The sequence below is a fragment of the Carassius carassius genome, chromosome 50 (genome assembly GCF_963082965.1).
Source record: "Carassius carassius chromosome 50, fCarCar2.1, whole genome shotgun sequence".
Lineage (NCBI taxonomy): Eukaryota > Metazoa > Chordata > Actinopteri > Cypriniformes > Cyprinidae > Carassius > Carassius carassius.
This window is the reverse complement of record NC_081804.1, coordinates 16,375,767-16,447,855: the sequence shown is the minus strand read 5'-3', so window position 1 is coordinate 16,447,855 and position 72,089 is coordinate 16,375,767. Positions and strand designations below refer to the sequence as shown.

Genomic DNA, 72,089 nt, shown 5'->3' with positions numbered 1-72,089 from the left:
GTACCGTCTCACTGAGCACATGCGTGTCCATTCAGGGGAGAAACCGTATAAGTGCCAGGTCTGTGGTGGAAAATTTACGCAACAAAGAAACCTCATTAGTCATATGCGGATGCATACCTCGGTATCTTAGAACAGGTCAAAAAGCCCTGCACTAGGATAATATAGGTACCCACAGTTCTCCATAGTGCTTTGGTTCGGGTTCTTTTAACTAGGGTTCAGTTTCCCAGAACACTATAAAAATTCCTTTAGGTCTTCTTTACAGGGGATCCTTTTTTGAGCAAGCGAAGGGTTTAGTTTCACCCACAAATCTTCTACAATTCTTTAAAGAGTCATATAGGTTAAAAAGGAAACCTCTCTAGTATAATTGAGGGCTCATGTGTCAAACTCCGGACTTGGAAGGCCACTGTCGTGCTGAGTGTAGCTCCAAAACACCTGCCTGGAAGTTTCTGGCAATCTCTAATACCTTGATTAGCTTGTTCAGGTGTGTTTAATTAGGGTTGGAGCTAAACTCTGCAGAACAGTGGCCCTCCAGGAACTAATTTGACACCCCTAATCTAGGGTACTATTTTGGCAACAAATCCTACAAAGATTCCACTCGATCAGGGCTAGGCAACGTCTTACCCTAATCAAACATACCTGAACAAGCTAATCAAGGTCTTCAGGGTTCACTAAGGCTACAGACAAGTGAGGTTTTTTTCAGGGTAAGAGCTAGACTCTGTGGGGCATCAGCACTCCAAGACCGATGTTGCCTACCCCTGCTTTAGATTTTCTCCACAGAGTTTACTTATTGGGTTATTTAAAGGCTCAGTTCAGGCCACAACTCCTCTAGAATGCTACAAAAATATGTTAAGACCTTCTCTACAGCGATTTCCTTTTTGAGCAGATCTTGGGTTCACTTTCACCCACAAATCCTTGGAAATATTACAGAGATTCTTCTAGCTCAACATGAAAGCCTCTGAAGATCTCTTCTCAAACTTTTCCTGGGGATCCTGCACCATGGTGTCTTTGATTAGGGTTGAAGATAAACCCTTAAGATCAGGGTTCGTGATTTGACCCTGATCTAGAATTCAAATTCTGCCTAAATTTTCTCAAATTTATTCTAGGGATCAAGTTTGGCCACGAATCCTCTAGAATTCTATAAAGATGAGTTTAGAACTTCTATAAACACTACATTTTGAGCTAACTTTGGAATCCGTTTGGATCACAAGTCATTTAGAATTATATAAATTCTCTCAAAAATGGAACCCTAGATTATCTCAAAAAGAAAACCCTTGTAATGTATTCTAGGGTTCAGGTTTGGCCACAGTTTCTCTAGAATGAGATAAATATTAATTTATATCTTTTCTAAAGACTTTACCTTTTAAGGTTATCTAAGATTCCATTTGGATCACATTTAGAATTCTATGAAACGTTTTTTTAGATCTTCTCTATACTGATTTCACAAGGATTCATTTTCATTCATGAATTCTACAAATATTCCTCTAGTTCAGAAGGAAACTTCTGTAGAGAAGATCCAAAGCATTCTATCTGTGGCATTCTTTCAAAACTAGACTATTGCAAATACTGTTCAGTAGGGTTCCTGTACAGAGTTGACTTTTTTTTTTTTTTTAAGATAATCTAGAGTTCAGTTTCCCTCGCAAATCCTCTAGAAAGCTACAAAGAAAGATCTAGATCTCCGAAGAAGTATTGACGATGATTCAATACTCAAATGCCAACTTCGGCCAATACCTGCTGTTATACCTTTCTTCATACCTTCTTATTGTTCTTGTGCATGAATTGTTTGTTATTGTTAGTGTGTAGCTAAAAAACATAGTTTATCTACTTAGCGATGTAGTTTAAAACGAGAATTACCTCAAATAGCTAGTAATCCTCTCAGAACTGAAACAGCCGAATGTTCCTGGTGATACCAGTTATTTTACAGCAGTCACTTGCGATATCTCTCGAATGTAATTTAGGAGTTTATGCTTCAGAAACAGACCGCTGTAATAAAGCTATCTGGGTTGTTTACTTGAATACACAAACTTGCTACCTCAGATTAAACCAAACCCTCTGATAAGCCTGTATGAGATTATTACATATTAGATCAGAATATTACACGCCGTCTTCCATATTACAGTCACTCTGTCTAGTTTAATTAATGAGCTTAAACTGACATCTGATTCAGAACAGAGGAAAACACACTGCCTGTGTTAATCTACACTTTTCAGGGGGTCAGGTAATACTTCACTGTAGGGTTGCGATCTGAGCTCGTGAAGTTGTATTGCTTGAGTGATTAGGGTGCGTTGATGTACAGTTCCAAAGAAATATTGAATGTGGAAATGCTTAAGAAATACTGTAAAACTATAACCAAATCTATATTCTTGCTAAATATTTAAATCTAATTTATGCTTCTTTCAATTCAGGTTTATTTTAATATTGCTTTTTTTTTTCAGGGTTTTTCTTTTGGGGGTTTTCTTTCTTTTTTGATTTTTAATTTCAATGCTTCAACCAATGGCTTAATTTATACAGCATGTTGTCCATGTTTTCTTGTGGCATGTGCATTATTCTTATGAATTTAAAAGAATGTTAGGTTTAGCAGATTGCATTCACGCATTTAGTGCTGAAACGAGACCAAAATCGTCAAATCAAAACCTACTGTAAATATCTTTGGGTATCTTAATGTAATTGACGTGATTTCTATCAGCTGATATATCACTGAAACGTGTACTTCTTCAGAGATGAAATCGTTTTCTTATTGTGTTTTAATTTCTTTACACCCTGTTTGTTTTAACCTACCTCTCTAGTTGGGTATTTTGTACGTTTTACATGGATTTTCATCATGCTGGAGGGCTGCTTTTTTTTAAACAATACCTAATTTTGAGGTTGTATTAATTTGTTTAGTCGCTGCTTGTCTGATCTAGTAATATCAAAAGTGGTACTTTAAATAATAGATCAACTAGCTTAAGATTTGATTTGCTGTATTGACTTTTCTGGCACTCTTTGGTCATGTAGTGCTTGCTTTTTTCTCTCTCTGCTTTGTATTTAAATGATTATTTGACACCGTCTGTAAATCAATGGGATTTTAGAATATTCAGGAACTTTTTAATACATAATGGGACTTGAAACTGAACTTCAAAACTGTGACAACACTTCCATTTGCATCCTCCGCAAACCTCAGGGAACATTTTAGGGACATGTCCCAGTTAACTTTTTGAACCACAAAGCGCCATTAACCAATGTTTTTGCAGCTATTTTTTTTAATTTTTTAAGAGTTTCAGTATTCTCCACAACTGAAACGATGCGCCTTCAGGAGGTTCGGCAGCTCTTTGCATTTGCAGTACAGGTTTGTGTGTGTGTGCGCGTATGGTTTTGATGTGGTTTTCAAATGCTTTTGAAATGTCAAGTACTTTGTTCAGAAATGATGATACTACAGTATTTGCAACCTGTTTATGAAAACCAAAGCACATTTTCACTCTTTGAAGAATTTAAGGTCCTATTGTATATAACATTGTTCTCAGTTATGACATGAAATAAAATGAAATCGTAAAATCTCCTTGACTCATTGTTCACATTTTTACACAAAATTAGATGGGGGAAGATGTCGTAACATTTAGAAACAAGTTGAAGACGATTATTCATCAGCTAATGTCTTAAGGGAAATTACTTGAAGAATTTGCTTAATGTCTCTACCTGGGATGGCATAACTTTTACAGAATGTAAAATTGACTTTTTAAATACCATTCTTCTTCTTACTCATATTTTCAAAAGTTTCTTTGATGTAAAATACTAAATCAACTGTTCTATTCAAAATAGAGTGCAAATTCAACAATTTCATTCAAGTAGCATATAGGTTTTAATTAAAGCAAAGATAAGTATATTTTTCTGAGATGAGATTTTGTTGAGATAAAAAAGGTGAGTGGGTCATCTTCACAGTACTGTAATATTTTTAACATGGCACAACTGCAAACTGTATACTATACAATATTTTTTTTTATTTTTTACAGTATGCAGTATATACTGCGCAGAATGCTATTTCAAACAGAGCCACACTCAGATTTTTCTTATTTTTTACAAAAGCTGTCACTGGGGCAGAACCTTTTCAAAAGGTACAAATGTGTACCAGTTTGGTACTAATATGACACGAATATGTACGTTTGCACTACTAAAATGCACCCTTTAGGGGTGAATAAGGTGCAAATGTTTCCCTTTTAAAAAGGTATGTCCCAGTGACAGCTTTTGTACCCTTTTTATCCTAATAACTGTAGCTATAGTGCTTTAGTCTTTTGTCCAGTAGGTGGCAGCAGGCATCCACACAACTGAAAGTGATCCCCATTATTCACTTTGTGAGATGGGAATTTTGGGAATACTTCAGGGTTAGATTTGGGTCTATATTTTGGTGTAGTATTTCATATTTCATCATTAAATGATATGTTTCTTTGAATGCTTTCACTTTAAGTGTGATTGTGCACCTCAGTTAATTATAACACCCATAAATATATAACTAAAAGCTTTTTGTCTTTCCTGCATCTTTGTATGATTCCGGTGGTTTTTCATCTGCTGTTAGAGACTTACCTGTTACAGATCTGCATCCCCACACAAGCATGTCGAGTCCTCTTGTCCTTAAGCTCCAGTGAACTCAGCAGTGTTTTCAGATGTAAATGACGGCCGTGTTGTTAGCACAGAGTGGCTCTGAGGGCTCCTGGGGTGTTATCTGACGGGCGCTCAGGGTCCGGGACGGTGGCGGGCTCAGGTCTCTCAGAGAATAGCACAGCTGGCCGTGTCCCGCGTGCGGCTCCTGAGCACAGAGAGAGCAGACACTCTGAGCAGGGTGGGAACACACTCCGACACATCTACAAACAGACAAATCCCCATTGTGGCATTATCAGAGCACACACAGACAACAAGTGCACAGAGAAAGAATCATTCAGAGCAGCTGAATAAGAAGTCTTTGCTCACTTTGCTCTTGTTATCTCACTTTTGCATAGTGTTTGCATAGTTAATGTTTCGGTGACCCACATCGTTTTGGTTTCTTATTTTAACCTTTCAAACTTAAATTTAAAAGGTTAAAGATGATAATTCACACACACACACACACACACACACACATATATATATATATATATGTATATATATATATATATATATATATATATATATATATATATTTTTTTTTTTTTTTTTTTTTTTTGACAACCAGAGGTAATTTTATAAATTTTTATTAAAAAAAAAAATGTTATATATATATATATATATATATACCAAACCAAAAACTACTTTATTTTATTTTTCAATTGATATATTTAAAATCAACATCAAGGTTATTGCGTTCAAACAAGATTTGTTTATTTTTGATAAATATTTCAGAACAGAGGTTTTATAAGTTAAAAAACAAAGAAAACTATATATATATATATATATATATATATATATATATATATATATATATATTATTGATCCATAAAGGTTTTCTTTGTTTTCATTTATTATTTTTTTAATAATCATACTTGTACATAAAGACTCTAGAAATAAAACCTCTGATCTGAAATACTGATAAAAATTTAAAAAAAAATCTTGTTTGAACATGATAACCTTGATGTTGATTTAAAATATATCAATTTAAAAAATAAAATAAAATAAAGTAGTTTTTAGTTCGGTTTGTGTGGTGGAAATTCCCCTGTAATATAAAATCTTTCTATCTGTGTCCTTCGTGATAAAACAAGCAAACTCTCTTTTCTCAGAAGCAATGTTTTCCTCCAAAAGCACAGAAAGGGGCATTGTTTTCCTTGTAGAGTTCAGATGTTGGAAAGAATATAAAAATTAAAATGTACTCAACCTCAGCTCATCCAAGATGTAGATGAGTTTGTTTCTTCATCAGATTTGGAGAAATGTATTATTACATCACTTGTTCACCAGTGGATGCTCTGCAGTGAATGGGTGCCGTCAGAACGAGAGTCTGAACAGCTGATAAAACATCACAATAATCCACACCACTCCAGTCCATCAAGTAAAGTCTTGAGAAAAGAAAAGCTGCGTGTCCGAGTCCATAAGCAATAATTCTGCTTCCTCCAGTGAAAAAGTCATCTGTTCTGAATCAAGAGAGAAATCTGCACAAATTAAGCATCGTTTACCAGCAAAAACAGCTCTTAAGGTTTAAGGTTAAAACATGTTAATGGTGGATTTGTTTCTTACATCTTTTCTTTTCACAAGACATTAACTGATGGACTGGAGTGCTGTGGATTACTTGTGGATTATTGTGATGTTTTATCAGCTGTTTGGACTCTCATTCTGACGGCACCCATTCACTGCAGAGGATCCACTGGTGAACAAGTGATGTAATAATACATTTCTCCAAATCTGTTCAGATAAAGAAACCCATCTACTTCTTGGATGGACTGGGAATGAGTTAATTTTCAGTAAATTTTCATGTTTGGGTCAACTATTCCTTTAACAGTTTGAGGAGCATTAAATGAGTCAGAAATGAGCAAATAAAGTAAACGTGTTGCACTATCAAGCCAGGTTGCATCTCCTTTGTGTCCTGCAGCCGGTATGTGTTTCTGTCCAGCGCATGTCAATTCACAAACACACAAAGGACTAGGGAATGTCACTTTTGTCCTGTACATTCTAGGTTGCAAGGTGGAAACAGACTGGAAATGACAAAAATGATGCTGTGATGGGCGCTCGCACAATGGAGGGCAGTGTAAGGGTCAGCGAGACTGATTGTAAAGCACATTACAGGACGAGACATAAAGCAGCAGTATAATCACAACGTGTGTGTGGTCTCAAATGACCAGCGTTACACTTTATCAAGGCCCTGTGCCTGTCTCCCGGTGATATATGAGTTTCCGTATCAGTAATAAATGTAATGTGCTGTGTGTGCATTCGATGAATACTCTTGTGTATGTGCTTGAGCTCATGCAGACGCATTTATCAAAAACAGCGCTTTATCAGCAGACTGCTCTCGACATGTCTGTTCGCTTATGAATATTCCTGCGGCCGGCCGGAGCGTGGTTGGGTCAGAAGCGTACAGCCACAAAAGAATATGGAGAAGAAAAGACAGAAAGTGATTCGGTTTTTGAGTTCAGCTTTTGTTCCTGGCTCTTCAGCGGGACGACGGCGAGGAATGGAGGTCTATTCAGCGGAGGGAGTGGGGCTCGTCTTCACACCCCCGGCCCGGGACGGTCACCAGCTCCTCTCTGTGTCTGTGGCTGTCCAAGGGGCCGTAGGGGTCCACCCCTGAACTCAAACATCACTGTCTGCCCCGCGAGTGACTGACGTCATGTGACACGACTAATACAGCCAACAAAGCTGTGTTCAAAAAAGGAATGCGTTGACATCAAAGAGGGAAAAACTAATCTTTAACTTAAAGTCAAGTCAAGTCACCTTTATTTATATAGCGCTTTAAACAAAATACATTGCGTCAAAGCAACTGAACAACATTCATTAGGAAAACAGTGTGTCAATAATGCAAAATGATAGTTAAAGGCAGTTCTTCATTGAATTCAGTGATGTCATCTCTGTTCAGTTAAATAGTGTCTGTGCATTTATTTGCAATCAAGTCAACAATATCGCTGTAGATGAAGTGACCCCAACTAAGCAAGCCAGAGGTGACAGCGGAAAGGAACCGAAACTCCATCGGTGACAGAATGGAGAAAAAAACCTTGGGAGAAACCAGGCTCAGTTGGGGGGCCAGTTCTCCTCAGACCAGACGAAACCAGTAGTTCAATTCCAGGCTGCAGCAAAGTCAGATTGTGCAGAAGAATCATCTGTTTCCTGTGGTCTTGTCCTGGTGCTCCTCTGAGACAAGGTCTTTACAGGGGATCTGTATCTGGGGCTCTAGTTGTCCTGGTCTCTGCTGTCTTTCAGGGCAGTAGAGGTCCTTTCTAGGTGCTGATCCACCATCTGGTCTGGATACGTACTGGATCCGGGTGACTGCAGTGACCCTCTGATCTGGATACAGACTGGATCTGTGGAATAAGAGAGAAACAGACTAATATTAGCGTAGATGCCATTCTTCTAATGATGTAGCAAGTACATAGGGTGTTATGGGAAGTGTTTCCGGTTCCGGTTTACCTAATTAATGCAGCCTAAAAATTAATTTTTAATAATAATAATCTCACATTTGTTGGATAATGACGTGTATTAAATATTTAAGTATTTATGTTTTTTAAAATGTGTAGAATAATTTATTATTAATATCATTTGTTATTACTAGTGGTTTTTTATTAAATAATTCAAGAGTGATTATAAGAAACTTGTCTGGCAAACTGGCAACTTTTCACTCATTCCTGAAGATAAAATCCCACACATGTCACTATTCCTCCAAACCATGAATACCTGGCCATATTTAGCACAATATCAGAATTTGTGTCCCATTAAAATCTATACCACTGTAATTTGATGCAAATACCATATACTTCTCTGTAGTCAGCTCGCACTAGAGTTTTATAACTTCATTGCGGACTGCTTAATTTCAAATCTATTGCTGAATCATGCCATTTTTTTAGGCCAAACTTTGTTAACTTACTCCAAAAAGCAGATATATACTCGTCCTCGTTCAATAAATCAACTATTCTGCCCTTTTTCCCAGAGGTATGGGGATGAATACACACCGATGAAAAAAGAGAGACAAAGGGGAACTGGGGGAGATATTTTTAGCCTAGACCTTGTTTCTGATTTGTGACCAGCAAAAGCAGACTCGTTTAACACTGCAGACATGAATAAATATGCAAATAAATAAATAAAAAGATAGCATAGCATGTATCTTTATGAGATTTGTGGTGCAGTACACATGCTTTTGTTGTTGTCGAATCCTGCTCGTGACATTCAGCACTTTCTTGTCTTTTGACTTTGTATTATAGAAGGCAAAAGGTCAGTTAAAGTTTCTTTTGCTTGGGTTAAGTATCTCAGCTTCCAGTTTTCATGTTTCAAACAATGAGTGAATGTATGAGTCACATCCAGATATGCTTTCTCTTTCTAAGTTACCCTGATCAGCCGACAGCTTTTGTGAGATCTAAAGTTCAAAAAAAGCTTTGTTTCTCTGCCCGATGTTTCTTTGTCACTCTGAATTTGGTTGCCTTCCTGTAACTGTACTTCAGGCAAAGGTTTCTATAGTGATCTCAGCAGCTATTTCCTACAGACAAAGGCAGAACAATGCTTCACTCAACAGATATGTCTTGCTTAAGCTTTGACCTGCTCTACCCTAAAGAGGAAGAGACAGTGCCTGCAGACACAAGGCTGAACACAATAGAGTCGTAAAATATGACGGTGTATTACACATGCATCAAAACAAAGTGGCAGCCCCAGACAAAAAACAAGCATTTGTAAATATTGCTGGTCAAGGCGGCAGCATGCTGAACTTCTGACCCTTTGGATAACCCCAGACGTCAGTGATTAAACACAATTTGGTCATTATTTGCATTTTACTGACGCATTACGAACACAGAGACTCACCCTGTGTCCCATTTCGCGTGCTATACACAAATTAGTGCATCTGAAATCATAGTACATGAGTCAGATTGCCTGGATGATGGTGGGATTTTCAAACATTGTTAGCTAATTTTGCTAACATTGCCTCATGGAAAAGGAGTAGCTTCGCTCTCTTTTGGCTTTGTTAGTTGAAGAAACTTGGCAAGGAATGTAAGACCAAGCTTCAATAACAGTTATTCTGTGTATGAACCTAGTGTTATTTAACTAGACGCTAATGCTAGTCACTAATTCAGATAAATGCTAATGTAAACACAAGCTGTATGTATCACTAAAGGAGCCTTTCATGTCCAGACACTATGTGGTAGTATAAAACACTGCATATTTGCTTACTTAACAGTCAAAAGTACTTTTCCATCATCAATTAAATCTATACTTTTAAGGTGTAAAATACAAATAGACTGCAATTCATAATGTAATGTATGCATTGTGTTGTAAATTCTGCTGTAGTCAGTATTAGATAAAAATGTCTGCCTCTACAGTCCTCTGTCAACTACGTGAAAAAATGTTTTAAAGAGAATCTTGCAGTCCATTCTTATAAACATGCAAGAAAACCATTCTTGCAGTCCAGAAAGTCCATTCTTATAAACATGTTTAAAAATAGGTATGGAAGCATGGAATATATATAAAAAATTTATTGCAAGTTTATATTTCACAGTTCTGTTTTTTTCTGTATTCCAAGTTCACATCTCACAGTTCTAACCTTTTTCTTGGAATTCTGAGTTCACATTTTGCAATTATGACTCTTTTTCTTTCTTGGAATTCTAAGTTTACATCGGAAAATTATGATTCTGACTTTTTTATTATTATTGTGAGTTTACCTCTCACAATTCAGATTTTTTTTTTTTTTGTAATTCTAAGTTTACTTCTTGTAGTTCTGAAATTTTTTCTTGTAATTCTAAGTTTACATATTGCAATTCCCGTTTTTTTTTTTTCTTGGAATTCTGAGATTAAATCTGGAAATTCTCAGTTTTTCCTTGTAATTCTAAGATTACATCTCGCAATTCTGACTTTTTTCTTGGAATTCTAACTTTACCTCTTGCAATTCTGACATTTTTCTGGAATTCTGTGTTTACATCTCAAAATTTTGACGTTTATCTTGGAATTATCCGTTTACATTTTGCAATTCTGACATTTTTATTTGGTATTCTAAGTTTACATATTGCAATTCTCTCTTTTATCTTGGAATTCTAAGTTTACATCCCACAATTCTACATTTTTTTCTTGGAATTCTATGTTTACATCTTGCAATTCTGACTTTTTTTATCAGAATTCGAAATCTACATTTTGCAATTCTAACTTTTTTTCTTGGAATTCTAAGATTAGATCTCTCAAATCTGAATTTTCGTTCAGAATTCCAAAATTACATCTTGTAATTCTGACTTTCTCCCTCATAATTCTGAGTTTACATCTCCCAATTTTTGTGACACATGACTGAATGCACATGCAGAATCCTAAGAAAAAAGTCAGAATTCTGTGATAAGGAATCACAGTTACCTTTCATAGTGATCTAAATATAGATAACTTCACAGTTATCTATATAATGATTCTCAAGTGGTGCAGGCTTTTGAAGAGCATTTGAACTCTACCACCCTGTTTTTTAGCATAAAGAACATACATTAAAATAACATTTCCAACAAAAAATTAATTTCTTTAATTTTTGGATTAATTTTTCCTTCTGAAATGCATTGACCAATCATTTGTACAAACGTATGTATGTGAATTAGGACAGTACTGGGAGAAAAGACCTACTGAAGAAACGACAGCATCTGCTAGGCAATCTGATAGGGTGCTTCAACACATCAAATGCTCTCGGACAAAACCAAGAGGATAAGAGATTTTCTGAGAGGATATTTCTTCCCAGACAAAACAAATGCTACTTGTGACTCTCTAAACCAGGGACCCAGGAGGTGGAGGGGGTTTACAGAGCAGAGCTCGGCTCATCCTCTTAATTTGCAGGACCAAGAAAGTTTGTGAAAAGGCCTAGGCTTAGGACAGCGGCCACTCAATGGACCAGTTTAGTCATCACAGCAGGACTGGGTTTTTTTTTTTTTTTTTTTTTTTTACATATATCTGAGTCTCTCACTCAGCAACAGCAAACCACATCAATCCACTTTCTGTTTGGACACCAAGAGAGACGATTTCTCCGACAACCATCCAAAAACATCTTAGATCAACAGAACCTCCTCCAAGGCCTTTTTGTTTGCGCTTAGGTGCATTAATCCATGCCTCCAAAGTCTCTTGCCGCAAATGCTGGTAGACAACCACTCACTCCTCTCCCTCTCCGCCCCAAGGCAGCGATGCCAAACCGAACTGCTTTCTCATGCTAATCACACACTTTGTCCCAGGGTGGATTATCTTGCCGTGGCTTTGTTCCAGCCCCTAGCAGAGCCCCACGAGGTCGACCCCGTCCTCCGTCTCAGACACATAGATCCCTCGCACATGCAGCCCAGTGCTGAGCATGTCCCTCCACACACAAATTAGTCAGGCACAATCCAGCACTCACAGCGAAGAGGCCCCTCGCTCGTTAAAAGTGACTGCACATGCTGCCCAACCGCCAGCGTGAGATGCAATCAAATGTGTGCCCATTTTAAAGGGCTTGTTATGGCAATGCATGAAAAAGATCTGGACGCTGATATGTTAAGGCATCCCATGATGCCAAAAATCTACGGCCATTAGTATTTTTACCAATATGAAATGGTTTTAAGTCAGTTCTTTCTATCATTTGCTGCAGTGTGTCAGTAGGGAATATCAGTTTGCCACTATTTGTATAATCCAGTGAAATTTTTGTATGCACAAGGAGTCTGACAGCAGCCAGTGCTCCACACAGAGATCTGATCTGATCATCGTCAGTCTGTCTGGAATAACATGAAGAAACAGAACAAACTGAGACAGACTCAATCCAGAAGAACTGTGCCAATGCCTCCATGACACCTGAAGAAGCCTTCCTGCAAAACTACAGTACTGTTAAAAGTGTAATTAATCTGAAACATTAATTCATTATCCTGAACAATGATAATTATCTTTGAGAGGTTGCATCATATTGCAACATCTGATGAACTCATCATATCTCTTGTTTATTCTCTGACATGTTCTTCGTGTTTGGCATCAGAGCAGATCCAGTCTTTTCCTCTCAGCCCTACAATGCTCAGTAACTCTACAAGCTCTCACAGGTTTGCTAATTAGATGATAATTAGTTAATCAGACAAGGTTCATTGAGTTTTCTACATGCATTTTATATACACTGCTGTTGGCATCAATGTATTTTGGCAACTATAATGGAATGACTTACACAATTAACTAACCATGTTAAAGGTATGCATGTAAAAGTATTTACAATAAAATTACGAAAAGAAATATGAATTTGATTTTCATTCAACTTGGCAGGACCAAATAAAACGTAATATAAATATGCTGACAGTGCTAGAGCAGAATTATGTGGAAACGAAGACCAGACAATAAAATAGTCTCTCTGTGTCTCTTTTGTGACACAGAGGTATTTCTATTATTACACACTTCAGCATACTTAAAAAAAAGAAGGACATAAAAGTATTTATTATGGAAAGATATACTTTAAAAGAATATACTTAAAGATAAACTAATTGTAATATTTTCTTCTTACATTTAATTGAATGTCTAGCTGAAAATGTATTATAGTTTATATGCAACTTAAATTCAATTAGTTAATGGAGCTTTTTTTGACACCTCAAAAAGTACATCTTAAAAGTACACCCCCTAAAATACATCTTTATATATATATATATATGTTAGTCAACACATCTTGATATGTGTACTTCTTTAAAGCACAAAAATTTGTATGTGGTTTTGTATTCAAGCTGTACTTTAATTTACACTTTAATAAAACTGTACTTAAGTGTGTTAAGAAACAGTCAGAGTTCACTCAAAAGAAGATATTTTGAAGAATGTTAATCACTGAGCAGATGATGGTAGCCACTGATTTCCATTGTATTTTTTTTCATACTATTAAAGTCAATGTCTGCCATCATTTGTTTGTTACCAATATTTCTCCAAATAATTTCTATTGTGTTCAGCAGAACAAAGAAACAGGTTTGAAACAACTGGAGGGTGAGTAAATGATGACAGAATTTTCATTTTTGTGTGAACTTTCCCTTTATTTCATTAATATTCCCTACAAGTACATTTTTTAAAATACACTTTCAAGTACATCAATTGCACATTCAGTACAATTAAAGAAAATCTTTTTCTCAACATGCTTGCAAACACCCAAAATACCCTAAAAATCAATCCAAAGCATGCTGTAACCCACTTGAGACTTAAAGCCATCTTAGCAAAGCGCTAGCATTGTGGTGGTGAGTTTTACAAGGCAGGCATCAATATTTTTTTCAATCTCAATCTCTCTAACACAAAACATTATGCTTTAATGACAACATTTTAAGACCAAATCTGAGTGATTTTGTATGGTTGGAGGTCTCAGAACGTCTCAGGCATCCTCTTAGTTTATTAGATTAAATGAAAGCAGGAAGAAAAGCTGAAGGTTTGCAGGAATTGCTCTTTTGGTCTCAGATGCCAAAGAGCAGCGGGGTGATAGATGAGCCAAGAGCCCAGCTGATAATTTCATTAGTTAATTAGAGCAGTGACATAATCCGGTCACCCCGAGACCTCTTTACAGGACACTATTATTCCTTCAAGCTCACTGAAAACTTGTTTGGAGGAAATTAAGCCACATCAAGGAGAGTGATTCGATTGAGCGGCGGCTCCATATGGCACCCTGGATGTTTGTTGTTTTAATGGGACGGCCCGTCGGACACCACAAACATCCTCCCCCAAACCTAGAAGAACATACATGACCAATCTGGTTAGGGAATAAAAGATGGAGAGGACAATGGTGGGTGGAAGACTGGAGGACTGGCATGGGGTGAAAGAGGGGGTGTCAAGCGATCCACAAAAACACTTTGGTGGAATAACACTGGGGCGCTGTGGGACACACAAAAAAGCACAGGCACCTCTTTTCTGCTTCGCACGACTGAAAGGGCAAGATAAGGGAATTTGTTGTCGTGTTTTCAGCTCCATGGCCTTATGCATATGTGTTGGAGAGTTTAGGAGGATAATGCAGCACTTTGTTTGACAAGTCTTACTCTTTCTGGGATACACTCTCTTTTCTTGAGCCGTGTATTGTGATGTGAGGCATTAGCCACAGAGACACAGAGGTCAAAGTCTGACTTTCCTTCGAGATCTTACAGATAAACAAGTGCAGAAATGATCAGTCATTTATAAAAGACAAAATACAGATAAAATATAGTCTTGTCTATTTTTTTTATGACAGGTTGCAATTGTTGTAAAAAAAATAACAATTTTGATTATATTTCTGATTAAATGATTCAATCATGCAGTACTGTTCCCCAAAATTTGATTTAAACGGCAAAATAATTTTAATATTATTATCTATGTTAATTTTTTTGGATGTCTTTTGCAATATACAATACTGATTAAACAAATAATAAAATGGCTGTATATATGTTTTTTTATATGTAAATCACATATTTACTTCCCTAAATGTGTATTTTAAATAAAAAATATAAGAATATATGCAATAATAATATTGTCGAGTAGCTGTAAACTATATATATATAATGTTAATAGTATTTTACTATGTATTTTTAGTATTTTCAGCTATGTTATTTATAACATATATATATATATATATATATATATATATATATATATATATATATATAATTTATTTATTTATTTATTTATTTATTTATTTGCATATGAGTAATTTTACACTGAATTTTTTTTTTTACAATTTTAACTCAGAAACTTAAAGACTGAAATAGTAGTTTCTTTGAAAATTTTTATATTTTCTCGTAAAATAACACCAAAAAAGTTTATTTACAACTTCCTCGTCAATTTTCAGTCTACACTGAATGTATACTCGCACTTGCACCATCTAATATTGAACCACCCTGAACACCCTGGCAACCATCAAGCATTGCCACCAAAGGAGCCCATCTTCATAACACAAGGCAGTGATTTGTGCTCTTATCACTGAATATGTTCTTCAGAGAAGTGAAGTGTAAGTTGTATTGTTTTTGTCTGTGACTAAACAACTATAATAGGTTTAGCATAAATACATAAGGAAGAAACGGACAGCAGGGAGAAGTGTGTATGCACAGGAATGTGAAATATATGTCAAACCAAAAATGTTGATACTTTGTTTCATATCAACACATGCTCATTAGCTATGTAGCTTGCCGCCTCATTTTAGAGCAAATGAGCTGTCACTTGCCATTTATGTGTCAAACTGACAAGTTTCTTCCTTTATATCCATGATGTTGTCTTTGAAAATGAACATAATTACTTCAACCCTAGGCTAGGCTAGGCTAGTCAAAAACGTAAACTGATCTGAAGATATATCATTAGCTCCATATATCCCACCTGAACCCCTTCAGCAAGTTTTATTATTTTTTTATTATCCTGGATATTTGCCAACTACAGGTTCATCATTTTCTTTTCAAAGAGTAATAACATAAATCATAAAAGACTCATTGCTTGGATATTTAAGGGCAAAAAGATTAATCAGACGGTGTTTTGCAAGGCTGTGTGTGTGTGTGTGTGTGTGTGTGTGTGTGTGTGTGTGTGCGTGCGTGCGTGCGTGCGTGCGTGCGTGTGTGTGTGTGTGTGTGTGTGTGGAACATTCCAGTGTGAGGTGAACTCAAGGTAGCTTGGAGGGATGATATGAGTTTTAACTCTTTGTTTGTAGGTTATGCTGCTGTGTATGAGAACAGTGTATTGTTTTATTGCACTTTCTTTACATCTAATCCATATTAGCATCCTTTGGGAATGTTTGTGAAGTAGTAAGAGGACAGGATTGTTATCCGTCAGAATTGTAGAACACATTTTGAATTAACTTCAATGTTTTTAAGAAAACAAATACATTATAGTAAATAAACCTCTTAGACTCTGTTTATCATGAGTGGCTGACTGTGCATTATTAAATTAAACTAATGCGTTTAGCAGATGCTTTTATCCAAAGCAACTTACAGTGCATTCAAGCTAACATTTTTTAGCTAACGTGTTCTCTGGGAATTAAACCCACAACCTTGTGCTGCTAACGCAATGCTCTACCACTTGAGCCACAGGAACACTATATGCTTTATCCTTTACTTAGCATTTAGCTTCTTATTAGCTTAATGCTATGTAAAGGCTAATTTCCCTGTTGAAAATAACAGCATATGCAGGTAAGGTGTGTTTTGAAGCATGGCTGGTTGTTTAAGATGGTCCTTAGCTGGTTTGAGCTGGTTTAAGCTGGTCCTAAGCAACTAGCTCCTGCTCAGGACCAGCTCAGGAGCATCTTAAACCAGCAGCCATGCTTCAAAACACACCTAACCAGCATATGCTGGGTTTTTCAACACGGTTAGCCTAAAGGGCTTATATATAATTGTGTTTTATTGTTATCAAAAGGGTAAAGACGACTATAAGCCAATTAAACTTGAAATATAATTATACTTTTCTTAAGCATTTCTTAATCAATAACTGAGTGTAGACTTTTCTGTATACTCAGAATAAGCCAAATTGTATCGTATACATTAATAACACAAACTACATAGACCTTTTATTAATTTAAAAATATACTAATAGAATAATGTTCTTTTTTTTTGTAAGGGTTGGTGAGATCAAATATGTAAAATAGTACTATTTGGAAGTCAAACTATGCATGCAAACCTTAGATTTGTTTCATGGACTTGATAAAACTGGGAATCCTATGTTTGTAACGACACTATAATGAGACATGCAATATTAATCTGAATTTATTTGAGAAAGGATCCAGTTGTCCAGCCAGTACAATAAATGCTAAAGTAAGCTAAAGTTGTGAAGTGAAATTCCTGAAGAAACTCAACAGTTGAAGTGAATCCAAAGGACACTTCTGTCGAAAAGGGCTTAAAAGCTGTTGTTTTAGGGAGTGAAAACAAAGCTTGGATAGCAGTTTGTGTTGTGTACATAGTAGTTTGGTTTAAAGATAGTGGATTTGTGCTGGAAGTACAAGACTTATAATGAGACCCTATGTGCGCAGCAAATGCTAATTTCCGGGGTCTTTATGCAGTGAAGAATTTGCGCAAGTTGTTTATAAAGCAATGTTTACTTACAATGTTTAATTAGCCATGTGGATTCATTAAATACTAAAAGAAGTAACTTAATTACTCAAATATTTAATTGTTATTATAATATTAAGTGCATGTAACATGTGTAACAAGGATACCTTCAAATAAAGTGTTACCAGATATAATAATAATAATAATAATTAGATTGAACATTTCATCAACCACATCCTTATATAAAAAAATACACTTTTGGAGACATTTTTCAGCAATTATGTCCTCAAAAGTATAGCTAGGCCAGAAACACACAGACACACACACGCTGACCTCTGACATCCTCAAGCTCAGACTGTTTTGCTTTCCAGTGAACTTCTTCATTTGGAGTGTGAGACAATGCGGCCTGCTGCTTTTGTGCATGTGACATCCCACAGAGCCACAATATGGCCAGTCAGGGATCAATGGGGCCAAACAATTGATTTAACCCAAAGAGCTCTGTGGAGAGAGGGTCCTCGGGGGCCGGGCCTGGCTGGGTACCATCTAGACTGCATGTTCTCTCAATCTCTTAGCAGAAGAGCATGAGACGGCCGGCCCAATGAAGGTCTCTTTCAGGGATGGGGGCCAACTGACATGGGTGGATGGGCTGAATGCTTGTCTACATGCTGAACTTGATTTCTGGAGTGTAGATAATGCACCTACACACACACACACATCTCTAGGCCATATGTAGCCAACAGATGGGTGAGTGGGAAATACTTTAAAACTTATGGCTGCTTATTACATCCATACAACAATAGCCTAGAGGAAGCTTTTATTGCTTGGAGGTTGTTCTTTCAGAGCTCACAAGACTTCGGACATCTCTGTTGATACGTTTAAGAATCAGTTTTGTCTAGAAGTTTCTACAACAGTTGGTTTTTCTGACTTTTGCTGCCGAATCTGAGCACAGTTTTAGCCATTACTGAGATCTTGTCTGAATTGGAGAGGAGATAGATGTGAGATTACTAGCAGTATTGGAACATGTCACTACAATGTCATAAAATTGCTCTGTGAATACACAGACTCCTTTTACTGCATACTGTTAGCATGTGCATTAGCATCTAGCTAAATTCAGCTATCCTATAATTCGACAAAGGTTCACGCATATAGAAACTGCTTCAGACTTGCATGCGTTTCATTTTTTGTTCCAATGGAGTGTTGAAAGTGAACGGTCACAAACTGCTTTTTCTGTTGTACAAGGAATTGTGGGTAATTTTAGCACAACTAGCACAAAAAGATCCTGCATAGATCTGATCACAACAAACAATAGTGGAAAATAGCTATCAGAATAAGTGTACTTCTTTAAAGCATGACAGCAACATCAAACAATGATTTGACATGCACTTTAAATTTAAATTAATTTGACATAATTTAAAAGTAATTTAGTTAAGAAATTCTTTTCAATCAATGTACATTCAGCACAATTAAGCACACTTCTTTTTCACGAAGGCAGTCTTGAAGAAAAAAGATATATGAATATTACATCTGGGATTGGCCATCCTGCTGTTTCCTGTTTTATTTCCCCACAGATGAGTGTGGAGACCGTCTCAGGGAACGTTAATATTCCATAAGCGTCAGTAGAGACACACCAGGAGGTGATTCCTTTATGTGTCTGGACCATCTGTTGAGTCAAGAACCAACACAGCGATTCCACACACAATAAAACAAGCCTGTGTTATATATGCACACACACACACACACACACACACACACAACACACACATGCTCAACCATCACACGTATGAACAAAACAATAGGTTTACTAACTCCTGCATTTTAATACAGCTCTGGTCACTAATGGTACTTGTATAGAGGTTGCTCTTTCATAGCTCAGGAGACGTAATGGATGTCTCAGTTATGTTTCACATTAGAAATAATTTCTCAGAAGTTCAGAAGTTTTCTTTTAAGTCTCAAAGTCAAGTTTTTGTAAAATTAAACCGCTAAACTGCTTGCATCCATATTTCCAAAACATATTCCCATTAGATATCACTGTGAACCACTACACATTCTAGAGTCGCTCCTGTTTTCCATTCACACACGAAATAATAATAGTGGATTCACTTCTAAATGTAATCTGAAAGCTTTGCAGTGCGTACGCTGGAATATAGTACCCTACCAGTCAAAGGTTTGGAATAATTAATACTTTTTAAAAAGTCTTTTCTGCACTTATTTGATCAAAATACTGCTTTAATATATTTTATTCCTGTAATCAAAGCTGTATTTTCAGCATCTTTACTCCGGTCTTCAGTGTCACATGATCCTTCAGAAATCATTCTAATATACTGATTTGCTGCTCACTTTTCATCAATTATTATTGGTGCTCAATTATGAAAATGGTTATTATTATCATCAATGTTGATAAAGCTTTTGCTGCTTAATATGTCTGTGGAAACCGTGTTACAATTTATTGTATACAAAAGTATACATTTCTTTAAAAAAATGTAATGAATTAATAAATTACATTCAAAACAATATTCAAATATAAAACATCATCACATAATTTAAACTTAAATACTATTTCACAATATTACCGTATTTTTGATTTTTTTTTTTTTAAATGTAGCCTTGGTGAGCAGAAGAGACTTCTTTCAAATACATTAAAAACTAATTATTCCAAGCTGGTAGTGTATCTACAATATTTTATTCAATGTAAACTCTTCTCGTTGCACTACACCATTAATAACAGACTCTTCTCATGTACTATTCATTTTTTGTGCCTACACTGCTTTTTTAAATGCCTAAATCTTGTGTATAGTATTTGAATTGGCTTTATTGGTTTTTTCTTTCTCTTGAGCTTGATCTTCAGAGGTCAAGGGAGCATTTGTTACAAGCTGCCATCCGTGCAGTCTGTCTCCCATAATCGACTTTTAATGGAGGCAAACTTTAGATCCGTTCTTCCCAGGCACAGCTCAGGGCCAGAGGGGGACTGGAGAGAGGTCACTTGTCTATTCTACCAAGCCCATCTGTCCAACATTCCACATCAGGACCACCATCCATCCACCCACAGCCAAGGGGAGGAGCAACGATCAGCTCCGCCCCCTGCTCACTGCGTGACCTTCTCTGGCTATGACTGCACTCAAAGGTCATCACCGACAAAGTGCTCGCTGACATGCACAATGTGTTCCTCCTGTGACATGATGCAAAACAAATTGATCTGTGCATACTGAAGAACTTCTGGGTTTGTGGGTGTTTCTTTGCATTGCTGCACTTGACAGATGCATTCTTATCCTGCATTAAAGAAAAAGAGCCTAAAGGCCTGTTCACACCATGGATGATAGTTACAAAGATAACTGTAACTACTTTAACACAAACACCAGTGGACAATAACATTCTGTTTATTATAAGTGCGCACTGTAACTTTAAATGCTCAGATTCTTTAAAGTCAGTTGGATTCTGATTGGTTGTCAACGTTTTTATAATTCGTCAGTGGGGGAAAAAATCCGATTCATTCTAGTGAATCTGTTTGTCCTAAACGATTTGTCCTAAACGGTCCTCTCACTTTCTTTCCAAAACGTTCTGACTTCGGTCCTCTGATACTCATATATATTCTACTGAATCAGTTCATCCTAAACTGCCAGAAAGTCTCATTCATCCTAGGATAAGTTCATCCTAAATGGTTTGGAAAGTCTCATTCATTCTTCAATCTTCAACAGGCCTCTCTCTCTCTTATATGTGATTGATTCATTGAAACTTCTACGTCTTCTTGTTACGGAAAAATATTTAGCCAAATATAAATACAGTCTCTCGTGTTGATTCTTTCAAAAATATAAACACACATACATACATAAACATATATAGACTATGGATAGTTATACATTTAAAAGTGCCCAGTGTAGTGTTTGCTAACATAAGAGTAGCTTGACTGTAGTTCAATTATGAGAAAACTATGCATTTGTCTTATATATTTGTGTGACAGTAGTGTTTTATGTGCCAAAAGTCAACAAACACACTGTAAAATATGATAAGATGGTCTAATCTCTATAGCTGAGAAGGATTACCCAATAATTAGTTTGCTATAACATCTTTCTTACAAACATGCATTTTTTGACTTCACAAGACATTAACTGATAAACTGGAGTGGTGTAGACTGCTTTCAGATTATTGTGATGTTTTTATCTGCTGTTGGGACTCATTTTGACGGCACCCATTCACTGCAGAGGATCCATTGGTGAGAAAGTGTATTGTTATTTTCCGTAAAACATTTTTTTGGATGTGTACACCTTTAACACTGCTTAAAAATCCACAGATCAGCTACCTTTGTTTTGTTATTGATTTCCTCTATAATTTGCTCTAAACTCACAGCAAACATGCAATCTAAACAAAGTCATTAAAGGCAGCACAGTCCAGCTGAGAAATCATTCAAAGGTCGAAATATGTTACACCTCATGACAGATACAGGCCTAGGGCTGATTTTCACAAAGGTCATCCTGAAAAATGCAATATTATTATTTTTTTTCTGAGGTATTTGCCCCCAGTACTTCATTCTTTATAATAGACGCCTATTAAAAACCATTCTCTTTAATAGACAGTGCAGTTTGAAATGCTCGCACACTTTTACAGCTCCGTCTCCACCCAGCTGTCTGTCTGCCAGAGGATGGCCAGAGGGTTGAATGTTATGAGCAGTGGTGCACAAAAGTAGCCCTAACCTGACAACTCTTTCACAAGAGCGTTCTCATGTGCAGTGCATTCTCCATCCTCACCCTGTGCATATTCCTAATAAATCATTTTCCAGTGTGTCTTGACGAAGAATTCAGAGAAGAGAACATTTTCAGGATCGAAAGTGTAGTGTGTCACCGAACAAGAGAATGACTGTTTCCAGACATGTTTCTGTAACACTCCCCTCTTTTGCCATTGGCTGGCAAACAAATGACCACACCCAAAACTATTGGTTGAGCAGATGTTACTATGCCAGGCTGGCCAGGAAGTTGAAATGACCCGGTTTCTCCGCAGTCTGATCAGTTTGATTGTTAATTTGATTCTATGTGTGTCTCTTTAGTTCGCTCGTTATCATAAGTTTAAAAACCCCGGTCCGTTCTGTTAGTGTTTGTCGGCTCTTGAATGTCTTCCATGTTCCCCATTTGAATGATTAAAAATGCTTGTTTCATAAATTCCTCATTTACTCGTTCCTGGCTTCCTTGTGTAGTGTGACATTTTGTTTTAACAATTTTATTTTAATGTTTTATTTTCTATATAATGCTCTAGTAATTTTATTATATTTTTGTCTTTAACTTTTTTTTATTAATGTTTAGTTTAGTTATTTTAGGACATCAACTTACATCATTTTAAAGTTTAACTATTTTTTATATATTTTATTTCAAGTTAAGAATTTATTTTTATTTTTATGGTTTTATTTAATAATTGCCCTACTGACATTTAGTTTTTTTATTTTTATAAACTTTTTTAATTAAAAATTTAAAGTTTCTTTATTTCTACTGTTTGCAAAAATCATTTAATATTTTTCCCAACACGTTGTTTTTAACACTGAAAACTGATTGAGAAATTTGTCAGTAAAAGCGGTTCCTCAGAGTTAAGACGTGTAATGAAAACTTCTGTCAGCACACTAATCCTGAACCTATTTCTTGTACTGGATTAAGTTTCACGAGGTCATGAGTTCAACCTGTAGAAACTGCTTTGAACAATTTTGTTTTCATTATGGTCATGAAGATTATTGGATTCAGATCATATCTCCCTGTCTGAATTACTTTAAACATAATAATATTATTCACATATACAATGTATGTTTATGCATCAGAAACCTGCACTTCCTGACCGCAACATAAATCAACCGAATCTGAGTTCTCACAGAAGTATTAATGTATGCTCAGAGAGAGCCATCCATCAAAAGTCATTTCTCTTTGACATGCTCTCACTGATTGATAACTACAGTTGAGTAGATGCCTGGGGGAGTCATAACTAAAGCTAGCGCATTTGATCTTTACTCTAACAAGGAATTTGGCACATCTCTAGGGTAACAAAGATCACATTTTGACCCCAGGTCTATGCATGCCCCTTTACAGTTATTTAGGTTCAAAGATAAGTTATCAGTGTATCTGATTGAAATTTCAGCAGGATTCTTTTCAGACAGCCAAAACCTTGACAGAGAGTTGTCTGAAATTACACTTGCCAATCAGTTAATGGAAAAAGACATGTTTGAAAGGCATAATACACCTAAAAAATTGAAATACTGTCATTTACTCATCCCCTGTTGTTCCAAACCGCTATAACCTTTTTTTCCTCAGTGACAACAAGATTAAAAAGATTCTATTTCAGAACATCGAGGCTGTCAAGATACAAAAGATTTACTTTTATACAGTCCCTCGGCCAGTAAGGGTGGGATTCTTTTGGAATCTAATGATTTGATTCAAATCAATTCTTGGGGTCATGATTTAATAAAAAAATCAAAGGAACTTGTCTTGCTTTTTTTGTGTGAAATCTGGCAACCCTCCACCTTGCGATTTAATGAAGAGAGGGAAGAGTTCAATAGAGATTAGAAGCATGTAAACTGACTGGCAGCTACAATTAGGTAATAAAGTAGTTTAAATTATACACAACTTGTAATCGCATTATTATTTTACTCTAGCCTGAGACACCGCTGTCATTGTTCAGTAGGGGAGATTTGTAGATTGCGATCCGGGCCAAAAAATTTATATTTGTGAATTGATTAGAAATGCTAAAAGATAAAATCAAGATTTCTATGTGAATCGATATTTTCCCACACCCCCTATTGTCCAATTTTATGCTATAACCTCAAAAAAAAAATTCCCATAGTGCATGATTTGTGGATTAATACATTTTCACATTTGCATCACATAACATTTGCATGGCTTTTCTGAAGTAGTAAACTTGCTCGGTAGCGCACCTGATACATCAGCAGAAGTTGCAAAACAGAGCGCACGGGCACAAGTCTCTATTAAAGAACCCAAAGACTTATAGAAGTAAGCTAAAATGGCATGGCGGATTCAGCAAATGTGCTTTCATCTCACAAATTTGCATTTTGCAGAGTAAGTTATCATTTGTGTAATTTTCCAAATGAGCCTGGTTTGGCTATATTCCAAGTCTTCTAAAGAACTGCGTGACAAACATACCCGACAGTTAAATTGTTATTCACTGTTATTTACCATTGCTCTCAGTTCTCATTCATGTCAGTTTTTACATCAATGTTGATTGGGGAAGATGTGAGAAGTGAGAACCAGTGACGTGATGGATGCCGTTCCTAGTACAACAGTGTCTTTTTCCTGAATGTTTCTGAATGGCTTATGGTCTACGAAGACTTATACAGACCACTTCTGTTCTACTTTTATGTTGCTTTTTGGTCCCCATTCACTTTCATTGTATGCAAAATAATGTCTTTTTGTTTTACTCAGACGAAAAAATCATACAGGTTTAAAAATAAAATGAGGGTGAGTAAATGAGACTGAATTTTTCATTTAAGGGTGACCTGTTCATTAAAAAAATAATAATAATTATTATATATATATATATATATATATATATATATATATATATATATATATATATATATGTGTGTGTGTGTGTGTGTGTGTGTGTCACAATTACAGTAAATAAACTACATGATTTTATTTCCAGACTAGGATAATTGGAAGTACGTACATGTGGCAAAACTTCTACAAAATTATATTACCTTTATATTATGAATTGTAAAGTGAGTGGTGCTAAAAGGTTAATGCTCTATAATTCCTTACCCTCAACCCAACCGATAGTGTTAACAAAAGAGATAAAAATGCATTTACTGAATCAATGATGCCATTTTAGCTTTAGTCTTTCAGCTCTTTTATTGTGTTTCACGGCAGTGTTGCTGTACCGGGTGCGCTACAGAGCAAGTTTACTACTACAGAAAAGTCATACAAATGGAGCTGGTAATGTGATGCAAATGTGGAAATATATTAGCTTACAAATCATGCAGTATGGCAAAAGAGTTTTGAGGTCATAACATAGTAATGGGCATCTTTATTAATGGCTAATCTGCCTCATGATTTGTGTGAAAAGTAATAAAACCTATTGTGTTTTCCTAGTGTTCCACTAGTGTTCATTTCAACTGAAAACCACAGTAAATTGTATGTATATGTTGTTTGTTTCCCATTTTCCTTGACATGTATTCATTAACTCATTCCTGTGCCTCTGTCCAGGCCTCCAGGTCACATCTCATTCACTGTCCTGGCACTTTTGGACAGCAATGAGCTACTGTAGAGATATGATCTGCTCTCTTATCAAACAGACATCAGCACAGTCACTGCCTTTAGACAACCAACCGAGAGTCAGCAGTCAACAAAATTACATGTTTCACAATAAAGCTTCATGTCATAGAGACCAGAATATCTTAGAGACTCAAAACGCCCTAGATATTAGTGATCGTAAGAATATGTTTTTAATTTATGTTGTGCTTGTGTAATCTAGTGAATAAAAAAAAGAGCAGAAAGCAGTGTGGAAGAGACTGTAGCTCTAGGCCTGAAACTACAACAACATCACACACAATGCAGTGCAGCAGAGTTTGCGTGTGTGTAGTAATAAATTCAGGATGGCAGAGTTGCTGTCAGTGTTAAACAGCCAACGGCCCTCAGCTATGTTTGAGAAATGAGCTTTGACTTCATGATGAAATCAGAAGGAGATGCAGGTATGCATGGAGATTCAGATACTATGTGGGACTCTTGATGAATGACTTTGATGCAAGCACGCGCATTATCATAGAATTATTCATTGCATATTAAGTATCAAGCAGACACTTCCCTGCAATAGCTATTTAAAATGGCCAAAATGTTTGAGGATGTTGATGTTTCACAGTGTGTGGAGATGAGGAGGTTGAGCCTACAGCGCTGGTTTTATTCTCAACAAACTTGAGTCCAGGGATGGATCGTGCATCCTGAATGCAAAAAATGAATGCAATGTTTTCTGAAACTTAAGTGTCTTTTAAGTGCAATGAAATGAGAATGTATTAGCTGAACTTTAAAGTGCTTTTCTGACCCACTTAATTGCATCTTTAAATGTAATTTCATAATGACTTCTTATTGTCTGTGAACTATGGTTAAGCTGTACTTCTGATTTTACTGACAAGCATTTATAGTAACATCTGAAATATATTTAATGTGTTTTCTATTGAAACTTGTTTCATGTTTTTAAATGTGTAATTACACATTTGAAGTGATAAAGTTGCGATTTAGTAAATTTAGAATGTATAAACTTTAAATGTAGCATGGAATAACACACTACAGTTAAAATGTTATAATATTATGAAGTACTTAACAGGTGCTTTATTTAGTATGTTAGTTAACACACCAAAATAAGTGAACATTTTTAAAGAGTACAGCAAAATAGTTATTTAAAATGTACTTTACAGCAAAACTTTTAATATTACATTATTACAAAGTGCACCTTAAAAAACTTTAAGAAACATAGTCATGAAAGTGTCTTTCTTTAAGTGCACTTAAATGGCCTTTTATCATTATTATATCATCTGCAAGTTTAATAAAATAAAAGAAATTGAAGAACACTACAAGTGATTCACTCAACACTTTTTTTACGGGTTTTGTTATGAAAGTGTATGAGTTTATGAGTGTGTATTTTACCTCTATCTTCTGGGTCAGTGACATTTATCTTGTTTTTTATTAAATTAAAATGCAAGTCATACACATAATGGCTTAATGTGTAACGACAGATGATTATGTGTACAATTTCTGACTAAATATTTATTTAGGTGGCATGAAAAAAATGCCAAGGCTGTACAGTACAGCTATCATGATATCATAATGAGGAAAAATAAAGCCTCTTTAAAACAATGAAATTCTTCAAAATGATTATTGGTAGAACTTTGACGCAATGTTTAAGTATTATTTCTATTTTTAATTTCCTTTCATCCATTTCACCTGTTAAACAGGCCTTGCTAACTATTTTGTCACCATGCTTGGCCGCGTGTATAGCAGCTAGTCAGGCTAGCCGAGAGCTTTCTTTTGCTTGACAAAGCTGTCAGATATCATCATACAGAGAAATCCTAAGTAAGGACGGAGGGAGTAAATTCCTACCTAAAGGAAAGAGGGGACAGCTAAGGTGCATCATTTGCTCATGTGCAGTGAGCTGTTCTTTACATTAGTCACGCTTTAACACAGCTCTGGGCAAACCAGCACACAAACAACTAACCAGCATCATCCAAGAATCTTGTTATGTCTTGCTCTTTATGTAATAATATTGCTTTACATTATAACAAGTAGTGTAAAATCCTTTACCTGGCCTTAATCTGAATTATTTATAATTCTCAAACGAGATTCCTCCCTCCAGCGAGACACCGTGCAAAGGAATTTCAACAAAACCCTGCAGTCACGAAAGCAGGACCCCGGGAACTTTCTCCACCCAGAAATCCCATCTGTAACGCTTCGCACGAGACATGAGCCAACCTGCCCACCACATCCACATTAGCATACTCCAGTGAGAAGCGTGCTAATCGCTTAAGCCTGCCGATGTTTTTTCATGTCTATTAGCTGGCTCAGTTATTCTTACACTAGATGTTTAAATGCTTCCCTACAGTACTAGGTGAATTCCCACAACTCTTTGCCTCTGTGAACATACAGGTGTGTGCTTCCCTAAAGCATCCTCAGCCAGCCACAGTCGCAAGTTCTGATTTGGTGTTTCATGAGTCAATAGTTCCAACGAACATTTAAAAAAACAGCATCACAAATTTGACCTCAACCTGCGTAGTTAGAAGCACAGTTTCTTGTCATTATGACATATGGACTTAAAGGGATAGTTCTCTCAAAACTGAACAACTGCTGTTCATTTACTCATTTACTCATGAATATTTTATGGGCATACCATGGTACTACCAAATATATGTATGTATGTATTTTAATTTATATTATAATTTCAGTACTCTTGCAGTGTTTGGGTAAAATACCATGGTATTCTCTTTCTTTCTTTCGTCTATTTTGGAAATAATATTTTGGTACTCCCTTGGGAAAAAGAAGTGTGTTTAATTGTATTGAATGTGCACTTATAGTGTAGTCAAATATTAAAAGTATAAAATGTTTTTAAAAAGTACGCTTTAATGACTATGTCTCTTAAAAAGTAATAAGTAACAATTACTAGCCATTTTGATGTGTCACATGTGAAGTACTGATGATAATGTGAAGATTATATAATTGAAATGTACTAAATTACATTGTATGTTTATTTAAATATAAGTTTCAATAGAAATGACATTAACATAATTTTATTTCATCATAAATGCTTGTCAGTTCATTCAGCAGTACAGTCATATTTCAAAGACAATCGAATCATTATGAAATTACATATAAAGATGTACTTTAGTCCTGCTTAATTGAGTCAAATTCAAATAAGTTCGAATAACTGCTTTTAATATAAATTTAAACTATATATTTTTTTTTTTATTTAATTGCATCTGAAAGCTTTCCATTCAGTTCACACTTAAGTATGTTATTTCTGTAATATATCATAAACAAACCATAACATTAACTTCTGTACCATGGTACCACCACAGTATTTTCCTGCAAGATGTTTTATATTATGCTTTATATTCTGCACGTTTTACTCATAATAGACCAGGAACCTATACGAGATGTTTCTTGTATCATATTAGACATCTACATTGTTTCTCTTCTTGAAAACAGCCTCGATTGAATAAGCTCATTATGTCTTTGTCGCAAAACGCCGATGCCCCCCTAAACGTACCCTAAACAAACTCAAAAGAGTCCAGATTTGCACTCTACAGTACGCAAGCCCTGCCACCTTCAAACCTCTCCCTCGGCGCAAAAGACTGATGTTTTTATCCTGTTTAGCCATCGAAAAAAAGAGAAAACTTCTACTTGCACCCATTTACTGAAAAAGGGAATTAAAATCTTTGGTGTAAAGACCCTATTAGTAGCAGGACACTTCATTTGCATAACAGAGAGAGAGAGACGCTGTCTCAAATCTCCCGGAGAAAAGGCCTTTTGGAGGCGAGGAGAGCTAATAAGTAGCGCTGTGCCTCTAAAAGCAGAGGGAGAATGTAAAGGGAGGTTAGCATGGCTGTCTGCGCGAGGACAAACACCACGGCAGCTGAACGATCTGGATGCATGAGATTGTTAAGCAAGGCCCAACTGACCTATGCTTGTGTATACAGGGATGTGGAGATTAACAGCAAGTTAACTTTTAGTTCATGTTAAACAATCATTAAAGAGTACAACTATAGATTTGGATTGACTTGTGGGCAATTAGATTAAAAAGATGGGGTTTTGACATTTATGCTAAAGTATAATACAGATTACTGTTCAAACGTTTTTTTTGTTTTTTAAAGGGATAGTTCACTCTCAAATTAAATTTTGGTATGTTTTAGCTTACCTCAAGGACATCCAAGATGTAGGTTTCTTTGTTTCCTCAGTATTTCCCATTTTGATATTTTTAGGTCAAACCGTTCTTGTCTGTGACTCATATAATGGAGGTCTGTGGTCACCACCTCAAAGAGCATGCACAGAGGAGTCAAAATTAAACAATTCCCCATCGTAAGTACACATTGATGACCTAAGACACGAAACGAGCGATTTGTGTAAGAAAACGAACAGTATTTATATCGTTTTTACCTCTTGTACACAACCACGTCCAACTGATCTGAGTGCGCGAGTGCTTCCTGATGTGACGTGCATGCGCGCTCTGGCTTAGTCTGCGCAAGCGCGGAAAGCACCGGAAGTGATCTCTCATTATCGGAAGTGAACGAGTCGTTATCTGGCTCGGCTCAGTGTTCATCTTCATCTCTCTCTTCACAGCAGTTCAGTCAGTGTACTGTTTGAGTAAATGAATTACTCCGGGATATTGGTTTGTTTGAACTCAGAGGGAGTGTCAGCCACATTAAAAAAGTTAACAGCTTAAGTTATTTGTGGATTAATGCGTATTGGAGACGTGAACCGTTTAAAATGATTCAGTTCGATTTGGTGAACTGTTTCAAAAAGATCCGGTTACATCGAATGATTTGGTCGTGAACCGGATATGATAAAAACTGCTCTGTTTTGAACTCTCTCACAACAGACACGGAAGAGAAGACAATGCTGAATAAAGTCGTAGTTTTTGCTGTTTTTGAACCAAAATGTATTTTCGATGCTTCAAAATATTCTAACGGACCCTCTGATGTCACATGGACTACTTTGATGATGTTTTTCTTACCTTTCTGGACATGGACAGTATACCGTACACACAGTTTCAATGGAGGGACTGAGAGCTCTCAGACTAAATCTAAAATATCTTAAACTGTGTCCCGAAGATGAACGGAGGTCTCACGGGTTTGGAACGACATGAGGGTGAGATATTAATTACATAATTTTGCAAATTGGGCGAACTAATCCTTTAACAAACATGATAACAAATGTTAAATATGTCAACAACATTAAAACGTTATCAATGTGTTTATCATTTTAACAAAATGTTAATAATGTTAAAAAACACACTGAAACATTTTAGCAAAGTGATAATTATGCTAACATGTTAAAAAGGCTAAAAACATGATAGCAACATGTTAATTACTGTAGAAACACGGTAGCAACATTCAAACAACATGCTAAATATATCAGCAACATACTAAAAAATGTTAACAATGTTAAATCATGTCATAATGTCATAATAATCATATTATTCTTTTGCTTTACATTTTTGTGGAATAATGCTTAATATTAGGCTTAATATTTATTCACATTAATCAACATTAATAATAATAATATTAAACAACAAAGCAATGTTTTATTAATATTGCTAATAATTTAATGTTTAATAGTAATATTTTTTTTTCAGGATTCTTTGATAAATAGAAAAGCATTTATTTGAAATAGAAAACTTTTGTAAAGTTATAAATACCTTTACTGACACTTTTGATAAATTTAATGCATTCTTGTCTAATAAAATTATTAATTTGTGATGTATCAAAGGTCTTACTGAGCCCAAACTTTTAAACAATGTATAATGTGTTACTTTTAAACTATGTAATGCATGTATAAATAAATAAATAAACGCTCAAAAACTTATAAACAGCCCTCTACATATAAAAATAACTGTCACTCAAAGGTACTTTGCATATTTATGAATAATATTTGCAATTGTCTTCTTCATTTACCTGAACTGCTGACTGATGCAAACTGCTCGTGCTGTCAACTTCTGCCAGAAGTGATTGTTCCCCTTTCTTGTGAACTAACAGAATCACATTACACATGAAGCAGTTGAGATCTCTATGTAAATTTCTCTTTACTGTGGATTTGGCACAGACAGCCATTGATTTGACTCTTATAGGCTGTTATTATATTGGCAATAAAGAGCCAGTGTACCTGTTTGTTTTGCTTCAGGCCAGGTTGTTACAGTAACACCCCAAGTGTCACTCAGCACCTCTCTTGTCAGAAATGATATCCTGAGCATTCGGTTTGCTGGATTTTGACAGTCAGTTCACATCGTGCTTCACTCCCTGAATGTGTTCTGACTGAGAAAAGCAAATGTGCAGTTGACATTACATTACATGACCTGGTCTTTCTTTTAAAAGCATCAAGGAATGAATCCACTAACCGTGTGGCTTGTGTTGTCATTTTCTTAAATGAGCAGCATCACGATTTTCACCCTGTGGATAAAAAGTTTCAAAAGATCCCATATATGATAGGAGGGAACATTTACATTTACATTTACTTAAGAGAATTTAATGTCATATGCAGTTTTAATTACCTTTATATTTAGAGATGCTTTCCCTTTACCATTTATATTTTGTTTTATTATGATATTTCTTTCAATTAATTAATTAATTTAGATTTTTTGTAGCATTTTTTTTACAGTTTTTTTTATTGAAATAAATTTAAGCATGGTTCATAAAGTAAAGGCTTTTTATTGACAATTTTATTAACAATTTTATTAATCCAGACTATTTATTCTATAATAAATATTAAGAATTTTTATGATCAAATTTTTTACTGAGAGACAATGTATACATTAATGATTTATTATATTATATTATATTATATTATATTATATTATATTATATTATATTATATTATATTATATTATATTATATTATATTATATTATATTATATTATATTATATTATATTATATTATATTATATATGACGCATATTTTCAATGGTACATCCCCAATACACAGCATGTGTGTGTGTGTGTGTGTGTGTGTGTGTGTGTGTGTGTGTGTGTGTGTGTGTGTGTGTGTGTGTGTGTGTTGTATTACCTGTAGCTGGATGTGTTTGAGAGATTCCAGCACATAGAGACAGAGTGAAAGCCATCCCATCCCGAGCAGAGCAGGAGAAATAGGGCTGAGCCGCCCACCGCATCACTCACAGAGACTGAGCCATTGTCCTGCAATCTCCCTCACTTCATTACTGACACAGCAAGCAGATGGTGCCTTTCACACACACACACACACACACACGCGCGCGTTTACTTAGCTAACTAAATGGGGACATTCCATAAGCATAATGGTTTTTATAATGTACAAACTGTATATTGTGTCACCCTACACCTAAATCTACCCCTTACAGAAAACCTACAGCATTTTTACAATCTCAAAAAAAAATAGGACGTCCCCAAAGGGAGGTTTTTGGAGATTTTGTCAGGTTTAACTTTTGGGTACAAAGTCGTCCTCAAAATATGATTAAGTAGGCACACACACACACACACATACACACACACACCCCCACAGCATCTAGCATCAGTGTGATCTCTCTTTGACGAACACAGACACACACGCAATATGGCTTCCTAATAAATTCTGGGCCATGATCCACATCCATTGCAGTCAAGACATTAGCATAATTTGCTTTGCTCCAGAGCGTCCAAGAATGTGATTTCAATTATGAAAACCTAATTAAACTAAAGTGTGGGTAATTGAATATGGCAAGAAACAAACGGGCTGTTTATCAGCAGGTCTGGAATTCCTTTCGCTATTTTTCATGTTTGCGTAACTCCACAAAAATAGAGAAAGTCAGTCAATATTAGCATACAAAAGGATTTGCTGATTGCTGCTATATTCATTTACACGATCCACATAGGAATATGCAAATATATGTATTCAGTATCCTTTGAGGTGATTGTACTGATAACATGCTTCTTGCTGCCATACATTTAAAGGTGAAGTTATTTTATTTTATTTATTTTTTGTGGGTGTGTGTTAAAATATATTTTTTTCTAGCCCAGTTTAATGTGCAGTGACAAAAACAAGCAAACGTTTTAGCTGCCTTACTCGCGGATTCTGGCTCAACCAATCTTGTGAGTTTAGGGCAGGGCTACATGGTTTTCCAACCAATCACAGACTGGATAAAACCTGTTATTTAACTATTGTTACGATCGGAACCCAGAGAAACACAGGAGACGAGAGATCCAAACGCAGTGTGGTATTTAATGGGTAATCCAAATCAGAATCCAACAAGCAGGGGTCAAAACCATAAATCCATCCAAAACAGCAATTAACAGGAGTGCAATTACTGTGATGAAGGGACAAGACTTTGTGGGAATTGTAGTGCCTACGGTGAGGTGCCTATGGGGAAGTGAGACCACTAGTGGAGACTCAGGGAAACAGAGACCAGACAGCATGACAACTATCTGTACATAACTGTACTATGTTACAGTTTTAATTTCATAATTTTATTACAGTGTTTTTTTTTTTGTTTTTTTTTTTTTGCTTTAGCATAGTTTTCCCTCTGCTGTCCAAGACTCATGACCCAGTGTATTTCTTTCCATGTTTGTATCTCAGCGGCTGATGTGTGACATTCAAAGCTCATCTGGTGAATTTTGTGAGCTGATAATAATAACATAATAAGTAATAATACTTCTATATTAATAATATATAATAATACTTCTATTATTAGTCAAAGCTAAATCTCATTGCCCTGACAGAGACCTGGATCAAACCAGAGGACACTGTTACACCTGCAGCACTCTCCAATAATTTCTCATTTTCCCACTCCCCCCGTTTGACTGGAAGAGGTGGAGGTACTGGTCTGCTCATCTCTAATGATTGGAAACTGAATCCTTTACCATCTTTGGGTATCAACAGCTCCTTTGAATCTCATCCAGTTACTGTTACCTACCCTCTTAAAATACATTTTGTAGTTGTCAGTTGTCTACTGATCATGTTCTGGTTACTCCACTGCACACGTCGGATCACTTCCTTTTCACTCTTAACCTCAACATGGTCCCTGACACTTCACTTACCCCTCCACATGTCATCTTTCAACGTAACCTACGCTCACTCTTACCCTCCCAGCTATCTGCAATGGTTTCATCTTCACTTCCTTCCCCTAAACTGTAACAGGGCTACTGATACTCATTCTGCTCCACTCTTACATCTTGATTAGACACTGTTTGCCCCTTGTCTTCCAGGCCAGCCCATAACTCCCCTTCTGCCCCTCAGTTATCTGATGTTCTACTCGAACATCATTCTAAGCTTAGACCTGCTGAAAGGCTGTGGTGCATATCCAAAAATACTACTGACCTTAATGTTTATCAGCTCTCTTCCTTCTCTGCTAATGTCTCCACTGCTAAAAGGACATACTACCATAACAAAATTAAGAATTAGTCTAACTCTTGCATGCTTTTTGAACATTTTCCTCGCTCCTTGGTCCTCCTCCTCCCCTTCCTGAATCAGCTCTAATAGCTGACGACTTTGTCTTGTTTTCATTAATAAAATTAAAAACATCAGTGCCGTCATCAATCCGTCAAGCATATCTCACCGGCAAACATACACTCATTCACATCCTTCTCTTCACTCTCTGAAACAGAAGTCTCCAAACTCATCCTTTCTAATCACCCTACTACTTGTCTGCTTGATCTTATTCCATCTCATCTCCTTTTATAAATATTTCCCTCAATATTTAGACAGGCTCTTATAACTCCACTACTCAAGAAACCCACCCTTAACCCACCTATTTTAGAGAACAGACCAGTTTCCCATTCCTCATTTCATTGCAAAAACACTTGAACGAGCTGTGTTCAACCAAGTTTCTGCATTTCTTACACAGAACAACCTCCTTGACAGCAACCAATCTGGCTTCAGAAGTGGACATTCAACTGAGACTGCCTTGCTCTCATTGTTGCCCTATTACTGGAAAGAGCGGAATCCAAATCTTCAATACTTATCTTGCTTGATCTGTGCGCTGCTTTTGACACAGTTAACCACCAGATCCTCCTATCAACTCTACTGACAAAGGGCATCTCAGGAACTGCACTCCAATGATTTGATTCTTACCTATCAGATAGGTCCTTCAAAGTATCTTGGAGAGGTATCCAAGTCGCAACATTTAACTACTGGGGTGCCTCAGGGCTCAGTTCTTGGACCAATTCTCTTCTCTGTCTACATGGGATCATTAGGTTCTGTCATTCAGAAACATGGCTTTTCATACCACTGCTATGCTTAGACCCTCTAACTTTAGCACTCACTATTCTAATTCTGCATCTAATTTTTTTTCTAAAAAAACAAAAAAAAACTCTACACTACAACACTAGCTTGCTCTATTCTTTTTTATATTCTATCTGTTTTCTTTTTATGTATTATATTATTTAAAAGCCCTTGCTACATGTACTGCGTTTAAGATAAATGAGATTGTTATAGTACTTGTATATCATTGCTCTTTTGTTGTTTTTGATTGCTTCCACTGTCCTCATTTGTAAGTCGCTTTGGATAAAAGTGTCTGCTAAATGACTAAATGTAAAGGTAATGTAAATGATAATTATTTTAAAATAAATAAATAAATAACGGTTAATAATAATAATGTTATCAATAACAACAACTAAAAGAGTTATTAAACAATGTTTGTTGTTGTTCATTTTTTTAATATAAACAATATTATTTGCAAAAGTAATTACTTTATCAGACAGATTTTAGTGGTTTCCAGGGTGTCTTTGATCCTATAAGTGTTAATGCTTATAAAACACAACGTTCAAATCCTTTTCTAAACTACAGTAGGAAAGTAAGCCTGTCGTCGTCTAAGAATACAAGTGAGCAGCTCAGGTCTGACTCTGATCTGATTGATCACATTAACTTCATCACAGCACAGTGACAGTTATGAGAAGAACAAACTTCTATAACTGAACGGTCTGCTCCTGCTGTGACAGGTTTGACTGAGTACAGTCTCAGATCAGTGCTTCGGTTCTCACGCTGTGAACATATCTGAGATCTGACACTCAGGAATCTGACTGAGGACCTTCTGGAAGAACAGAGGAACAGATCTAACATTCCTCAGACCAGATTACAATCAGATTAATCAGATTACAGAACCTCTGAGTGCACAAACACTTACACATGCAGGAAATACCAGACAGAGTCTCAATATGAGAAGCCAAATATGCCCAATTTAACTATTTGATTATTATATTTAATATATTATATTTCACATTCAATATATTTATATTTATATAATCATTTATATACAGGTGCTGGTCATATAATCTCAGTCTAGTTCTGTAGGCTGCACAATCTTGGGGAGGACAGTTGACTTGAAAGGTATTTATTCAATACAGTGGCTAAATTAACGAAAAATAAAGCCTCAACAAGTGTTGACATTTCCCAACACCACAGCAGTAATGACTTTATGAACTACTTTACTTCTAAAATCGATACTATTAGAGATAAAATTGCAACCATTCAGCCGTCAGCTACAGTATCGCATCAGACAGTGCACTATAGACCCCCTGAGGAACAGTTCCACTCATTCTCTACTATAGGAGAGGAAGAATTGTATAAACTTATTAAATCATCTAAACCAACAACATGTATGTTAGACCCTATACCATCTAAGCTCCTAAAAGAGGTGCTTCCAAAAGTCATAGATCCTCTTCTGACTATTATTAATTCCTCATTGTCATTAGGATATGTCCCCAAAACGTCAAACTGGCTGTTATTAAGCCTCTCATCAAAAAACCACAACTTGACCCCAAAGAACTAGTTAATTATATATAGACCAATCTCGAATCTCCCTTTTCTGTCCAAGATACTAGAAAAGGTGGTATCCTCACAATTATATTCCTTCTTAGAGAAAAATGGTATATGTGAGGATTTCCAGTCAGGATTTAGACCGTATCATAGTACTGAGACTGCTCTCCTTAGAGTCACAAATGATCTACTCTTATCATCTGATCGTGGGTGTATTTCTCTATTAGTTTTATTGGATCTTAGTGCTGCGTTTGACACAATTGACCACAACATTCTTTTGCATAGACTTGAACACTTTGTTGGCATTAATGGAAGTGCATTAGCATGGTTTAAATTGTACTTATTTGACCGCCATCAGTTCGTAGCAGTGAATGAAGATGTATCATATCGATCACAAGTGCAGTATGGAGTACCTCAAGGCTCAGTACTAGGGCTGCTACTCTTCACGCTTTATATGTTACCCTTGGGAGATATCATCAGGAAACATGGTGTTAGCTTTCACTGTTATGCTGATGATACTAAGCCACGTTTCTAGCATTTGTAAAACTGCATTTTTCCATCTCAAAAATATATCTAAATTATGGCCTATGCTCTCAATGTCAAATGCAGAAATGTTAATCCATGTATTTATTACCTCAAGGTTAGATTATTGTAATGCTTTATTGGGTGGTTGTTCTGCACGCTTAGTAAACAAACTACAGCTAGTCCAAAATGCAGCAGCAAGAGTTCTTACTAGAACCAGGAAGTATGACCATATTAGCCCGGTCCTGTCAACACTGCACTGGCTCCCTATCAAACATCGTATATTCCTCTTATAATCCTCTACGTCCGCTACGTTCTCAAAACTCAGGCAATTTAATAATACCTAGAATATCAAAATCAACTGCGGGCGGCAGATCCTTTTCCTATTTGGCGCCTAAACTCTGGAATAACCTACCTAACATTGTTTGGGAGGCAGACACACTCTTGCAGTTTAAATCTAGATTAAAGACCCATCTCTTTAACCTGGCATACACATAACATACTAATATGCTTTTAATATCCAAATCCGTTAAAGGATATTTAGGCTGCATTAATTAGGTAAACCAGAACTGGGAACACTTCACATAACACCCTATGTACTTGCTACATCATTAGAAGAATGGCATCTACGCTAATATTTGTCTGTTTCTCTCTTATTCCGAGGTCACCGTAGCCACCAGATCCAGTCTGTGTCCAGATCAGAGGGTCACTGCAGTCACCCAGATCCAGTACGTATCCAGACCAGATGGTGGATCAGCACCAGAAAGGACCTCTACATCCCTGAAAGACAGCGGAGACCAGGACAACTAGAGCCCCAGATACAGATCCCCTGTAAAGACCTTGTCTCAGAGGACCACCAGGACAAGACCACAGGAAACAGATGATTCTTCTGCACAATCTGACTTTGCTGCAGCCTGGAATTGAACTACTGGTTTCGTCTGGTCTGAGGAGAACTGGCCCCCCAACTGAGCCTGGTTTCTCCCAAGGTTTTTTTCTCCATTCTGTCACCGATGGAGTTTCGGTTCCTTGCCGCTGTTGCCTCTGGCTTGCTTAGTTGGGGTCACTTCATCTACAGCGATATCGTTGACTTGATTGCAAATAAATGCACAGACACTATTTAACTGAACAGAGATGACATCACTGAATTCAATGATGAACTGCCTTTAACTATAATTTTGCATTATTGACACACTGTTTTCCTAATGAATGTTGTTCAGTTGCTTTGACGCAATGTATTTTGTTTAAAGCGCTTTATAAATAAAGGTGACTTGACTTGACTTGAAAGTTGTCCAAAAGACAATCATTGACACCTTGCACAAGGAGGGCAAGACACAAAAGGTCATTGCAAAAGAGGCTGGCTGTTCACAGAGCTCTGTGTCCAAGCACATTAATAGAGAAGCGAAGGGAAGGAAAAGATGTGGTAGAAAAACGTGTACAAGCAATAGGGATAACCGCACCCTGGAGAGGATTGGGAAACAAAACCCATTCAAAAATGTGGGGGAGATTCACAAAGAGTGGACTGCAGCTGGAGTCAGTGCTTCAAGAACCACTATGCACAGACGTATGCAAGACATGGGTTTCAGCTGTCGCATTCCTTGTGTCAAACCACTCTTGAATAACAGACAGCGTCAGAAGCGTCTCGCTTCAAAAGGACTGGACTGCTGCTGAGTGGTCCAAAGTTATGTTCTCTGATGAAAGTAAATTTAGCATTTCCTTTGGAAATCAGAATCCTAGAGTCTGGAGGAAGAGAGGAGAGGCACACAATCCACATTTCTCGAGGTTCAGTGCAAAGTTTCCACGGTCAGTGATGGTTTGGGGTGCCATGTCATCTGCTGGTGTTGGTCCACTGTGTTTTCTGAGGTCCAAGGTCAACGCAGCAGCAGAAGGAGCCCCAACTAATTATTGAGTGCTGTATATGCTCATACTTTTCATGTTCATTCTTTCCAGTTGGCCAAGATTTCTAAAATTCCTTTCTTTGTATTGGTCTTAAGTAATATTCTAATTTTCTAAAATACTGAATTTGGGATTTTCCTTAGTTGTCAGTTATAATCATCAAAATTAAAAGAAATAAACATTTGAAATATATCAAGTCTGTTTGTAGTGAATGAATATAATATACAAGTTTCACTTTTTGATAGTATAATTATATTATAGTTAGTGAAATAATAGTGAAATAAATCAACTTTTTGATGATATTCAAATTATATGACCAGCACCTGTATATATAAATATATATTCATTTTTAAATATAAAATTTTTGAATGAATATTTAAAATGTCTGAAAATTAACAGTGGTCTACAAACATGACAAACACATCCATAGTATTTTTAAACAGTGGAAACTGCTGTCAGAATGAGAGTCCAGACGGATGATATAAACATCACAATAATCCAAGAGTTATCCACACCACTCCAGTTCATCAAATAATGTTTTTTGAAGCGAAAAGCTGTGAGTTTGTAACAAACAAATCTATCATTAAAACTTTTTTTAACTTGAAACTGTTGCTTTTGGACAAAATCTGAGTCTGTAATATAACATAACAAAATATAACCCATTCACTGCAGAGGATTCACTAGTGAGCAAGTGATATAATGCTACATTTCTCCATGAAGAAACAAACCCATCTACATCTTGGGTGGCCTAATGGTGAGCAGATTTTCAGCCAATTTTCATTTTTGGGTCAACTGTTCCTTTAACACACTTTGAATTAGCATTGTGTATGAAATGTGCTTTATAAATAATGTTTTAAAGGACGTTCTGGATTTCTGGGATGGGTTCCTGGAATTACAACGGATAATTCAGTTTAATGTTGATTGTCAGACAGCCACAGACAACAACTTCCTCCGACTCCAACCACAATCAGACGGGTGGAATTCGTCCCGAGGCGGAGGATTGGAAGGTGTGGATCTTTGAAAAGTAACAATTATCCAGGATCAACAGAAAAATGTCAGTTAATGGTTTCAAAGCCCATCCATCAAGAAAATAAACGAAAAGTAATACCTAAAACACTTATCTATTGCTTAACAAAACAATCATCCCGCTGAAAAAACATATAATGCCGTTTATATCACAACCCTGAATGAAGTTAACATTAGCTAAGATTGGCTTAGATGTCACGTTTTGGACTACATCCAGTAAAAATGGAGCAATAGAGAGCGAACCTAAAGGGAAAATAGTGCTTTATCTTTTATTTATAATAACCCCCTGGAGATGGGCTTGACCCCTGTCTTAGTGTTGACATACAAAAGCTCACCAATATCTAATCAAACCCTCAAAAATAAATGTGCTGAGTGCACATTTCTTCAATACTTGCAGTACTAATAGGCATAATTCTGTCTTTGTAGACTCTCACTGTCATATTTAATGAACACTTTTCACAGATTAACAATGATGTGGCCTGACCGTAGTCTGAAAGAAGGCTTAGCCACACATCAGTCCCAAATGAGGCACAATCCATCCGAATGGCCAGCATTATTCTGAGAGCTAGTGTGCCATTGTTCATGTGCTGATTGGCCAACTGACTACTTCAACCAGCGGCAGCTCATGGGTGAAAGGATGTCCATTTGGAAATGTCTTAAAAGCTTAAAACACCTGCTTTTTAAATGATGGCCATCTCCTGTGTTGAAGCACTTTTTCAGCTCGGTGGTCTGGGCTGGATGGGGTGAGGGGTGGAGGCTGCTGGATGTTGGTTTGTGGAGGGCGCTGAGTGGATATGTTTGAAGACTTTGGCTCTCAGCCACAGTTTGAACAAAAAGTCTACTTTCTTTATATCCATAGCCAGACAGACTAGACTATTCAGTCTTCCAGTAAAAAATAAAAAAATAAAAATCGAAAAACAGACCATTTTAGTATTTTCTCCTAAACCATTTTAAGAGATTTCCACTCCTCTTTCCATACAAAATGTTCAGTGGCCACAATAGAGGTCACAGTATGCAAATGGACTGAATTTGATTGCATTTGTTTTTAATATTGCATATGAGGCAGAGAGCAAACTCAAGTCATCTCTCTGCAAACATCAATAGAGTGAACAAATAAGAGAGGAGTTGTATAGCTAAGTATTGAAGAGACAGGTGCAGAAGAGAAAGAGAGACAGAGAAAGAGAGAAACCCCTTCAGGTGAAATGCTTTAAACCAGCATTCATTCAGTGTTCATTCAGGTTTTAGCACACTAAAAAAAAGGGCATAGAATTTACTTCAAATTTATTTGAAACAATTACAAAGAAACAGCAAGTATTTTGGGAAGTTTTGAAGTAGAGTGACAGAAACATTTTAAAACTAAAGGTAAAGCTGAAACTAACATTAAAGCGAACCTAAAGCTGAAGCTAAAGCTAAGGAAAAGATAAAACTTATAATAAAGCTTAACCTTAAGCTAAAACTAACACCAAAGCTAACCTAAAGCTGAACCTAAAGCTAAAGTTAAGGTAATGTTAAAACTAACAATAAGGCTAACCTAAAGCTAAAACTAAAGCTAGCCTAAAACAAAATCTAAAATGACCACTAAGACTAACCTTAAACTAAAAATAAAGGTAAACATAAAACAACAAAAATGTTAAGTACTGTAAGTACTGTTTGTAATTTTGGATGCAAAGTTTGTATTTTCCATTCTCATTTCTCAAACTGCTTTAGAAAAGGATGGAAAATCATTGCATTTTGCCTGTCTGTCGCGTGTCTAATTACAACATTGCATTTTTTGCAATTTGTTCATAAATACATTTATTCTACCACTTAAAGGCAGCAAAAATTGATAAGTAAACTGAAACTAAAGATCAATTAAAAAAAGCTAAAAAAATCAAACTTATATCTAGCTGTATTTTCAGATTTATCTTTGGTTTAACTGTAGTTTAAGATTCAATCTAAAGATTAACTTTTATTTTAGCTTTAGATTTGGGATAGCTTTAGTTTAAACTTAGTTCAGGCTGTAGTTGTAGATTTAATTTCAATTTAGCATTAGTGAAGTTAAATCTACAACTACAGCCTAAACTAAGTTTAACTAAAGCTAACCCTAAAACTAAAGATAAAATAAAAGTTAATGCTTAGACTGAAGCTTAAACTACAGTTAAACCAAAGATAAATCTGAAACTACAGCTAAAAGCTTGAATTAAAGTAAATTCTAAAACCAAAGTTAATATGAAGGCTCAAATTTAGGCTCAAACTAAAACTATAGTAAATTTAAGATGAATCTAAAACAGCTTAAACTAAAGCAAAACCAGATAAGCTAAGGCTTAAGCATAAATTAAAGCTAAAACTATAGTTTAAATAAAAATAAATATAAAAATATGCTTTAGCTAGTTCGAAATCCAAAGCTTAATAAAATAAATTACAATTACATTTAAAACTATGTTAACAAATGTTAAAATGTAGTTTAAACCTAAAACTAAAATGAAACTAAAATTTAAAGTTAAATCTAAAACTTAACTTTAAACTAAAGCTAATCCTAAAACTAAAAGGTAGATTAAAACTAAAACTAAACTTTAGTTAAAGCTAAAACTAAAGTGAAACTGAAGTTAAATCTGAAACTACAGCTACAACTAAGCTTGAACTAATTAAAGCCAATTCTAAAACCAGAGCTAAAATAAAGGCTAAAACTTAGGCTAAAGCTAAAACTTGTTCAACTGACTCTAAAACTAAAGCTATAAAACAAATGCTAAAACTACAGTTAAACCTAGAGACAGAGACTGTGCAGACAGTTTTATAAAAATAAAGTTTAACCAGAAAAAAACAATTTTGAAAATCAAAAAAGGGGCTTCCTATGGTCAGGTAACATATATGGCTTAATGCTTTTTCTACCTTTTCAAGGGAGTAACCACTAATTCCTTTCTCTTTCTTTCCACCAAAATCATCTTAATGCCATTTCGCCTTGTCAGTAAGAGCACTCCATCAATCTACAACAATTGCATATTTCAACAAAAGGCTTATTAAGGCATTTCACTTCCTTCCAAGAAAAAAAAAAAAAGATTCCCCATCAATTCAACCCGATTCTTATAGCGACCAACGCCACACTCAATCTCTCTCTGTCATTCTCTCGCCTTTCCATTCATTCACCCTTGGTGTGTTAACTATTGTGTGTATTTGTTTGTGCATGTGTGTGTTTCTGGCCAGTGTGTCATTCAGGGCAGTTAAAGTAAGCCAGGTCTTTGGCCAGATCAAGATAATTAACTGGAGGGGTCACAAACTAATGAAATGAAAAGAGTCCCACAAAACGGTGCTCACTAATCCTATTTGCTGAGACATTATTCAAAAAGCCAAGAACAGAAAAGGGAAAAGAGCAATGTGCAACATTATCCGTAAGAAAGAATGGCATTTTAAGAATATATCCCAATTTACCATATGATTTAAGGTTTTTAATTCATACATATAAATGATACACATTAAAAGTAGCATGTATTTATGTTTCTGTCTATAAACACGATGGAGAATACATATTTATTTCAGTGGCTGTACAGAGATGTGCACCTTACTGATTAATTTATGTCATAGTGAATATAACTACAAAATAGTGTTTTGTTAAAAAGCCACGCTAATAAGCAGGTTGACTTGTGAATTATTTTGGGCATGTTCGGACACGTGAGGAGATTTATTTGGACATTTATTATATGACGCTTCAGCAGGGAGAGGAAAAATAAAGTTGACAACCAAAGTAGGTTGAAATACTTTGACATTTGACATTCACAGTTTCACATAACAAATCATTAGACTGTCGCAAAAACAGATTTCATTGCAGTAGACTCTAAAATAGACTTTTTAATTTTAATTCAATTATAAGATTAAAAAAAATGTGAGATACTAAGTCATAATTATATAAAAGAGTCAGAATTCTGTTAAAAATTCTACATTTTTAAATAAAAATTAAGACATTAAATTTTGATATATAACATGATATATATTTTATATCTTTTTATATAAAGTTTTTACAATATGTTTTATATTTTATATTTAAAAATTATATATATATGTACACGTTTTAGGACAGTCAATCCATGTCATTTCACAACCCGAACGAACCTTATCATTACATAAAGAGACATCAAGAGAAACAATAATAATACTTTTTCTAAGAAGTCAATAAAACATCAAGTAAGGTATTGAGTTAGGTGAGTTAGGTATTTGCATATTTGTACCACCCTGACATTTTGGACTTCATGTTTTTAATTCAGAACTTAAACATATATTCATCATAGAAGCAGTGTATTCAGTCTATGTAAAGTGTGCAATTTACATGTACTTTTAAATGAATGAACAGATCTGGACACTTTCTTTTGACTTGCGCCAGAAAGCAGCGACCATAGTATCATGTCCAAAAAAGTAGCACTACTATGGTGATACCACTAGGTTAGTGTACAGCAAAACATTATACTTTTGTGTGAAGGCCATCTGAAAACTCGGAGTCTGTGGCATAATAAAAATTCCACTTGAAAGCAGCACACTGACAACCAGACCCGGTTTGTCCTTTATCCAGCGAACAACTAACCCAACGAGGGTCCAGTTCCACACATAAGCTCACTATCAGAAGTCTAGCAGCCCCCTGCTTTAATGAACCTTAATTAGCAGCGCCGTCGCTGTAGAATTACCCCGAAAATCAGGAATGCTGGGTGGAAAAAACTGGATAGAAAGCTGAAAGGAGCGAGAGAGCCACAAAGAGGGGGGAAAGGGGTGAATAAAGTGTGTGTGTGTTGTAGGAGGCGGGGGAATGGATTAAAATAGTTTGAATTGAGTCCACTCTCTGCACATTCATCCGTTATTAGGCACAAATCTGGGTTTTGTTTGAGCCGGAGTAAAGTAACGTCAATCATCTCAACCGTTTTTTTTTTTTTTTTTTTGTGCGGCTTAAGAAATTGTTATGAAATTGCTCTGGCACATAATGAGGGGCTCCCCACCCAAATCTCCCATCTATATTAGCCCGAAAGGATGAGAGAGAGAGAGCAGGTGAGAGAGTGAGATTCACCACTACCAAACCGCTCACCCCCTGGACACACATCAAAGTGACAGGAGCGTCCAATCAGATTTGTCGAACAGGCATTACATGATGAATATGGTGCGGCTGTGGCACAAAGGCTTCTTTGTGTGGGCCTGGAGTGAAGGCCATTCACAGCTCCAATCAGCCAGCCAGGGTGGAAGTAAATGGCCAAAAGGCTCTCATCAGAAAAAGAGAGAGAAGCCAAACTTTCGTGGTACAATGGTCCATGCAAATGACAGCAAACCCCCTGTCCACAGCTCTGTGAGACACGGTTAGGTCGTCTGAAGTTTAGACGGCTTAGCACTGTCAAAGTGTTGGCATGGCGTTTTCAAACTTTTTTTCTGAGTGACAAGCAAGTTTTATCTCCCTCCTGCTTAAAGACAGAAGTCTTGTGAGTTTTTGTTGGGATTTATAGGCATCCTGAGGCTTTTGCAGAAAGCAGAGGAGTTTTATCCGTGAATGGAATGGCGAGACGCTGCTGTGAGCCCCTGATGTTAACATGCAAGAAAAGAGAAGAAAACAAAAGCTTCTGTGCTATTTCTGTAACTATGGTAACAGACACTAAAGAAAAAAAAGTTAAATACCAAAAGTATTTATTTATTTGAAACATGGGTGTCTTTAGAATATATATATATATATATATATATATATATATATATATATATATATATATATATATATATATATAATTTTGGGGTAACTTTCAATAATTTTCAACCCTGTTTCTAAACATTGGTCCACATCTGAATAAAGTTTAAAATCCTAATTTGCTCATTTGTGTGACTAATTGAGCAGTAAACATTAAACAGACAAAAAATAGACACAGCGTATAACATGAAAAACATAACTACAGCAGATTTGGCAACAGGGTTACTAGTAACAGGGTGGCAAATTTAGCCTAAATTGAGCTCTTTCTCAGCAGGGGTTAACTAGTTTGTGATCTAATACTAGTTTGTAGATATTGATTAGCTAATACAGTTAATTTATTAAAGTTTTTTTTTTACTTTAGTAACAGGGTTGAAAGCAGTGAATGATACAGTTTGCAAAAAAACATTTTTTTGAAAAGTTTAAATTTCTTTCTGCCATGTTGTAGAAAGTGTTCGATGATCTAATACTTTAAGAAATATTAGATCCTTGAAATCATACAGTAACAGAGTTACAGGTACACAAAATACTGACCATAAGCAGTTCAAAATACGTACTATATGAACTATTTTTTAATTCACTTTCTATTAGGTTATTTGCTAAAATTAGGGACACATTTATACAAAGTTTAGAATCCTGATTTTGATTAATAATAATAATAAATAATTGGTGACCCATACTTGAAATTTGTGCTCTGCATTTAACCCATCCAAGTGCAAACACAGTGAAGTGAACACACACACACACACACACACACTGTGAACACACACCTGAAGCAGTGGGAAGCCTGTGCTGCAGCACCCGGGGGATCAGTGCCTTGCTCAAGGGTCTCAACTCAGTCGTGGTGTTGAGGGTGGAAGAGAGCACTGTACACGCACTTATAAAATAAACTAAGTCCTCACTCAGTATGGTTGTTTTGAGCTTGTGATATGCACCATGATATGAGTTTATACTTACCCATTAAAGGTACACGTTGTAGGACTTGCCACTAGACGGCGCACTACCAAAACAATAACAATCGTGTGGTTTGATGACGCTAAGAAGGAGCGTGAAATGACGGGATTTGTTGTCTTCTACCCAACCGCTGACGGATCAGACGGAAAGATAAATCATAGATTTGATTGATTGTTGTTAAATCAGATTATATGAAAACAATTACCACTTGTTCAACAAATATATACACTTGTGTACATTCAAACACAATAATTGGGCATACATAGCAAACACGAGTTCAACGATTTGCGCGAGTAGATTACATACAAAGTCAATGCAAAGACGCGATCAGACTATGGATTAGACACGATGTCCCCCGTTTGCCGTGTATGCCCCATAATACTAATATTGTTGATCATTATAATAGCATACGTTTTCTGTAAAGACACGAATCAAACAACTCACCTGTCGAGTAAAACACAAGCGAGATCGGCATCTCTTTCTAGTTGAAGTTTGTCCTGAAGCTCTCTCCATCTAGAAAATGCAACAGATATTGATCCTCGCTCTTTCTCTCCTCTTGTCCCAAACTCTTCTTAGGTCGTTTGGTTGGCCCGTACGCTTACGTTTACGGGAGCTGTCCTTGTCGACAGAGCCAGCGTCAGACGGTAAACAGTAATTATGTTCCATAAATAAGTAACACAATCCACCATAAAACGTGCAAGAAGAAGTAAATAAGGAACTGCTTGAAGCAAGCTAGTGGTTTGCTGGACGCTAGACACTACTTCCGCATTTGTGCAGGACACTGTTGTCATGTGGTTTCTACGTCAGTAAAGGCGGTCACAAAGGGGAACTAACGTCATTGACAGGCGACTGCACAGCCCCGTGTCACTGTTGAAGTAGTTGTAACACTAGCCTAGTGGTTTTTGGATATTTTACTGCAAATTATTTATTTTTTTAGTAACAGGGTGAAAGGCATCTGGTGTATAAAAAAAATCCATGTACTGTGGCATGCTCTGACTGGAGCAGCTGTAGGAGGGAAAAGGTAACGGGGCTGAAAGGTTGATCCTGATGAAAGTGATTAAGCTACAATTTGCATAAAAATTTTGAAAATGAAATAAAATGATTTACTGTCTTCTAACTATGCTTTAAAAAGTGTACAGTGCTGTCACTTTCCGTGCATTTTGGTTTTAAGAACTATTAGATGATCAAATGGAAATCAAGCAGTAACAGGGTTGTGTACATAAAATGGGACACAGAGAAATGTTATAGTTAAATAGTTCTATACTGCAATTAACAAAGATATTTAATGTGTCTAAATCTAGTTTATCCAATATAGCTAACAGTTCTCACTACAGAAACATGGGATTTGTTCCTCTATGTTTTCATATTCATGGAATGGAAAGAATAGAAACAGAATTGAGTTAGATATGAATGTATGAATGAATGTATGTCTGAAACAACAGGTGATTTGTATATTACAATAACAGTCATCAAATTGTTACAAAATCTACATTAATTCTGAGTTTTACTTAGCCAAAATAAAAATAATAATAAAATAAAAAATATCTGATGAGCAGCATCCCATAGCTACACCCTCCCTGCTGGTTTTCATCTTCCTTTTCCTGACAGATTTTTTTCTTTCTCCAGGCTTTGAAATCAAACATTGCTCAAAGGGCCATTAAAACAGACCCAGGTGGGATTACCTTCTGAGAAAAGCCACTGCATGCCAAAACAAAGTCCACTTTCATCACTTTACAAGCAACAGTGGCTGGATTCTTATCGCACTCAGTTTTGTTTATGGTCAGGCTCCGCCCACACAGCACGCAGGGTGTGGCTGAACGGACCTCCAAATAAAACTATATATACACTACCGTTCAAAAATCTGTGTCAGTTTTATTTTCATATATATATATATATATATATATATATATATATATATATATATATATATATATATATATATATATATATATATATACTTTTATTCGGCAAGGATCAATAATTAAATTGATCAAAAATAAACATTTATTATGTTACAAAAGATTTCTAATTCATTTTTGTTCTACTTTCAATTTGACCTCTCTCATAGAATCCTGAAGAAAAAAATAAACAAATAAATCATAGTTTCCATATATGAAGCAGCACAACTGTTTTTAACATTGATGATAATAATCAGAAATGTTTCTTGGTCAAATCAGTATATCGGTGTGATTTCTGAAGGATCATGTGACACTGAAGACTGGAGTAATGATGCTGAAAATACAGCTTTGATCAAAGAAATACATTACATTTTCAAACGTATTCAAATAGAACAGTTATTTTAAATTGTAATTATTTCATAGTATTAGTTGCTGTATTTTAATGAAATAAATGCAGCCTTTGTGAATTGTCTTTTTACCAGTAGTGATGGATGGATGGATAGATTTTTGTTTAGTGTATTATATCATATTGCATGCATATTTATTGGCTTATTTCTTTGCTGAAGGTCAATAACAAGTAAATAGATGGGCCTACATTCAAATCATTGGTTGATTAGATCTAATTATGCAAATTATGTTTGTGAGAACTTTATTTTTTTCCAAGTTATTCATACTTAATCTGGATGAAATCATTTTCTTTTGAAAAATCATGTATGTCTTCTAATTTCCTGGGGGTACACTTGACTATCCAGCAGTCACAGTTCACTAACATGACATAAATCACACTTCAGGTGTTCCTTCTCTTAGAAACTAAAGTCGGCCCGGCGTAAAACACTGTGACGTGTCATTTCAGACCCTGCGAAGATCAACAAAGATGAACTATATTTCAGAATTAAACAGTACCCCACCAGTAGGTGATTCATGCTGAGTATATTTTTCTTTTGGTGCCCTAAAAGATATAGAAGAATCCATAAAAATATGAATAATTACTGTCATAAATCACTCCCTTATTTTTTTTAAACTCCAACCAAGAGGGTTCGTCAGCTAACCAATGGGGTTGAGCAGATGTGTCCCACCAAACACAGGCACGTGGCTCACACCTGCTTAGAAAAACTCTTTATGGAGGCCGAAGGGGCATCAGTGACCCCCTTGCATGGGATAAGGGGCATCAGTATGTGCCTGTTTTTAAAGGACCTAAATCTTAATCTTTATCTTGCCTTTTACAACCACTAAATCTAATTACTAAATTTTTATGCATGAACTGCATCCATGGGCCGCCTACTGAGAGATCATTTAATGTGTATCTGAGTTTTTATTAGCCTGCTGGTGAAATTCAAGTCATTATTTTAATTATTAACAATAAGGAGTGTCATTACACAGAGAAATGCATTAAGGCACCTGTGTGGAGGCACAATGGTAAAATGGCCTTTTTTGCTTTGGTTGGACAGGGCTGAAAAACTCAGCTGGGGTTATACACTGAGAATAAAAACAGACCAATCGCCCTCAGATGAGAATTCTGACCCAACTTTGTCATTGCAAAATGACCCCTAGTAAGGGTGGAAATAGCCCATCTCTGTATAGTGTCTTTTGGAGGTCTTTGTAAAGAGACAAAAGGGGCGTTTTGTGATTCTTCCACATGCACAGGGATGTTTTATCACCTCAATCTTAAAAATAAAGAGGCAAAGCCATAGAATAACCATTTTGGGTTCCTAAAAGAACCATCAAGTGAACTGTTTTCTTAGTGTGAAAAACATTTTCCCACTTTAAAGAACCTTTTGTGTTTTGAAAAGGTTCTATGCAGGTTCTTCATGGAGCCATCGATGCCATTAAAGTACGTTTATTTTTAAGAGTGGAGCATCTGGAATTGGGTTCGAAAATCAACCAGAAACACTGATGTATGTATAAATAGAGCAGATTTATTTATAAAAACATTTCCACAAAATATATTGTTACAATCATTTATGTACACTACTAAAAATGGACAAGTGCATTGAAAAAGTCTGCCATGTATCACAGGAAGAACTACATCTATAGACGATAAACTTTTGATAAATACAGATCGACAGATCAACTCTTCTCCAGTGTTAAAACAACTTTGATCTAAACGGAACGGTTATTATTATTACAACAAACTAACAGCGTTCATTGTCACAAAGAGGCTGTTGCGCTCCACATACAAAAATATATCTTCATCTTTAACAACACAAAAAGTTATTGTACAAATTTCCACGTGGGTCCTTAAGCAGACCTGGTAGTTGGTTGTAGGTAATAATCAATATTCCCAAAAACATGACATTCTTAGAGAAGTTGAAACAGCATCAGTTGCGTCAACATATCATGCCCACAATTGCACTTATGAAATGTGTTCATCCAGCAGTCGTGACTTCTTTCACAACTATAGAAACTCATCGACCCCACTGGGCTTTGAACCTACAACCTTTTCCAGCTTAACCACTAAGCCACAGCGTCCCAGACTGCTGCCCACAGAGTCAACAAAGCAGCATCTGTGAAGTTTGCAAGGGTCCAGGTTTATTTGGGAACGCAGTAGCTGGATTCTAGCAGGTCTAAGATCGTCTAGGACCAGCAACAAATCCCCATGCCAGCAATAAACCAGCAACCAGGTTCCAGAGCACATGAACGGGCTTTTCCAGCAGTCTCGTGAAGTTCCCTCGGAATGTTTAGGTGAGGAATGTAAGATCTCATCAGTAGCGATCGAACCAGGTTGTGAAGTCCAGCAGCTCTTGGTCTTCGGAGCTCAGGTGCTCGTAACTCCCTTCATCGGATGAATACGAGGAGTGTGGCGACTCGGGATCGGCCGAGTACGCGTTGGAGAGCGTCGGTGACGGAACGCCGCGCTGGAACGCGGCTGAAATCGCGTCGTGCTCGTCCAACAGCTGCTGCAACGCGCGGATGTACTCCACCGCGGAGCGGAGCGTCTCCACTTTGCTCATCTTCTTATTGGCCGCGCCGTTGGGGACGTGCTGGCGCAGCGTCTGGAATCCCATATTGACCTGTTTGACGCGGTTCCTCTCGCGCTCGTTGCGTAGCGCCACCGCGACGGGCTGCTGCTGCGGGATGGAGTAGCTCAGCCCGTTGAACGTGAGTCTCCGCTTGCAGCGCAACAGCTCCGGTGAGCTCGAGCGCTGTCTTTTCAGCACCTTCGACTTGGATTGGCTCGCGCTCGGGAGCGCGCACTCTTGCAGGATGACGGACGCGTTGCACGCACTTTGAGCAGTATCCATGTTTGCATCCAAATCGTCTCGAACAACAAATCCACTGTCACTTAAAAAAAAAAAAAAGAACACAAAGAGAAAACTAGCGACGCGCGACTCTCGTGCGTTTCGCGTGCTCGGTCGCGAGTATTGTGGTCCGAGTCTTGCTGTCCCTCGGATCTGATACAAACTTTGGCAGCTCTGGGCTTTTTCAACACGCGTCCGACACCCAACCCCCCTTTGAAGACGCACGCTTCTTGCGCGAGACTCCGCCCCTTTCAGGGTGACGCTCCGCGAGCCGGGCGCGTGGCTCCGCGAGCTCAATAAACAATCGGACGCTTTCACTGAGCCAGCACGCGCTGTGCCCTCATTTACATCCCAATATCTGCAGCCTCAAAGCCCATTGGTGGATTCGAACGCGTTTAAACTGAATGAGAGGCCACGAAATGCGCGGAATAAAAGGCGAATGGTTTTATAGATGCTTTTGAATATAACAATGATTCTCTGAAAGAATTCAGTTTAGATTTGTCCTCTTTTGGTCTGCTAAATCCAATACAGATTCACTAACAAAAATTCCAACAGAAGTGTCAAACACCACATGTATTAAGAAGCATGCAAAAAGCATTTGGATCATGAATAGCCCACATGATGCAAAAGTGTATTGAACATGCTGTTACTGACTTTGATTTATAACAAACATGAAAGAAAAGAAATGCATGAATTGAGATTTCAGCCCTCAGACTGCTAACCCTGGTGATTGTAGTTTCATGATGTGAAAGGAGAAAACAGAAAGCCTGACCGAGTTCACCTGGTCAGACTCAAACTCACTGATTTGCTTACATTTGCCTAGTGACCTAGCAGAAGTTAGGAATCTTAGATATTTCTTACTCATTTTTCATTAATTTTTTTCTTTGATTTTTGTTTTCAAAATACTTCAACATAATAATAATTATAAACAGTGTGGTCTCAGACCTTAGTAGACCTTAGATTTAAAAAGTCTAATGAGAAAATATGTCTTTGTCACTTACAAAAGGCCATTTCGAAATGTATGTTGAAAATCGAGTTATTTAGTGTGTTCTTTAAAGAGATGACGCAGCGGCTGCCTTGCAACCTAGTGTGTCACTCAGGATAAAAAGCCATTTCTGAATATCGTTTATCTATCTATTTAGCACAAGTTTTCCATTTAAAGAAATACAAATGCATTGCTTGAAAGTGAACACAATACAGTCAAAAGAGATCGAGGGAGTCTGTGCTGCAGAGCTGCAGTTTTATTTCGTGGCTGAACTCTCACTCCCTCTAGTGGTAAAGAGTGCCATTACTTTCCAAAACATTGTTTAAAAAAATGTATTTAGCTCCATCTCCTGGAAATTCATCAACTAATTAATCGCTAGCACATTATCATAAGGGTCAGCTTGTTAATACATTAGTTACACTAACAATGGACAACTGTTTACAGTGTTGAATTTAATGTTTATGTGGAAGTTACCATTAATATATTTATAATTTAATATGCAGTACACAATATACTTTTTATAGTAAATGTTTACCTACTGTTGAAATCTGTGATCTAAGAACCTCAGCTAGACAAAAATGACATTATTGTACAGTATAGCCTATAGTAAGCAGTCAGTGTTGACAAATAAGTGGAACAAAACTGAGATATTAGGATTTCCATGATTGAAAAATAAATAAAAATAATAAATTGGTGTTAAATAACTAGGTCTTGAAGGATGAACTCAATGTTTTCGGTGAGTTGCTATGTTCTGCAGATAGATATACCGTTTGTTTTTGTGTAGTGTTTTAATCCCCACCAGAGGGCAGTAATGGATAAGAAAAAAAAAAAAGATTATTAGTAAACCTTCAGTTACCAGTTCAATAATTCAACAAATGCATAACTTAAGCCCAAATTAGTTTAATGCAGCGTTGTTACCATATTACAGATTTGTATCTGTTAAAAGGTACATTCACAAAAACCATAAAGTAGTTTTGGGAGACAAGTGCACGAATTTGGCTGTGGTTTTGTCCAGCTGTGATTTCAGCGATGGCCTACTGAATAAATAGGTTTTTATTTCCGTGCAGCCACAGGTTTCTAACACTTTCTCTGTTTTTCATGAAATCGCGAAAAAAGGGAAATGAAAACAGTGTATTGCTGGATGTAAGCGAGCAGTCTGTCAGCTGAATCGGGTCAGGAGAGGTATTGGGGAACAACCTCAGGCCGGAGGAAGGCTCTTCTGAGGAGTCCACAGAGAGAAGTGCTCCAGTCACCCTCAGATTCATTTCCCTTTTCCACTGCTAAACAACACACACATGCACCTCCAGCTTCAGGGGAAAGAGCAGTGAATGTGTTATATTTATAACAGCACTGTCATGGTTTCCTCTCGTACAGCTGCCGTGAGAAATAAATGACGGATCGAGTGCAGAAACTCAACACCTGTTGAAGAAATTATCACTGAAACGGCTCTTGTGACCACAGTCCCACTCGACTATTTTTTCCACTAATGATTGCAGTTTAATCATGGTATTCAATAAAATCAAGCTAAAATTTGTATTTTGATGTATAGGCTATTGGACAATAGACTTGATCACGCTTTAATTTATTTAGCATTTACATTGCTCATCTGATCACAAAAGCGATATTTTGAGAAAATGTGTTTTTCTTCACACAGTTAAAGCCAATGGGGTCCAATAATTGAAATTAATGTTAATATTTAAACAGTACAATCAGAGTTATTTGACCAGGTTTAAAACATACTTGGGGGAAAAAAATCACTAACCAGAGTAAAACATGAGTCAAGGCCCAAAGCATATTTGTGTGCAGGCGTTTAGGTAAATCAGTGTGTGGCCTGATTTAGAAACTCATGATTACACAGAAGGGTGTAGTAGGTAGTAATAAAGTCCTTTCATTGTGATCTGAGTGGTGTTGAGGTTAGGTCACATTAGCGAAATCTGAAAAGAAATACATAAAATTTGCGTGCAAAAACAGTTCTGTTGTCTTTTGTCAATAGTGTCGTGATGTATAAAGCACATCTCACACAGAAGTCTTTTTTAAACTATGAGATGAATGCACAACTTGGAGTTTTTCTGGCCCACGTGAAACTGATATCTGTTGGGATGACTGGATTTACTACTATGTGAACACACCTTTATTGTAGTAATTATACAACATGCCTGTAGGCCATGCACCTTACGATAACAATAAACCAGGCTTTGTCTCTTAAGATAACATTCAGTAACAAAAATGCTAGTTTGAATGTTAAATGGTTATATAATATCATATATAATTTGTTTAATGCTAAAACCTTCTTTTACTTTTTTTTTTTTTTTACGTTCACATAACACAAATCTCTACAACAACACTGAAATGCAATAGGCATGGCTTTTTAAACTGGGGAAATTGTAACAGTAATAATAACAATGTAAGACAACTGTTTTTTTTCCCTCTGTGGTTCAAAACTGAATTTTCAACATCCTCTGTATTCAGTGTCACATGATCCTTCAGAAATCATTCTAGTATGCTGATTTGCTCAAGAAATGTATTTTAAGACTAATAGATCACTATATTTAAAGGTGTTGCATCAGCAGCCTTTACCTTAAATCGGATATGATGATGCAAGAAGACGAATTAGTGGCACGTCACTTTTATTTTCGAAAACGACCATTGCTTTCGGAATTCACTGACCGTGATCAAACACTCCTCCTCCTGTGTGACGCGTCCGTGACGCTCCGTGGGTATAAAAGAGCAGAGAAACACCAGACCGCTGGAAACTACCAAGCAGTGGAACAGCTTAAACTCCTGAGATCATGGCAGCGATGCAAGGGTAAGATGATGAAATGATTGTCATTGTTATAAAATATAGGCTGTGTCTCAAAACCATGACGCTGAGCGAAGCGCAAGAAGAGTCTGAAGCTGACGCGCCGCGCGAAGGCTCTCTGTACAACTAACAAACAAAACATAAACGTCCGTTTGCTGCATGTGTATATCGTTCAACAGCTGACATGTCTGTGCTTTTGACTATCAGATGAACTAATTCGGAAGTCGCTTATGCACATTAACTATGCGTGCGTTCTAGTTGGGCAGCAGACTAGGTTTTGAGACGCAGATATGGTGATGTAATATAATGTTACATTAAAATGTATTTATTATGCTAAAAAGGTTTCATACTGTACAAAATGAACATGAATATAAGCTTAAATTTCGATAAGAATAAAAGCTTTCAGTGCAGCAGCATTTGACAGCATGTGATGACGTCATTAAGTGGATACCCCCCCCCCCTCCCCCTTTTTTTTGTTTCTTAAGAAGTGCAATTGGCAAACCTCAGTTTGGCCCATGGCTCATAGAGCAGGTGGAAAGTGGGAAATATGAGGGATTGTGCATGATAGGCAATGACATATTTCGGATCCCCTGGAAGCACAACTCACGAAGAGACCTCGGGGACGACGACGTTAAAATATTTAAGGTAACTTCCTCTTTGTGCCACATGCACTTTTGGCATCTTTTCACTTCTGTATTAATGATTCATGAGGGATAGAACTGGAAGAGGATTGATTCCCAAAGGAGGGCCTAACCATTGAGTGGAAGCCCCGCCCCTTTTGACTTTAATGCTTGATGTTGCAATCTATTTACACCTGATGGATTTTAATTATACTGACTTTAAAATATACCTGGACTTTTGTGCAATTTTGGTGTTTTACAGGCATGGGCTGTGGTCAGTGGGAAGATCAACGAGCACCCTAACGACAAAGCGAAATGGAAGACAAATTTCCGTTGTGCGCTTCATAGTCTCAAAAACTTTGAGATGTTAGAGGATCACTCCAAAGATCCGGACGACCAACACAAAGTCTATCGGATCATCCGTCCTCAAAGTGAGTTAAACTGCTCAATCTGCACTGGTCATGGGAAATTTAGTTGATTATAAAACCCTGGCTAATCTTGTTCTTCAGACCACCAAGAGATCCAGAACGTAGAACCAGTTCAACTTCCATTCATTCCTCATCTTTACAGTGCATCTAATTACATATCTGAAGAAATGGAGGTAAGGCCCAGATCTGTGATTGGCTGTAGACATTATCATATTTATATCATAAAAATAATGGGTTTTTTTTATATATTAAACATTTTAAAAGATTCATTTAGTTAAAAAATTATGTACAAATATATATTTTAAATGTATAATAAATATGAATTATGTCTAATACAGCAGGAATTGCTCAACCAGGTGGAGACCATGGATCTAAATGAACAACATGCAGGTAGAATCACTATGATGGATATATTTAGGGTTAGCGATTCAAACAAACTATGATTTTGCAAACAACATTTAAGGTGTGGTCACATTTACTGTTGCTCTGAATTTTCGTAGGTTAAATCCAGGCATTTCTATAAGAATCTGCTCGATCCTATGTGTTGTCAACTGAAAAAAAAAATTGTTAAAGTGATAATAATAATATTGTTTCTTTGTGACGGTATTGTTATTGTTGTAGCATCACTTTTACAGTTCTTTTAAATGTATTTAAATATTTGTGGGTAAAAACTAGGGCAGCACGATAAATCGCATGCAACATTTAATGCGCATCTTGTCAGTAAAGCCGGTTCTGTAATCAGCGGTAAATCACGATCACTCGCGCGCTTTCACATGGAGCGGCATTTACTACACAGAGCGTTGTTCATGTGCAAAATATGATCGTAGTTTTGCACAGCTTGTCAGTGAACAACAGCTCTTTACAGACAAGATGCGCATTAAAATATCACACGCGATTTATCGTGCAGCCCTAGTGAAAACCAGTCATTTCGCTATGAATCTTAGCAATCAGAAAAGAAGGTTGCTTTGTTTAAAAAAAGAAAAAAGAAAGTGTTTTCCTTGTGAGTGGCGCTTCATGCATTGACAGAGTTTTTTTTGCAATTGTACATTTCGCCAACGTGGCCACACCTTTCAAATCCACACAGGAACAAAAGTAATCAACCCGAAAACTTTAGCAACACCATGGCAACTAGCCATAACACTCTGCACATGCAAACACCAATCAGCTCACACAACATTATATTAGCAAGTTTCGTTCAGTGGCAGGAAGTGAGGTAGATAGATTGGCTTTTGTTATGCCATATTCACAATATACTAATATACAATATAATTTAAATTCACAGAATCCCAAGCATGGAACACCTGTTCCCAACAAATCATTCCGACCAGCTCAAGCAACTTCTATGAGACCCTCTACTCCGATGTCCCATGCATGCCGAATAACACTCCTCCCCCAGACCAGCAGCCCTACACCACAGGTAACACGACAGGCTGTTGCAGATGACCAGATGGTTTATTCAACCCTGAAAAATCTTAACTATTTTACGAGTTGGCTTTCGTATGTATTCGTACGATGTGCAATTTTTAAGAAAAAAAGCAAGCATTAGGGTTCACCCTTTAACCTCAAGCTCAAAGTATACTTTGATTTTGGCTTACACGAATGTTCGTGTAGAATGTGCATGACGCAAATTTCGTCACCAGAGTAGTACGCACACCATTTTTTTCCCGATTTTTTTTTTTAACTGCTCATACTTTGTAGGTCGCACCTGTGCATTGTATTTATTTTGCACTTATCAGTTGTTCCACAAGGTGACAAAATCGTACCGGCCATGGTTTCACAGTTGAAAACGAAGCTTAAAAGATGGAACAACAACAAAATAGCGGAGACTGCAACAACAACATTGACAAGCGCTTGTGTGAGGGGGTTATGAGAGAGCCGCACATTTAGTTTAAAAGCGTACGAAAACCATTTTTATCGGTCATAACTTTTGGATTAAAATAGCGCAGACACTGGACAAAGAATCTATTGATCAGAAGGCCATTATTGTGCAGAACATACATGAGATCATATGATTTCATATAAACTCACCACAAGTTCCCTAAAACATAAAATAGTTACGAATAGCCTTGCGAAGATGTTGGTTGTATTTGAACCACTAACATTGTTTGTATGTATAACATTGTAATATCACATCTCTGAAGGCCATATCGTTCTCACATCAAGAATGATAACTATAGCAACAACTATATTAGCGTCGACCCGATAACATTGTTTATTTTAATCATGCGTAAATTTTTTCTTGTCTACCACTTTAAATGCTCAAGCTCTTTATGATTCCAACGATATTGTTTCTCTGTGCCATTATAGTTGTAGTGTGGACTGTGCTGTGCTGTTCGATTTTTAAAACTATCTTTGTCCTATAATGTTATTTATGGGCACTGGTGTATAAGTATGGGTCACCATACTTGGCTAAACATCACCTCACTTCTTTTTTTCCCCCACTTATTTCTAGGGCAGCAATGTAACCTTCCAGCTTTCTGTGACCTGGAGATCTCAATCAACTACAGAAAAACAGAAGTTTTGAAAACTCGCCTGTGTTCGCCACTCGTTCAGTTTCACTACCAGTGCGACCCATCTGAGCTGAGAGGAGAGCCAATACGCTTCCCATCCACCGAGGGTCTGATTGACCAAAAACAGATCCAGTTCACTAAACGCATCCTAGACAGCATTCAGAGAGGTCTGCAGCTGGAGGTGAACCAGTATGGCATCTACGGCTTCCGTCAGGACCAGTGTAAAGTCTTCGTCAGCACCAGCGAGCCGTCTGAGATCCAGAACCCAGAGCCCAGGAAACTGCACCAGAACACCAGAGAGCAACTGCTCAGCTTTGATAAGTACTTAAGAGGTATGAACGATGAGAAAGGAATATATACTAATCACGCTGAATTATCTCTAATATTATAGGGAACATTTATTAATTAATATCAAATTAATATCCAATTTATTTGATCAACTATTTTAATTACCACAAACACAATTTTTTGTTGGGTCCACCATGTATAACACGGTTACCATGATTTTTCCCCATTAAATTTAAATTAAATTAAAGTGTTCCTGTAGCTCAATTGGTAGAGCATTGCTTTATCAAGCGCAAGGTTGGGGGTTCGATTCCCCATGAACACATGATGGGTAAAAATTGATAGCCTGAATGTACTGTAAGTCGCTTTGGATAAAAGTGTCTGCTAAATGCATAAATTAAATTTTTTTAATTTAAATTTTTTAAAATTGCAACACACAGGAAGTGACATCATTGAGTCCTTTCCTACAGTACGGCAGGAAGACTAGTAAAAAATATGGAATTTTCTCCATTATTTATGGAAAATAGATTTATCACTAACTTAAAAAGCATTTGGTCCCAAACTAGCTAACACCTACTGAGTGACCGATTTATTTATGAGAAAGCATTGTATGCAACCGCGTTACTCAGTTTGACATTCATTTTGAAATTTTATATTATAAAATTATAAAAAACATGTTCAATGTAATCATTTAAAACAACTGTTAAACATCCACTTTCGCTGACAAATTGTCAACAAAGATTACTTGCATTTGCAACTCTGTTACCATGATTGTTCCTCATTACATAAACAGAATATTCACTAAAATTGTGACTTTTAGGAAGTTACATCATTGAGCCCTTTCTACAGCATGGCTGGAAGACCAGACTAAATCAACCAGACTAAATTTCATTTTTTTCAACTTTTTTTCACAAATTGAATTGACTAATCCGCCTTCAACCCTGTTACCCTAGTTATTATGGTAAAATGGCAAACATGTTTATCAGTAACTACAAAACCAGAATTTCAAAATTAAAAGTAATTGTGAAGCACCCCCTTTCAAAAACAAATTGCTTAAAAATAAAGAAAAAGACCTTGCGTTTGCAACCCTGTTACAATTATTGTTCCCCTTTAGCATAGCTAGAAGAAAAGTATTTTTTTTAAAAATGCAGGATTGACTGCTTAGCCTTCTACATTGTTACCATAATGTGTGGGAGAATAAAGCCTTTCCATGAATTTCTTTAATTTGTGGAAAAAGTGACAAAATTAATTATCAAATGCTTAACAAGCATCACATTCATGCTTCTAAAGCTACCTGTCCACTTTCTCCATTGAATTCCATCGCAAATGTAAGTGTTAAATGCTGTCCTGATGTTCAGTTAAAAATAGCCCAGCAACCTCAACTATAATGTGATGCGGTATGCATTTCCATTTTGATTCAAATATCAACTTTTTTCCAGATCTGATGGATTTTAAGGAGAACAGACGGGGTTCTCCGGATTACACCATCTATCTGTGCTTTGGAGAGAAGCTCCCAGATGGAAAACCACTGGAGAAGAAACTTATTACTGTCAAAGTAAATACCTTGAACAAAACAGAAACGCATTTTGAGTTGTTTTGTTTTTGTTTCAGTGTTATTAACGTATTTTTTCCATTTCCACAGGTTGTACCTCTGATTTGCCGTGAACTTCATGAAAGAGCTCAAATGGAGGGAGCATCCTCTCTTCTCAATGAAAACGTTAGCCTGCAGATCTCCCACAACAGCCTTTTTGACCTCATAAATTCTTTGGGTCTGCCTTCAGTGGCCTAAAGATTGAAAACCGTCAGCTGACATGCCTTTCCACATATAGCCTATAAAAAAATCTAGAGAGAGAGAGAGAATTTCAATTTGTTACTGTTATATTTATAGTGCAAACTTTCCAGAGGTGATTTCCGTGGGGCATTCAGAGGTCTTGGTCACTCTACCATGTAAAAAAATCTCAAAAGAAAACCATATTGTTCAGATTACCTGAAACATGGTCTTTCTGTTAATATTTTCTAATGAGTGCTAAAGCCTCATTTTAATATACTGTCTTCTAGTGAAGAATCTCTCACCTCTCGCCCAAAGGGCTGCACTTGTATTGCTTCTTGTCTGTTGCTTTATGAATGTGAGGTTTAGAAAGGTTGGTGTCATTAAATGTGCTATTATTTAAAAACTACTGTTTGACTTTTATGTGTATTGTTTTATGGAATGAAGCTGACACCAATATCCAAAGATGGACTATGTATAAAAATGTTACAGAAAATTTAATAAACTATATATATATATATAATGAAATATTGTGTCAATGCACAGTGTAATACTTTTAAATATACGTGTGTATTTTTGTAAATGTATTTCAATTTCAAGACAATAATACAATTATACAGCACATTTCATGAATAAACATTTTCATATACCTATTAAACACTATTACCAGAATATATGATTTATTGTACATGAATCATTCAATATTCACCCATTTTTAACTGTAAAACAAACATACATTTTTACATACCTTTTTTTATTAAATAACGTTTTTAATAAAGTATTCGATTAAATTTTGTACAAAGACATGGATGCTTCAATTCACATCACGAACCATGTATTCTGTGACTGCTTGGATTCATATAATAAAGTTCATTCAGATTAAGAGATCAGAATCAACTAACGTTCTGTGTCTCACCATGAGATGCAACTGAAGTTGCGTGATCGATTCAGAAATCTTACAAAAATTTCTCAAGCAATTAAAATGACATAATTATTGAAAAGGGTTCAGAAAAAACCTTTTGAAATACACTTTTAGCTACCAATTTTTCTAACGAATACTTTTCATTGAAACTTTAGAAGCGCATAAAGAAAAGATTCATTATTTTATAGGCTGCATGTCATCATTAAAAAAAAAAACAAAGAAAACAATGGCAATGAGGATAAGCAGTAGGCAAACTCACAGCTGACAGGTTTTAAAATGAAAACTGAACAGATTACAGTCGACCACGTGTCATGCGGAAAAAATATTTCTCTATTTACAACAAAACTATTTCAATGAGGGTGATATCAGATATCAGAACGATATTTTTATTCATATAAATACTCTATGTGAGTTTTCTGAGACACAGAACGTCTCATGTATGTCCCTGCTAAAGTTCCTCAGCATAATGCTTATATTCTCATTAACCACAAAAAAAAAAAAAATGTACGGTGCTCTCCAGCGTCAATTATTCATGGTGGAATGGCTGGTCAAAGAGTGTATATGATGCATACATACCACATGCGTCATATTTTTTAGTCTGACAATGCAAGAGCCTGTTTAACAACTTATACTTGCTGTTGGAGCATAAACTTAAATAGCATGGTACTCAACACGAAGAGGGAGCTGCTTTGAACAATGGCAACCATAAAGATTTTTCAACCCATTCTCTATCCGGACACTCCCAGATACTTTCAAATGGACTTTACATTCAGAAGAAAACATACAAACAGGTTAATTTGACAACTGATGACAAGATGATGAGCCCTTAAGAGTTTCCCCACATTGTAAAAATGCACAGATTAAAAAAGAAAAAAAACAAAACAATCAAATCTACAGTTGATCGCTATAAATGCTATAAATCCCATCTGAAATGCAGCCGTTACCCCCGGCCTCACATCGGAGTTTGGGAGTCTTTGTGTTGGCTTTGCACAGTTTCCTATTTCTTCTGTTTTTTGGCATGTTTCACATCCAAAAACAGATCCACGTAGGCTTTGACCAGGTTGGCCACTTTCACTGGGTTAATCTCACCGCTCTTGCTATGACACACCTTGTGAATGGGGGGGAAACAAGACATGCATGGGGTCATTTAAGAAACATGACAATGCTTTCATAATTTATTGAAGAAATGGGCCATTGGAGTGGAGGAAAACAAATAGTATTTACATATACAAATGTGCTGCTCACGGGAGTTTACCTTGGGTCTAACATGCCATTACAAGGAAGTGGATATGGAAAAACAACCACAAAAGAAAACACCTGACGTCATGCAATTACCTTCTGAACACCTTTCCTCAGAATCTCCTTGTACTCTTCCTTTGTGATGTCTCTCTTCTTGTAGAAGGGCTTTATGGCCCGTTTGACCTCCTCTATCGCTCGCTCTTGCATATGAAGTTTCTTCATGTACTACAGAAAGACAAACACTTTAAAAATTCATGACATCAAAACAATGCCATGAGTTATTAAATAATGATAGATGTAATCAGGCTCTAGTCACCTTGTCTTTTTGATTGGGGTCCTGTAAAATTTCTATGTGGGATTTTGGTTTGCTTTCATCTTGGGGAGATAGGCTGGAGACCGATGCCATGAGTTTTGGTTCAACCGGAGATTAAGCTTTATCCTTTAATATGAAATCATATGGCATTTTTTTGTAGTACTGAAGCACCATTAACAGCAGTCTAACAGCCCACGACGATGAAAATTCCCATAAATTGTTTTAAAGATTTTATGAGGTGTCTCAACTTCCTGTCTTTCTCTGGGATTTCCCTCTGTTGAAGGGAATGCAAAGTAATTTATCAAGCACAAATGTGTTGCACCTGAATGATTTTTTAAATGTTATTTTTAAGCAATTATACTTTAGCTGATGAATGCAAAACATCATGGAAACATTAAGTGTCAACCGCTTAAAATTCCCAACATAATGTCCCTGATTATGTGTGATAAACTTGTTTTTGTCAGGGACGCTCCTTGTGAAAGGAGGATGCAATTTCCAAGGGTAATGCTGACTTTCATTTCTTCTGAAGTGAAGCCTTATTTGGCTGCTTTCAGTTTCGATCACATGGGTACAATAGAAATTGCATCAGCATTATTGTCACCTCCTGGAGAAAGCGAGCTGCAAATTGTGAATGTAAAGTGACATAATGACACCCTCTGGTTGTTTGAAGCAACTACATAGGACAGGCAATAATTAATGATGGTCACTGGGATCTAAAAACATTTTTATTAAGAGTGGAGAAATTTCAAATTACAACCTCATTGATTTTTGTGTTATAAAAATGTAAATGTTTGTTCATGAGGCTTGATTTATGTAACCCACATTAGTTTCTTCAGTTAGAAAGAGTTGCAATTATTTACTACAATTGTCCTAAAACTGTATGTCTGTATGAATGTAAAAATGTCAGTTTTGTTAAAACACAATGAAAAGTCAATGTGGTTTACATTGGACATCAATGTTCTTCAAGGGATCTGCTGTCTTCCAAAGAATAAAGTCAAGCAAGTGTGAGCCTCAAATTCAACAAAAACAAGATTAAGAAAATTGACCATTTTAATTGGGTGGGTGGGGGGCTATCTATCCCTTTAAGACATTGCAAGAAAGACAAAGTATAAGGGTCTGTACCTGATTTTTTTGGGGTAGTAGCAGACCTTCGCGACCCTTCTTGCTTGAGTTTTAATTTGAAGAGTGCAAGTTCTAAAAGAGGCACGGGAAAACATTCAGAACATTGTACTAGTTTTCAAAATCATTTTATGTTGCCTGAATGCTTCACACCAAATCTGAGGTGATTTAAGTAATTTATTATCTCAATACTTGCAGAATTCATTACAGACCAGGGGTGTCCAATCTTGCTCTTGAAGGGCCACTGACCTGCACAGTTCAGCTCTAAACCCAATTAAACACACCTGAGCTAGTGTTGAACCTCAAATGCTGGCTCTCTTTTAAAAGGCTGAACTTGTCAGGAGGCTAAATTTCCCAGACAAGTGTGTTTGGGCAAGTTGGAGCATAACCAGTGGTGTCCGAACCTGCTCCTGGAGAACCACTATCCTGCAACCCTAATTAAACACACCTGAACCAGCTAATCAAGGTCCTCAGATTCACAAGAAACATTCAGGAAGTGTGTTGGAGCTGAACTCTGTGGGACACTGGATTGGACACCCCTGGTCTGTAACGAACTCTGCACCTACTGAAACTATCTAAAATTCAAGAAGTAGCACAGTGAATAAATGTTTACTCACTGCTTAATTTCTCAGACTGCGGTTCTGCTGGTTCCTGCAAACTCCAAGTAACTCGTTTTCCCTGTGATTTAGACTTTGCACCAGCCGTAACCGTTTCCGTAGTTTGCTTGTTCCCTGCTGGAGTCTCTGGAACGGCAGACTTGGGGTCGACAGCTTCTGTTGAGTCGGCCACAGAGCTCCCACTCATTTCCTTCTTAACGAAGTCCAAATTATCAATCAAGTAATCAACACTGATATCTTCATCTGAGGAAATACCAAGTTCTTGTTTTATTGGCAGGTCTGGTGGGAGAGGTGACATCTTCATGTCCTCCTCTAAAGGTGGCAACTGATATGACTCCTTTTTACAGTTCACTGCATCTATGGCAGGCGTATTCAAATTGATAACAAGAGGATTGTCACTGCAGATTGGTGAATCATCCTCATCAGGCCATATTTTTTCAATTTTTATATTTTTTGGCTCAAACTCCATTTCTTGTACTTTCATCTCATCCTGTAAGCTAGTGTGGCTCTTTTCTAAATCAGTACTTCCTGATTCAATTTCATTAACATATGATGATACCTGGCTGAAGATGCCTAAAGATGTCATGTCTTCTTTCTTCATCTTTTTAACGCCATCTAATTCTCCACACAAGTTGAGACAGACTTCTTCCTCTCTTTTGATGTCTTTCAACTCTTTGCCAGAACCAGTGATGACCCAAGTCCATGAGCTGTGATCTGAACTGACTGGGTCTCTTTTTTAACTGATGGTAACGCACGAGTCATCTCACACTCATGTGGTCTTGCATCTCGCTCTGTCTTCACAGGCGTGCTAGTCTTGTTTGCATGAAGAGCAGGCTCATGTAATTCAGTGGACATGGGCTCTGCAGACTTATGGGAGCTCCTTTCAGTACGCCGAGAAGTCCTGAAACTTTGATGTTCTTCTCCTTTCTCTAGATGTAGATAACGAATGGGATCGGGAGTGCCTTCTTTCTTTTGACCTCTTCCTAGGTCTTTCTCTCCCTCGGCTGTCATTCCTCTTATGACTTGCTCTTCTTCCACTCGTCTTCCTTTCTCTACTGCTGGAACTGGAGGAACACCTCGGGTCTTTTGTTCGCGGACCTCGCCTTTCTTGAACTGGAGCGCTGCCTCTCTTTCGATTTCGAACAAGATCTCTGCCGATCTCTTGACCTTGACCTCCTCTTTTCTTTCAACTTTGATTGTTTCTTTTTATGAGAGTCTTTAGATGAAAGGCTTTGCGAGTTCAATGGTGATCGCTTCCTGTCTTTGGATTGGGACTGGTGAAGTTTTTCCTCCTTGTCCTTAGCTATGTTAGAACCACCAAAAGCACTACTGACTGAAGGCAGCTCTTTACAAACTCCATTCTCTTTAGAAGCTTGTTGTAGATTGGTAAGAGACTTTTCTAGCGACTTTGATTGGGGTCTGATGGGAAGAGTTCCAGTCTCCGGTTCAGACTTTACCTCCACCTTAACATTTATTTCACTGCATGACCAGCTTTATCTGGAGTGCTCTTCAGTTTTCTGAAAATGGCTTCCACCACTTCCAGTGTCCATGCCTTCTTTGCAAAAAGTACAGTCCAAAGAAGGACCTCCTGAGGGAGTTAGACTATGCATCGTGTCTGAATGATGGGGTGATTCTTTGCATGGTCTGTCCCACGAAGACTCTGGCTCTGTTTTAACTTCTGCACACATGTCCAAGCCTCTCTGTGTCTGAGTGTACATCCAGAGGCTCAGATTTGATTTGATGACAGCCATTCTCATTGAATCCAATTGGCACCCTAGGTGCAGTATTTTGGATGCTAATATCAGGACCCTCATTTTCCGGTTCATTATCAGAGGAATCAGACCCTGTAGGATTAAAGGGATCATAGACCTCACTCTTCTCTTCTTTTGCTCTTAAAGACAACAACAGCGGTTTACTTTTATTTTTCCTCTTAATTGCTTCCTCATCAACTCCTGGCAGAGTCCCTCCTGATGCAGGAAGTCGCTGAGATTTCCAGGGGTTTATACGGAAACTGATGGAAGAAGAGGAACAATGCAATGTCCGTTTTTCACGTCTCTCTTCATTATCTTCTAATGCGACTACGCCCCCGCGCTGAACGCTCTGAGATTGTAATGTTTCACTGAAGCGCGCGGCTTGAATACGGCCACACAACAGAAGACAATGCAGCGAGACTTTTCTTCAAGTTCTTTTATTTTACTGTTTGCTTCGCGATGAGAGGAATAAGACATAATTCACCCCAAAAAGATTTGATTTGGATTTCCTCAGAAAAAAAGAATGATATAATTTCTATAATTCCTGACTAAATGTATAATCAAGTGAAACATTATGAAGTTTCAATAACAATTTACACTACTATACCATTCAAAAGCTTGATGTATATAATATAAATGTAACAAACAAATGTAACTGTAGCAAATGTAACAAACAATGCTGTTCTTTTATTTTACCCCCCCCCCCCTCCCCCCAAAAAAAAAAAATATTCTCGGCTCTTTTTAACATTAATAATATATATATATATATATATATATATATATATATTTTTTTTTTTTTTTTAGAAAATCAGATTGTTAAAAGGATTTCTGAAGGATTGTGTGACTGGAGTAATGATGCAAAAAAATCAGCTTTGAAAGTCAGCTTTGATTGTTCCTAATAAACTGTTTAACTGCACTTGCAAGTGGATATTAAATTATTTTGTTGGATAATTAAATATATTATAAATAAACTACAAACATAAAATTATATACATTTATTTTGTCCTCACATTCTTTCTTGTAACTCCTTCCTCTCAGTGGCACAGATGACTGAAAGGCTCATATGCAGCTCATTATGCAGGCCTTTGTCTCCTCAGGTGTAAATCACAATGATAGTCATGATAGTTGAGGCCTACTCACATTATGACTTTTACCAACAAAAGGTTTCTTTGAAAATTTAAATCAATATTTTGTTTTCTGTAAGTGAGTAAACAAGATGATTTTCACATAATTTAGAAAGAAAAATTCTAGGCTACAAGCTCCAGTTCTCAAAAGTCCCGGGAACCATTGTTCTGTATGTGTTTTCTGGCCTTATTCAAGTGATTTAACATTTTTAGTTTTTCACTAACCACGCATACATTTTTTTTTCTCAAAAACACAATCATGTACATACATGCTGCTCACATATTATTATAGCCGAGTTTGTGCTGATTACAGTAAGACTAGACTTTAGCCATTTAAATATTTATAAGAAACTGAAAAAAACACACATGTCAGGGCATGACAAAACTTCTCCAGGCCCCAAAAATACCCTTAGACTCCAGAGGGTTAAGGATAAATAACAACATGCATTGCTCAAGTTACCAGTAGTAAAGAATTGATACAAAAATCTCCAAAATAAGACTTACCAGGTTTAGTTGCTTTAAGGAAACCATCTCTGTTGATGACCACATCTGAACTGTCCATGAGGAGCATGCTTTGACCACTGAGGATGCTGCCCAGCAGATCTGGTACAGGGGCTTCCTCTGCAACATCTGCCACCTGTGGGACACTCACACCTCCACTGGAAACCAGTACACAAACAGGATCAACTATCCAAAACTCAAACTTATTTTCATTATGATTTCAATCACCTTTGAAAATCACCTTACAAAAATTATCTGTTTCCTCCATCAAGACCATAAAGAGCGATTTTCTCCGCCTGTACTCTGTACTCTGAAAGCTGATAAACTGAAGGAATCATTGAGCCAGACATGGGCTTCTTAATGCCTAAATTTTGTGCAATACGACCTCTGGAACTGGTTTCCTTTTTTAGGACCTGAAAGGGCAAAAAGATGTAAAACACACTTTTATGACAGAAACATCTAAAAAAAATGCCATCAAGCCCACTTGCCATCAAGCACAGAGAAGGAAAAGCAAACTTTCAATCAGCAAAACATTTTTCAACACTGGTGTTAAAAATTACAGTCTAGAGAAATAGGCCTTATACGATTAATCAACATTGGCAAAAAAATTGTCAACAAATATTCTTGTTGTTGAGTAGTCATTTGATCTCATATGACCTAATGTTAGAGCCAGCAATAATGCGGTTTGACCAGTGTGACGCTGTAGAGCAAGACTGCACGCAATTCAATGGAAGACACAGCGCTTCAGCCAAACGGCAGTAGCCAAAGGGCGTTTGGATGAATGTTAATATATGCCACGTGCTTTCCTCTTAATAATGATAAACATAACAAAAAACTGACAGAGGCGAGAAAGCAGCAGTTAAGAAAGCATCTCATTACAGCGATGTATATGTTTGCACAAGTCCAGTCATGTCTTGTTTGTTTATATAGTACTTTGTGCAACAGGTGGCCTTAAATCAAGCAGCTTTACAGTATCGAACATGGAAAATCAGAGTCAGTGTCGCTTTCAGTTTTTCTGTTATAAAGCAGCTATCTATTCAGTGTGGAGCTAGACAATGATGAAATCTTTTTATTAGTGGGGAAAAAATATTATTTTATTAAAGTGATAGTTTGGTTTGCAGAGATCAAAGCTTGGTGGTGGGGGGGGGGGGTCGTGGCCTAATGGTTAGAGATGTTGACTCTTAATCCAAAGGCAGGAATTGTCGGTGGGGGGAGCGCTCTCTCTCCACCCTCATTTAGCTAATTAAATGGTCAATGAGAGAGTTTTTCTGTCATCTCATTGTGTGTACCAAATATATTTGTATAAATGAATTGTGTAATAATTGTAATTACATAATGACTTTCAAAATCTGGAATGGTTACCTTTATTTGTTAGAATATGTATAACTCAATATTTTTACTAATTGCAAAAGTCAATTAATCAGTCGATTAATCGCTATAATCATCAGATTAATTGATTATCAGAATAATGGCTTGTTGCATTCCTACACAGAAACATCAATAAAGAACAAAAAAGTTCAAATGTAGTGGTTTTACATTTGCAGAGTGCTCACCAGTTTCTTCTTGATTTTGACTTCCTCACTTTGCGTCTCCGTCTCTTCACTCCCATGTTTGATTTTCCCCGAGGCGGCTGAAGATTTGCTTTTAGTTTTCCTCCTTTTAACTGTACAAACAAGTAATATCATCCCATTCGGATCAGACAGAAACAACAAAGAGAACCAGAAGTGGTCACATTGAATTGATCAAAAGTGACAGTATAGACATTTACAAACGATTTATACTTAAATAAAAGCTATTCTTTTGCATTTTCTATGTATCAAAGAATATCGGGAGGTGGGGGGTGGGTGGGTCACATTTTCCACAAATTTATGAAGCAGCACAACTGTTTTAAACATTGATAATAATAATAAATGTTTCTTATAATAATAATAAATGTTATATATATATATATATATATATATATATATATATATATATATATATGCAAAAAAATAAAGTTTTGCAAATGAAAATTAAAGTATTGAGGAAAATAATTTTGCCTTTTGCAAATAAAAATTAAGAATTGCAAAAGAAAAAGTATTGGGAGAAAAAAATGAAGTGTTGCAAACAAAAATAAAGAATTACAAAACAAATGAAACACTGCGAAACAATGATTTTGCAATACATATTTTCCATGGTCATATCTATTAATTTATTTGCAATGCTGCTTTTATTTTGCATGTCAGTCTAGTTTGAGCGTGCAATGCCGTTTTCCCTTTGCGCTTCACTTTTCTGCGCGTCTCGCTTTGTGGCACTGTTTTGACGAGGTGGTGGAGTCAAGGGACGGGGGCGTGTACAACACTGGAAGTGACATCATCAGCCCGAGACACAGCTCACTGATCCAGGTACTGTCATGAAGAGCAGAGGCTTGTGAGTGGA

At 36.6% G+C, this 72,089-nt stretch overlaps 3 protein-coding genes and 1 pseudogene across 4 annotated transcripts in view; 2 read left to right on the top strand and 2 right to left on the bottom strand.

Annotated features, from left to right (window-relative positions):
* Window positions 1-971, top strand: part of hic1l (hypermethylated in cancer 1 like) — a 6,220-nt gene extending 5,249 nt beyond the window's left edge. For both annotated transcript variants that reach the window (XM_059546033.1, XM_059546034.1), the window contains exon 2: window positions 1-971. This exon is cut by the window's left edge and continues 1,248 nt beyond it. In XM_059546033.1, the coding sequence (XP_059402016.1) occupies window positions 1-130 (130 nt within the window). In that variant the 3' untranslated portion in view covers window positions 131-971.
* Window positions 972-51,346: 50,375 nt separating this feature from the next.
* LOC132133782 (achaete-scute homolog 1b-like) lies at window positions 51,347-53,047 on the bottom strand. Its single transcript, XM_059546751.1, has one exon. It carries the CDS (start codon window positions 52,690-52,692, stop codon window positions 52,153-52,155), a length of 540 nt encoding a protein of 179 aa, XP_059402734.1. The 5' UTR covers window positions 52,693-53,047; the 3' UTR covers window positions 51,347-52,152.
* Window positions 53,048-56,328: 3,281 nt separating this feature from the next.
* irf7 (interferon regulatory factor 7) lies at window positions 56,329-62,599 on the top strand. Its single transcript, XM_059546750.1, has 9 exons — window positions 56,329-56,480; window positions 56,960-57,119; window positions 57,357-57,525; window positions 57,604-57,695; window positions 57,861-57,912; window positions 58,805-58,939; window positions 59,975-60,364; window positions 61,757-61,872; window positions 61,960-62,599. Exons 1-9 carry the CDS (start codon window positions 56,464-56,466, stop codon window positions 62,104-62,106), a joined length of 1,278 nt encoding a protein of 425 aa, XP_059402733.1. The 5' UTR covers window positions 56,329-56,463; the 3' UTR covers window positions 62,107-62,599.
* Window positions 62,600-63,354: 755 nt separating this feature from the next.
* LOC132133364 (splicing factor, arginine/serine-rich 19-like) lies at window positions 63,355-71,280 on the bottom strand (annotated as a pseudogene).
* Window positions 71,281-72,089: the final 809 nt, after the last annotated feature.

What these genes read in the sequence shown, in the direction of transcription:
- LOC132133782 (XM_059546751.1), bottom strand. Translation starts at nt 52,692, where the DNA reads ATGGATACTGCTCAAAGTGCGTGCAACGCGTCCGTCATCCTGCAAGAG.
- irf7 (XM_059546750.1), top strand. An exon ending in TCGGATCATCCGTCCTCAAA is followed by an intron (nt 57,526 to 57,603) that starts GTGAGTTAAACT and finishes CTTGTTCTTCAG; the next exon opens with ACCACCAAGAGATCCAGAAC. An exon ending in CTTTGATAAGTACTTAAGAG is followed by an intron (nt 60,365 to 61,756) that starts GTATGAACGATG and finishes ACTTTTTTCCAG; the next exon opens with ATCTGATGGATTTTAAGGAG.